Source organism: Engystomops pustulosus, chromosome 10 (genome assembly GCF_040894005.1).
Source record: "Engystomops pustulosus chromosome 10, aEngPut4.maternal, whole genome shotgun sequence".
NCBI classification, from domain to species: domain Eukaryota; kingdom Metazoa; phylum Chordata; class Amphibia; order Anura; family Leptodactylidae; genus Engystomops; species Engystomops pustulosus.
The window spans coordinates 37,652,028-37,712,975 of NC_092420.1; the positions used below are offsets into that span (position 1 = coordinate 37,652,028).

The 60,948-nt window shown below is 42.1% G+C and overlaps 2 protein-coding genes across 6 annotated transcripts in view; one reads left to right on the top strand and one right to left on the bottom strand.

The window, feature by feature from the left end:
* Window positions 1-2,306, bottom strand: part of PICK1 (protein interacting with PRKCA 1) — a 24,200-nt gene extending 21,894 nt beyond the window's left edge. The window contains exon 1 of one of the 4 annotated variants that reach the window (XM_072127190.1): window positions 2,167-2,306. The gene's annotated coding sequence lies outside the window, so the exon portion shown is untranslated. Of the gene's footprint in view, window positions 1-1,937; window positions 2,014-2,054; window positions 2,136-2,166 lie in introns of those variants that run through there. The other 3 variants (XM_072127192.1, XM_072127191.1, XM_072127193.1) reach the window with 3 other exon arrangements.
* A 30,987-nt stretch (window positions 2,307-33,293) lies between these two features.
* Window positions 33,294-58,922, top strand: DDX47 (DEAD-box helicase 47). 2 transcript variants are annotated; one of them, XM_072126929.1, is made up of 12 exons: window positions 33,294-33,440; window positions 36,022-36,115; window positions 37,068-37,256; window positions 37,763-37,834; window positions 38,490-38,608; window positions 42,385-42,456; window positions 47,742-47,858; window positions 49,416-49,562; window positions 50,465-50,602; window positions 51,583-51,653; window positions 54,536-54,665; window positions 56,302-58,922. In XM_072126929.1, exons 1-12 carry the CDS (start codon window positions 33,309-33,311, stop codon window positions 56,422-56,424), a joined length of 1,404 nt encoding a protein of 467 aa, XP_071983030.1. In that variant the 5' UTR covers window positions 33,294-33,308; the 3' UTR covers window positions 56,425-58,922. The 2 variants fall into 2 exon arrangements, with proteins under 2 accessions (XP_071983030.1, XP_071983031.1); XM_072126930.1 differs by lacking the exon at window positions 33,294-33,440 and adding an exon at window positions 33,515-33,663.
* Window positions 58,923-60,948: the final 2,026 nt, after the last annotated feature.

Consider the following 60,948-nt stretch of genomic DNA (forward strand, 5'->3'; position numbering starts at 1 on the left):
TGTTAACATTGCCTGTATGTCCAATTATTAGAGAGATATGGGACCAAGTGTTTGCTTTAATATCCAGGGTTAATAATAATATAATTCCTAGCCCAGAATTGGCCTTGCTTTACATAGGTAGCAATGTCCTCTAAACTTAGATGGGCAGTAAGCTAAATATTTTAAGCCACAGGAGCAGAAATAGCCGTAAGTGGAAAAATCATGATCCACCAAAGATTGAAGCTATAATTAAACTATTTTTTAAAAGTGCCACTTTTTCTTTTATAGCCTTGGAATACTATATGGCAGTGATGGCTAACCTATGGCACTGGTGCCAGAGGTGGCACTCGGAGCCCTTTCTGTGGGCACTCAGGCCATCACCAGAGAGGACTCCAGGCATCTTCCTGCAGTCCCAGACAGCCCAGGACTTGCTGTGCACAGAGCTATTTTAAAGTGACAGCTCTACCTGGGACTATTTTCTGCTTAATTGGTGTCTTCAGGTGCTGGTATCAATGAAAACTGTGACAGAGAAGAATATAAATCATAAATTACATTTCTGTGTTGGCACTTAAAAAAGCGATAAATACGCGGGTCTTTGTTGTAGTTTGGGCACTCGGTCTCTAAAAGGTTCGCCATCACTGCTATATGGGGACCATGACATTTTAATGTCTTGTTAAATCAGTGTTGTTTGTGTAACTTTGTGTATTGTTGTATATGTAACTTTGTACTGCCAATATTGGAATGTTTATGCTATAAATAAATAAAAATTGCGTATATAAAATAAAAATGTTGCCAGTAATGCAATTAGGCAGATCTCTGTTGTATTGCGTGTTATAAACTAAATCTAAATGTAAATGGCAGATGTGAACACAGGCTGTGGCAGATGGGTAATTGCGCGGGCATCAGAAACAAACCAAAATCGCCTGGTTTCGGATGCATTTTATGAGCATGATTTTGCCGTAACAGGGATGCAGAGCACAACCTTTGCATTACAAAGGTTGATTTCTGAATGATTCCAACAATTTTTTTGTTGATCTCTGCAGATTTGCTGCACGTTCTTTCCATTCATTAAATCCACCACATAATTCCATAACAATGTAGTGTATGGGATTTACGAAAACACACATTGCATAAGAAATCAGCCGTGGAAGCAGTTTTTTTTCTGCTGCATGTCATAATTATGACAAGTGGAAAGCTGCAGCCTTATGCATGTGGTTTGTAAAACACATACACCACATTGCCACTAATTTACATTGTGGATCTGACAAACGGAGAGGACGTGCAACCAATCTGCAGGTAATGCATTCCAAGTTTGGCCTTGAGGGCTGTTCCCATTGCAGATTTTAATTTAAAAAGGAGAAGTCCACCATTTTATTTTAGGAGTGAAAAAAAAACAAAACTCATGACCTTTCTTGCTGCCGTTTCAGTGGTGGAATTACAGGAACATGTGCCGCTGGGCTAGGATACGATTGCCACGATGGAGAGGAGGAGTGGTGACCCCTCCCATCTCCATTGCGATGCATGGCGCACAGCGCCGTAACACGAGAAAAGATGGGACATATCCTATCTTTTCCCTGTGTACGGAGCGGTAGGGTATGGTGCTGCACCATATTGCTCCTAGCATCCATCACCGGCCTATGGGGGACGTACGTACGACCACAAGATTGCAGCCGTATATACATCCCCCTACGGTCATGTGAATGGAACATAACATCGTATGAAGAGTTTGTGCCTACAGAACCCACAAAGGAGGTTGATGAGATTCTGTGGATGATGACCCCCTCAAAATCCAATCCACAAACAGACCCAAATATAAATGTGAGCACTACTCTATTTGTGGCAGCGATTACTCTGTACATTGTAACGCTGCCACCGCACCCACAACCGGCTGCCATGGTACATTACATATAAATGGGGCAGGAACACCTCCTTTAGGGTGATAACTACAAGAATCTTACAATAAAATTATTTGTTATGCGTCTCCCAGAGAGAAATCCTGCAAGCATCGCCCACAACAATCGGCGTAGCTCAACAACATTGCCAACATATAAAGCCACAACTGTGTTATCACCCACACGCAGCAGCCAGCGCGCAGTACCGTGTAACGGCGCATCTCACGCCGGTCATCGATTTTATACATATATCTACAATCATTAGACCCAAGCATCGGCACCTGCCGGGACTCACCTTAGGACCACGCATGCGCCGAGGGATCTGACGTTGAAGCAGCTGCTGGTGACGCGTACTTTTCCACAGGTTCTTAGTCTGACGTTGTCAGGAAGTGGCTCTACACACTGCGTATGCGCTCCTGGTGCACGCCTAGGAGATAACGATCTTAGGAGTGCAGAGATGGCTGGACAGCGCGTATTTTGATGTTGCTTATTCTGAGGGGGTTGATTTCACACACAAATGAGCAGTAGCTGCTGACAAATTATATTGTATTAGACAATAATCCCCAATTTGGGGTTTATGGGTTTATTTACTCCCCAACTTTGAAATGGACAGAAAGGAGAAAATGGACGTTGTGTGTACCAATCCCTATTTCCAGTTCATTACCCCACCCCAGCAATAATAATCATATTAATGGCACCACATGGTGTAATACCCCCTTCATGTGACCAGCTCCCATATATAATAACTCCTAATGCTATCTGGCAACATAAAATGTGTCTTCTTAATTCCATTTCTCCTTTCAGTACCCACTTCAGAGTGGCGCCATTTTCTGTAACCCCCCCCCCCCCACATGCGCACACATACATATACACTCATAATACCCCTCATAGGTAATGCCCGCTTTTACTTTTATAATGATAAAAGGAGTTTTTGGTATTCCGTCCCCTTTTCTCCTCCTGCCTATGTCATTGGCCAATCGGAGAGTACAATCACAGCGTTTTTACAGTAAAAATGTTATTTTCGTTTATTCCCGCTCTCCAGTTTTCTTTGGTATCGCTTGAGAGAGGAGCAAATTGCTACAGTGTAACACTGCACTTACACCACTACTACTCCCATCTTCCCATCTATTCCTTCCTGATCATCTCCTGTGCATTCCCTGATTTATCACACTAGCATACCTCCTAACTTTTGGGCAAGAGAAAGGCTATATTCACACGAACGTATGGGGGACGTATATACGGCCGACGTATATACGGCCGATATACGTCCCCCATACACTCCTATGGGCGCACGGCACCCTACGGGAGCGGTACGGTGCAGCACACGTGCGGCACCGTACCGTTCCGTACCCGGGAAAAAGATAGGACCTGTCCTATCTTTTCCCGTAATACGGGGCCGTGCGCCATAGGTTGCTATGGAGAGGGGCGGGGGTGAGCTGCGCTCACCTCCTCCTCCTCTCCCCATACACTGCCGTTGCCCGCTACGGTACGGTATGGGCGGGCAACGGCAGTGTGAATATAGCCAAAGAGGGACACAAAGCCCCTCCCCCTTATTCTAAACCACGCTCATTGTCACACCCACAGGCATAGTATAATATCGAACTTGATGGTCCCCACATGGTACAACGCCCCTTAATTTAGCCCCCCCCCCTTCCCGTGGACCAATATAATATCCCCTAATGCAACTCTGCAACATGTAAAACATAAAAAACCCTTTCTTTAATTTTATCCTGCCTTTACAATTGGTTTTGCACTTTTATTTATCTCCCCAAACTTACACATAATTCTATCTGTACTCAAACCCCCACCCGTCCTCACATGGTGTGGTACCTGTTGTCTATCCTCCTCTTTCTGTGCCCTTCTGTCCTCCATCCTCCTCCTGTAGTCTCCTGACCTCCGTCCCGGGGCGGCGGGACAGAACTAAAAAATCGTGAAAGTCACGAAACCGGGACGGTTGGGAAGTATGCACTAGTCATCCGTTAATCCCATCATCTTTTGAACCCAAATGCACTGTGCTCTGTGCTAGTGTTATTCTACACTGGAAGCAATTTTCAGTGTGACTTATGAATAGCGCTACACAGTTTTCTCTAAAGTGGTACTTAGGTATACTGATCATTAGATCGGTGCATATGTAATACCTTTTTTGTCACTTTTTAGTGCGCTGTGCTAGCGCTATTTACGCTTAATGTATTTTTCAGTGTGCCATGTGAGTAGCGTTGAACTGTTCTTTTTAGGGTTGCACGATGCATCAAATCCTCAATACTTTCAAACTCAGAAGGTTCAATACTGGGTTTCCATCATTTTCGGTATTGAATGACTTGTGCCGTTCTACAGACTCATAGTAGCTGTCTGCGGGAGAATCCTCAGAAGAGACATTGGACAGGGAATCATTTGTATATCCTTTGCCAGGCTTCCCCTGGCACATGGTCTGTAAATTATGTCATGCTATTCATTTACATTTTATGCCCACAGGGGGATTTGAATTCATAACCTCCTCTCTCTACCACGCCACCAAGAGGCTGAGCAGCGTTTATTTCTGCTTGGCGTCAAAATAAACACAGCTGGCGACTTATCCCATGTGAAAAGTCGCCAGCAGCAGCAGGGAATGGGCAGGAACAGTAAGGCCCCTCGCTGGCCCACACCCTGCATGAGGTAGCCCACTATTGGTGTGAAGGTGGTGGAGAGGGCTAGCAATAAGTGGCGTAGAGGCCCTAATAAATGTGCCCCACAGGCTATAGTCTTACAGGTTGTCAGTGGGAGGATTTTTTCTCACTAGAGCTTCTATAGCAGTGATGGCGAACCTTTTAGAGACCGAGTGCCCAAACTACAACAAAGACCCACTTATTTATCGCAAAGTGCCAACACAAAAATGTAATTTGTTATTTATACTCCCTTCTCTGTCACAGCTTTTATTGATACCAGCACCTGAGGACACCAATAAAGCAGAAAATAGTCCCAGGTAGAGCTGTCACTTTAAAATAGCTCTGTGCACAGCAAGTCCTGGGCTGTCTGGGACTGCGGGAAGATACCTGGAGTCATCTCTGGTGATGACCTGAGTGCCCACAGAAAGGGCACTGAGTGCCACCTCTGGCACCAGTGCCATAGGTTAGCCATCACTGTTCTATAGAGTCACACTGTGACACAAGCTCAATGCACTGGTATAGAGATAGATCTTCTCAGAGATCTCTCTATATGACACTAAATCATACTTTTTTTTTGTTTAACATATAATAAATACTGTTAAATTGAATTAATAAAAATGTATAAGACACAATATAAATTATACATTTTATATTAACATTACCAGGACAACCATTACAATACATATAAGAAACTGTCATAAAAAAACGAAAGCTCTTGTTGCAAAATGCTGGTTGATTGTTACTGATTGCATGTGGTTCATTGGAAATGCATATCTGATTTGGCTGCACCCAGCCCCCCCAAACGTTTGAATTGTGTTTCTAAACGCAATGTAAACGCCCCATGTTACCGTACCCTTAAAGGGGTTGTCCCTGGAGCCAAGTTAGGTCTTAACCACAGGATAGGGCCTAACTTGCTGATTGGTGGGGGTCTCAGTGATGGGGTCCCAGGTACCTCAGTCAGACCCCTCGTTGCTCCCAGAGATTAACCCCTTCACGCTCTGCGACGGATATATCCGCTGCAGAGCTATGAAAGGTGTATGAACAGGACTCACGGGCTGAGCCCTCTTCATACAGAGATGGACTTTGCTTATTGCAGCAAAGAGCCATCGCTTTCACCCGTGGTCGGTGTTGTGGGTGTTAACCACTTCTCTTCCGCCGCCATGGGCGCCACCATCTTTTTTCAGATTGGGGGGCCATGATCGGTTTCCATGATAGCCTCGGGTTGCAGCCGAGGCTGCATGGTTTCTGCACATTCGTTACAATGAGCCAGTGGCTTATTATAATTGATCGTATGCAAAAACACCATATATTGCAATACAGTAGTATTGCAGTATATGGTAGGAACGATCTGACCATCTAGGGTTAATGTACCCTAGTGGGTCTAAGAAATAGTGAAAAAAAAAAGTTAAAAAACATCAAACAGTAAAAATCACAAACACATTAGGTATCTCCACATCCAAAATGCAGAAATGCCAAAATGCCGAACTATCAAAATATAAAAATGGTTATTGCCAGCGGTGACCTCCAAAACTGGAAATGGCGCCCAAATGTCCGAAATGCGAGATTTACACCTTTTTACATGACATAAAAATTGTAATAAAAAATGAACAAAATGTCGCACAGTCCTCAAAATGTTAGCAATGAAAACGTCGTCTCATTTTGCAAAAAATTACACCTCACACGGCTCCGAACACCAAAGTATGAAAAATTATTAGCGTCAGAAGATGGCAACATTTTTTTTTTCTTTTTTGTACACATTCATTTAATTTTTGAAAATGTATTAAAATCCCGAAAGATCCCGAAAGTGCATTGTCCACGCCAAATATCGCCCATGTGTCGCTTCCCTGCTCAGGTCTGCCGGACTTCACCATCTTCCTCCTGATGCATGTAAGTGCATGGCTTGCGACCCAATTTTTAAGTTAAACCCCACAGTTTGTCCTAATCCGTCGGATCGACCGACAGTCCGCCACCCCCCCCCCCCGATTTGTGCCAGCAGCGCGATCCCTGAAAACGTCGGAAAACCCAACGGAAATGCGGCCGCAGGACCCTTAGTAAATAAACCCCATTGTACCTTGATTTAGACTGTACAAGATTCATGAGAATCCAATAGGATTTTCTATTACGCAGGGCTTTCAACCAATCCCCTCCCCTTTTGGTGTGATTTGTGTGTCCCCATTGATGTGTCCCCATTGTGAACTTCTTTGCAATGCTTGCATACTGCATAAATATTGCGAGTGTTGTTTATATTTGTTTATATTTGTAGAACTAGAGCAGTCTGAACGAGCTCCTGATATATGTTCGGAAATTCTATTTTTTAGCCATCATTTTGTGATGCAAAGAACATGATTGACACACTATTGTGAGGAGCATGTAAGTGGTATTACAATTAATGAATGTACACATTTTGTACTTTTTATTGTGACTCGAGGTAACAAACAAAGTTTTTTGTATGTATTTACACATAGTGCATCGGGGTGCTGATCGAAGATAGCCAAGAATTGTATTTGTCAGTAGATAAGAATAAATTTGGGTGTAACGGCAAACGGCATCCTGTTTTTGGTATTTCACATAAATCAGAGTCTTGTTCCAGAATGGACAGATGGTAATAATCATTAGTGTAATCAGTGGTAAAAGTTATTTGATTGTTATTTTCATCTCATTTTTTGATGATAATTTCTTGCTATGTAACAATTGTTGTCTTGTTTTAGATGATATCATGGCTTTTGTATAGCCTCTATTAAGCTGGCGTCTAGACATATGTTTAGAAGTTTGCTGAAATTTTATTTCTTGTGTACAGATGCGTTTAGCTCTGATATATTCTCTTTTTGGAGATTTTTTCTCACGTCAGGTGGATGGGAACTTGTAGCATAGTGTAGCAGGAGTGTATTGCCTGCAATTGGTTTACGAAACAACTCACAAATGACTTTATGTGTATTGGAGTCTCCTGATCATAAAAAATGAAATGTTTTTATTGGAGAAGTGAAAAGTGAATCTGATGTAATAAGGGTTTGAATTCATGTAATCTACAAGGGGTGGTATTATGTCACTTTGTCCCGACCATAAAACCAGACCATATTATGAATTGTTTAAAAGCATTATGTATGGTGTGAATATACTTTTCCTCATACCATGCCAAGAGATTTGTTAGCAAAGGGGAAAACCTCAGCCCATAGGGCACCCTTGTCTCTGTAGAAAAAAATCTTTGTCGAGAAATAATTATTGGTTAACAAAAAATACAAAACATCTAGAAAAAACGATATCTGTAAATTCGGGAACACACTGTATTTTTCCAGATGGTATTGGATTGCTTGAAGGGATAGATTCAGTGGAATAATGTGTATAGTGATGTCATGTCACACGTAATCCAAAGGAAAAAGGCAAAGGAATAAGGGTTATTTTATTTTACAAGTGGATACAGCGACGTTTCGGCTGACTCTATGCAGCCATTCTCAAGCATAGTGAGTAGTGGTACAAGGTGGGCTTAAATCCCCCGCAGGAAGTGGCATCACATGCAGCAACCAATCAGTGTACATAGTGATCGGTAACATAATCACAAAATATATTATACTTATTACAACACAAAATGGTACTCTATGCAGTGTAACAACGTGTAGATAATTACGAGTGAGTGTGAGCATATATTCCGACTGAGGAACAACCACCTCAACACAACCATTTGTTAACAACAACATAAGGCACATGTCGGTTGGTTGCATAGCAACCAGGTAAGCTAAACCACATTGGGAAAATAAAAACAAAAGATAAACGGCAAGGTGACTCTTCCCAAAGTACTTTATGACAGCCATACCTGGCAAGCGCAGTGAGTGCACACTGTGTGGCGCCACCGATTGTCGCTGCACGGTCCAAATATAGGAGACTAAGCTCCAGGACCCCGCGATCCTGGTGTAGCCGTAAACACGTCATGTGACACTATGTGTCTCGCAAGAGCGGTGCTCATGCAGCTGTGGCCATCTTTAGTGAGGGAAAAGTGTCCAATATGCCAGTACAAGAGTAAATGAAGTTAGGGATATACCCCATGGTGTCCAGGCACAGCAAATTACCAGGCCAACACAATAAGGTACAGGACTCCCATGGCAACAAGTCCAGAAGGGGCCAATCTGCAGCAACAAAATACCCAAGATACTTGTTTATGGCTATGTGTACCCCACGGAGTCTGAACACCTCTAAGAGGCTGTCAGCGCTGTTGACCTGCGCACCAGGTATTTGTCCATAACAACTGTGGTTAGTGAAAGGTACCGATATGAATTATTGACATGGCAGGAGGAGAAAATGATGATATCCTCCAGCAGTAGTGGGTCGGTGTATCCATGGTGGTGGTTGCTGCTCATTGTTGTGCAGTAAGTGATCTAAATCAAAAGAAGAAAGACAAAATAATTAATAATATGTACATAATACAGAAGACCTACTTCCTAACATGAATATATGTGTAATCACAAACTATAGTTATTGGACCAAGGGAGACTCAATTCAGGGTGTTCAAATTGGTGTGCTTTGTGACCGAACTCTGAGAAATGTCTTGGTACTGGTAAATCCACTTTCAATGTTTTGATAGATGACAGATGATTGTGTAATCTCAGTCTGCATTCTGTGGTTGTCTCCCCCACAAAAATTTTAGGGCAGGGGCATATTAACACATAAATGACATGGTCAGATCTAAAGATGGCCACAGCCGCATGAGCACCGCTCTCGCGAGACACATAGGGGCAGATTTAATTACCCCGTCCATTCGCGATCCAGCGGCGCGTTCTGTGCGGTGGATTCGGGTCCGGGATTCACTAAGGTAGTTCCTCCGACGTCCACCAGGTGTCGCTGCTGCGCTGAAGACCATCGGAACGCACTGAAGTTCACCAAGCTATCCTGGGTAAAGGTAAGCGCGAGTCCAGCCACACTTTTTTTTTTAAATGTGGCGGTTTTTCCGAATCCGTTGGGTTTTCGTTAGGCCACACCCCCCGATTTCCGTTGCGTGCATGCCGGCGCCGATGCGCCACAATCCGATCATGTGCACCAAAATCCCGAGGCAATACAGGGAAAATTGGCGCAAATCGGAAATATTCGGGTAACACGTCGGGAAAACGCGAATCGGGCCCTTAGTAAATAACCCCCATAGTGTCACATGACGTGTTTACGGCTACACCAGGATCGCGGGGTCCTGGAGCTTAGTCTCCTATATTCGGACCGTGCAGCAACAATCGGTGGCGCCACACAGTGTGCACTCACTGCGCTTGCCAGGTATGGCTGTCATAAAGTACTTTGGGAAGAGTCACCTTGTCGTTTTTCTTTTGTTTTTATTTTCCCGATGTGGTTTAGCTTACCTGGTTGCTATGCAACCAACCGACATGTGCCTTCTGTTGTTGTTAACAAACGGTTGTGTTGCGGTGGTTGTCCCTCAGTCAGAATATATGCTCACACACACTCGTAATTATTTACGTGTTGTTACACTGTATAGAGTACCATTTTGTGTTGTAATAAGTATAATATATTTTGTGATTATGTTACCGATCACTATGTACACTGATTGGTTGTTGCATATGATGTCACTTCCTGCGGGGGATTTAAGCCCGCTTTGTACCACTACTCACTATGCTTGAGAATGGCTGCATAGAGTCAGCCGAAACGTCGCTGTATCCACTTGTGAAATAAAATAACCCTTATTCAACGGAGTGCTGCCCGTCTGCCTTTTTCCTTTGGACCTTCAGGGTCTTGGAGTCAGACCCATCGAGCCTGCACCCATTCTGGATCTCAATCCGTTATCTCACTGTGCTGCCTTTCTCTGCTTGTGATTTACCATGGACTCCGGAGCTGTGCACGTGAGTGAGAACCTCTACGTTCTACGCACTGAAAATACTTCACCTGTCTTTTTTCCTACAATGATGATGATGTAACTCGCATCCTTGGTGGACCTCTGGGAGAGACTACATTCTTGAGTGTTCCCTTTAAAGTTGACATCAAAAGAGTATTTGAATCAGAATCCAGGTGGTTGATCACGTTAAATTTACATCTATCCCTGTTGGGAGAATATTATCACAAAAAAATTATACCACGCGGCCTGTGCCCTCACCTACGGCCTAATCTGTTCCCTACTAAGACAGAATTTTGCAGGATCTTCAAAGTATTGACTAAAAATATGCCTTTGACATCATCCTTTTGAATAGAGAGAAATTAGTGCCACTACCCAGAGGATCTCCTCACATGAAGCACAACTGCAAACGTTGATTGACTCTACTGAATTTACAACATACAAAGAAAAATCCTCACAGATTCTTCTGAAATTTAAGATGGAACAAGAGGAAATTAAACGCCATAAATGACACAGAGACTCGGAGGACTATAAATCCGGCAAAGTGTACAACTGGCAATCAGATGACACGAATGAGAGAAAGCCGACGAATTATAAAGCTACCAGGAAGGGGCCTAGACAGCAACTGCATCCGAATAAAACCAAAACCGGCAAGTTCCACCTGAAAGGAGGAGGCGAAACACCCGGCGGGGCGGCAGTCGTCATAGGAGTCAGTCCCATTACCAACAGTCCTATGACAAGGAGCGGCAAGACACTGAAAACGATAACCCAAAAGCGATAAGTGCACTACATAAAGACTTGGTGGTAAATATATCTTCCACTACATTATTTCATACACAAGTGGATCTGTTGAGTAGGGGGTTATCTTTCTGCCCTACTGATAGAATAGACTGGCTTAAGCTTGAGAGAGAATTGGCCAAATTCTTTAGATCTGTAAAACTGAAAGTGTGGTTTTCCCAACAACAGTCACCCACTAGATTAACTATGACACATGATAATGTACCTGAGTTTTGTTTGAAAACTTGTTTGTCAACTCTTGTGCTATTGAAACCTTTATATCATTGGTGAAACAAGATGTACTAGCACTACAAGGTAAATGGACACATGACATCCAGCCTAGGATATGTAATAATTTACCCAGGACTGCCAAACTAGCACATGCGGAATTGATCAATATCGACAATTTGGTTATGAAACCCGCTGATAAAGGCGGAGCCATTGTCGTGGTGATGGATTTGGACAAATATGTACAGGAAATTTTGGATCAACTTGCAGATAAGAAAGTTTATCACAAGCTGTCTGAAAATCCTCTACCCTGGATTTTGAAAAGACTTAGACTACTAGTTGATAACGCCTTTGGACAAAACCCTGTGCCGACTAACGATGTCGGCCAAGTCCTTTATCCGTGATGTGTCCAATTTCCTCACTAAAATAAGTCATATACAGGTCCCTCCGGATGCCATTCTAGCCTCATTCGATGTAACAAGTCTATACACTAGTATAAACCATTAAAGGGGCTTATCATGCATTAGGAAAGCTCTGGGCACCACCGATCTCTCTCTTACCAGCCAGGAATTTGTGTTGGATTTACTGGACATCATACTCACATGTAACTACTTTCTATTTGGAGATGACTATTATCTGCAGTTACTTGGGACTGCAATGGGGGCCAACATGACCCCCTCTTACGCCAATATTTTTATGGCGGATCTGGAGGAGTCTTTGGTATACCTGTCACCACTCTACACACATGTACTGGGGTGGTGGCGGTATATCGACGATATCTTCCTTATTTGGACTGGCAGCATGGACAACTTTACAGCTTTTTTTGACTCGCTCAATCAGATGGATCCGGACATTAAATTTACAATGTCCTTCTCGAAATCGGTCATCCAATTCCTGGATACTAGTATATATATTGACGGAGACAGACTTAAGACAGATTTATACGTTAAACCTACGGATAGTAATAATCTCCTCCACTATGATAGTGCCCATCCTAAAAGGACAATAGACTCCTTACCTTATAGTCAAATGATTAGGGTCCGCAGGATTGTAGATGACCCAACACGAGTAAATACAAGATTACAAGAAATGTCAGATAAATTCATATCTAGAGGCTATCCCACTCAGCTTGTAGCTAGACATGTAAAAGGTAAAATGTCTCCAAAAGGACACCTTACTCATGCCCTCCGTGAAGGGTGGGGACATAACTAACAGAATTCCGTTTGTGTCCACTTATGGCGCGCACAGCCAACATGTATCTAGACTGATTCGTAGACACTGGGCCATTCTTACACGATATCATGCCGATATAGAGGAATTTAAATTACCTCCCATATTTTCCTATAAACGTCCCAGGAATTTGAAGGACCATCTGTGTCAAGCGACATTGGTCCCATTGACAGGAGACCTAACCTTGCTACGACACTAAAACCGGGTGGTTACCAATACCACATACCGGATTAAACACCACCTAACTTGCAGATCTGACCATGTCATTTATGTGTTAATATGCCCCTGCTCTAAAATTTATGTAGGGGAGACAACCACAGAATCCAGTTTGAGATTACACAATCATCGGTCATCTATCCAAAGTGGATTTACCAGTACCAAGACATTTCTCAGAGTTCGGTCACAAAACACTCCAGCTCAGGTTCTGCATTATAAATTATGTTCTACCGTTGAGGAGAGGGGGCGACAGACAGAAAGTTCTTAAAAAAACGGGAAACCGAATGGATATAAACTGAATTCATTACAACCTATGGGTCTTAATGTAGAATTCAATTTGAACACCCTGAATTGAGTCTCCCTTGGTCCAATAACTATAGTTTGTGATTACACATATATTCATGTTAGGAAGTAGGTCTTCTGTATCCTATGGGATTCTGTACATATTATTAATTATTTTGTCTTTCTTCTTTTGATTTAGATCACTTACTGCACAACACTGAGCAGCAACCACCACCATGGTTACACCGACCCACTACCGCTGGAGGATATCATCATTTTCTCCTCCTGTATTTTTAGCCATGTCAATAATACATATTGCATCTTTACCCCTGAGGAAGTCTCCATTGAGAGACGGAATGCGTGGGGAGCCCTCCACCTCCTGACTCTTGTATCAACCCGCTTCTGTGATGTTGCCAACGCGCTACCTGGCCTAATGCCAGATAACCTGTAATGTATACTGGGGATTTGCCTTGTACCGACTTTACTAATTTGTGAGGAATACTCCTTTCAGACACCAGTCTACTTGTATACCAGCTGATTATATGCACAGGCACTTTCAACTTGTTTACTCTCTTATAGGGTTGATCTTGGTTTACGCTACCCAATCAGGAGGGGTTTGTTGTTGTACTTACCAGGGTATCAATAACATGGATTTGTACTGTATGTACTTTGGTACTATTTTTAATTGTTTTTATGGTATTGTCTGTGTTTTGGTGTGGATTTCAACAATAAAATTCATGTTTTTGTATCTAAACAGTGGCACACAGCTTGGCTTTTGTTTATTGGATTCGTTTTAGTGTGTCGTTTATATTATTGGTGTATACCATTGCTGTGCAGGGTTCCACTTTCTTGACTTTGCATATTTTATGATTATGTTACCGATCACTATGTACACTGATTGGTTGTTGCATATGATGTCACTTCCTGCGGGGGATTTAAGCCCGCCTTGTACCACTACTCACTATGCTTGAGAATGGCTGCATAGAGTCAGCTGAAACGTCGCTGTATCCACTTGTGAAATAAAATAACCCCTATTCAACAGAGTGCTGCCCGTCTGCCTTTTTCCTTTGGACCTTCAGGGTCTTGGAGTCAGACCCATCGAGCCTGCACCCATTTTGGATCTCAAACCGTTATCTCACTGTGCTGCCCTTCTCTGCTTGTGATTTCACACGTAATCCAATGATAATGTTGCCCCCATGTGAAGGTGTCCATTATTTTCAGTACCTCAAACCTTAATAAAAGAAGATGTGCGTAAAACAAAAGCCACATGAACATGTATTCCAACATATACCATTCTAAATCAAAGGAATGATCTGATATAATGTACATATATTAATTATACAGCAGCGTGTTATTTTATATTTACACTCCTTTTGCCACCCCTGTTTTCCTTGATGTAATTGATTATGTGTTTTTAGTCTACTTCCGTTTAATACGCATATAACACACCATGGGGCAGATTTACTTACCTGGTCCTGTCGCGATCCCCGAGGTGCGTTCTCCGACGAGGATGAAGTCCGTCGCGATTCTTCAAGATCGTGCGTCCATTTTCCTGCATCTGTCGCTTCCCCGCTGAGGTCTGCCGGAGTTCACCTTCTTCTTCCCAGTGTATGTGAGTGCATGTCTTGCGACACAATTTGAATTGTAAATCTCGCGCTTAGTCCGAATCAGTCTGATTGTCTGTCGGCCACGGCCCCGATTTGTGTCACATGCAATTTGGGGCGATTGCAGCAAAACCCGATCGCGTGCGCCAAAAACCCCACTTAAATGCCGCGCAAATCGGAAATAGTCGGGAAACCCGACGAATATGCGCCGGGCGGTCCCCCATGTATCCATACATGCTCAGGCTATGATTAAGAACTAATTTTAGTTCGAAACGCGTCAGACCCCTTCCCCACAATGGTACCATTTTGGTGTTTTTTAACCCATAACTCTGCCCTTCACCTTGTTAATCTGGTCTATTTCACCAATCTAATCTCTTCTCCTAATAATACTAATACACTCTTTGATACTCTTCACTCCTTACTAACATAAGACATCTGTCACAGACCTTGGGGCTGAAGATCTGGCCACCAATTTTAAAAAACTAAAATTCATATAACCGACAGAAATTTTCGCAATACACAGGCGCCATGGATCCCCTTCTGTCCTGTACCTCCCTGATCATTCTCTTCCTTTTAGCCTGTCACAGGAAGAAGAGTCCAGGTTCTTTTCCTCTGCTCGTCCCACTACCCACAATAGAAACTCCATCCCCTCACATCTCGTGCAATCCCTCTCCCCAGCAGTCACTTCTCAACTCACTATAATTTTTAATCTCTCTTTTTATTCTGGTTCAGAAGAAATTGCCTGTTCCTTCAAATATGCTGGTGTAACCCCATTGCTAAAACCTCCCTGGACCAGTCTCTAATCTCCATAAGATAGAGAAAAGAGAGGCATAACCTTGTCCCTTATATACAGTGACCCAACACTGTGAGATCCACTGGTGCTCAGCTCAAACAACATAGACAAAGAGGGCTAGAGAAGTGCCGGCTCGACACAACACAGTTGTATCCCACCTGTGACTGCCTGCTTTTGTTTTAATGGCACAAAAATAAAGAGAATTTTACTTGGTGAGTAACACTTTTTTCTTTGTTATTCATTGATCCGCTTCTAATATCCTCTTCATCTCCAAACTCCTGAAACACTTGTTTGTTTTCTACTAACGTGTTATCTCTCTGCTATCTCATCCTCCTACAATTTGGTTTCCGCTCTATACATTCCACTGAAACTGCTCTTTCTAAAGTCTTCAACAATCTCCTCACTGCAAAATCCAAAGGGCACTATTCTCTCCTCATTCTTCTTGATCTCTCTGCAGCATTTGATAATGTGGACCACTAGCTCCTCCTCAGGGTGCATCACTCCATTGGACTGAGAATTTGCTTTCTTTTCATCCTCTCTCTTTGACAACACTTTTACTGTTTCCTTACATACATACATACATTCCATTGGACTCCATTTGACTGAAGGATTGCTGTCTTTGTTTTCTTTCTCTCTCTCTGACTTTTACTGTCTCCTTACATACAATTACTTGCACTCTCCGTCCTTTCTTGACCACGGAAACCTCTTAAACCCTAATTGTCACACTGATTCACTCTTGTCTTGACTACTTTAACTACCTGCTAATCGGTCTTTGCAATCAGGCAAAATTGATCTATTAATCCCCACACTGCACAGATGCCTACACTCTGTGGCACTCACTTTACTGGCTGCCCATCACCTTCCATATTCAATTCAAATTAATCACCCTCTCCCACAAAGCTAGGCACAGTGCTACACCACTCTACCTTTCTGCCCTCATCTCAGTCTATCTGTAATCTCTTCCTTAATTTGAACCCCCCACTCTCATCTCTCGGACTTCTCCCAAGCTGCGCTTATTTTCTGGAATGCATTACCTTGAACTATCTAGCTAATACCTATCTACCATACTTTCAAATGTGCCCTCAAAATCAATCGTAGACTGTAAGCTGTTGCGAGCAGAGCACTCATTCCTATTGTTTCATCTGATTATGTTATTACTTTGCGACAGAGGACTAATAAGTGTGTGCAGAGCACTTCATCATTGCATTCAACTCTATCTGTGCCCTGAAGACAGAGGAGGAAGCAATCCTGCTGCTGGGTTGGTGCCCTCCTGCGGCCACCACACGTCTCCTTTTGTAATGGTCTGTCTCCTGGTATTTGCTCCATGCTTTGGACCACTGTGCTCAGAGACAATACTAATCTTCTTGCCACGGCTCACATTGATGAGCCATCCTGGATGAGCTGCAATACCTGAACAACTACTACCACTTATGCTACCGCCACGGCCGAGAGCAATGACAAAATTGACCAAAACAACAGCCCATAAGGATTAGAAGCACCTACAGAACTACTCTCTATCAGAATTTTCTTGCTAATTGCCAATAATTTCTGCATGTTGTCTGTTCCATTTGCACAGAAGCAGTAGAAATTGATTCACAATCATAGTTGATTCATAAATTTGACAGTAGAAGATTGTCTCTGTAACTCCAGTCAGTTTATTCTCATCTCATCTGCTGCCGTACCACATCCCTATCAATCCATATAATAATATCATTAGTGAATTCCTAGGGTGATCATAGCAAAAGAAAAAAATATATATAACAAAATATGCCACAATCATGCTATAATTTTTGAACATTTAACCAAACAAAAAAACACAATAAAAAGTGATCAGAAAGCCCATTATGCTACCAATAAAAGTACAACTTGTTCTGCAAAAATAATCCCTAAATCGGCCCTAAAGCCATAAACATGTTGGAGCACAGTTACTTACCTGGTCCTGCGGAGTTCACCGAAAGTCCACCGATAATGCACTGTGCCGCAATTCACTATGATCATGCGCCCGATATCGTGCATGTGTCCATTTCCCGCTCAGGTCTGCCGGAGTTCACCTTCTTCTTCCTGGTGCATGTAAATGCTTTGTCTTCTCACACTCAGTCCGAATCAGTCGAATTGTCTGACAGCAAGGCCCCAATTTCTGTTGCATGAAAGCCAGCGCAGCTGCGCCAAAAACCGATTGCGTGCGACACAATCCCAGCGCAGGCACCTGTTAAATACCTGTCAAAGCCGTGTAAATCCTGATAGCGTGCACAGTACGACGAAAGTGCGAAATGCGACCCTTAGTTAATAAGTCCCATTATGTCAGCTATCTCTCCAACAAACAGTGCAAGCACAACCAGACTTGGCACATGCTGTCAGACTGGGTAAGCAGTGGGGAACTCACCCTGCAATATCTCTGCAGGTTACATCATGCCTAAAGCAGATCTACTGCCCTGATAAGGCCAAAATCAATAGCGGGAACCTGCTAACAGACCCTGAGAGACCCTGCAAGTTCATAGGGGGAACTTACGTCATCAGCTGCTGGATGGTGGTGGAGAGGACGGGTAGGATGATGCCAGAGACAGACCAGCATACACATAAAGACACAGAGGGACAAAATAACATATACAGCCAAACAAGCAGAGATGGACAGAATTGGGTAAAAACCAAGATGGTGGCAAAGCACAAAATCGAATTACTAGAAAGAGGTTGAGTAAACATAGCAGAGGTCTGATACACAGAATAGCAAGGGAATAAACAGCAGAAATTGGGAATAGGTATGAACTAGCGAGGTGTAATGTGCAGGTATATAGCAGATTTCCTGGAAGCCCTGGGCTGCAGAGGAACCAGATGTAACTGGAAAAATCTAAACTCACCATATACCTTAGCCACAGTTCACACATACAAAACACTGAGGAGTATCAACGCCTTTTAAACCACTTTCAGTGGATAGAAGACGATGATTGCACGGATTTTACATGTTATATCTCTTTGAGGACAGCAATGCAAAATTGATTGAGCATAAAAAGCTATATAAATGGAATATCTCCATTACTGTACTGACCCATAGAAAAATGTATGCTATATGGCAGTGATGGCAAACCTTTTAGAGGCCGAGTGGACAGACTATAGGCAAAAACCCACTATGTATCACAAAGTGCTGACACAACCTAATCAGCAACTTATTGCTCCCAGCTCGGCCACAACTTTCATTTTTACAATTATCGTTATAGCTTCTCTCCAGGATCTCCTTGAACAGAATTAATTGCCGAACAGGAGTTTGAATGATAATCCAGCCCTATTGTTTGAAAAAACATAGGAAAATGCCTTACAATGGGTCAAGGGGTAACGTGTACCCCACACAGGGGGGTTAATAATGAAAACAGAATTTTCTTGATACATAGCCAGCTTCTGTATAATTCAAAACATCAAACATAGCGGAACCCTGAAAGGGATGTGTTGCTTTAAACTAGCGCTGAAACAGCACTCTGTGTTGGGGAGACGGCCTGGGTTCCCACAGAATTGGCTCTGAGTGCCACTTCTGCTACCTGTGCCATAAAAATCAATTATAGAATTTTTTTTCTGCATCCCCCAAAAAAGGTAAATAAAATGTAATCAAGGGGTAATGCCACCACCAAAATTGTGTTACTGTATTCCTTGAGGGGTTTAGTTTCCAAAATGGGGTCACTTTTTAATGTTATACTATCTTAGGACCTCAGTAGATGTCACATAGCACCTGAAATGTGCAACAAAATTAGCCATCCAAAAGCCAATTGGCGTAGCTTCCCTTCCCAGCAGCATGCCCTACAGCATTTTATGACTATTTGTGGGATATTTCTGCTTAAATTGTCAGAGACAAACTCCACAAGGGCGGCAAAAGGGCCAAACCTACCCATATTGGTGTTGTGTTTACAGCCCAACACCAAGCAGGGAGATTGGCATTTGTCAGGGAACACCAAGCTTTGTAGATTCAATATTTAAGGTCTTTGCTCTTCACGGTTGAGAGCAGGTTCATATGTGAACAGGGACACTGTGGATAACATTTCGGTGCCTTCAACATGACCAGTTTGGCATTGGGTCACTAATGGTGTGGAGAGGCATATTTTTGGAGGGCTCAACAGTTCTCCATGTAGTAGCCAGATGTGTCCTGACTGCCATTAAATACTGGGTTGAGATCTTCAGATCCATTTAAAAACCATATGCAGGTGCAGTGGGCCCTGGGTTTCTTTTGATGCATGGCAGCAATGCTAGGCCTTATGTGGCTGTAGTATGTCTGCAGTTCCTGCATGATGAAGGCAAAGATGCTGTGGAGTGCCCTGCCCATTCCCCAAACAAGAAAGCAATCAAGCACATCTTGTAATTATGTCTCTTTCACAGACAAGAGTTGACTGAAGCTTTATTCTAGGTCTGAGAGGAGATCACTCAGGAGAAACTTCCACCCAGTTTTCGAGAGGTCATACATGTGGAGGCCACACACTTGTCATTTCCACTGAATTTGGATTAGCCTGAAATTTGATTTGAGTATTATTCCAAATCCAGACCAAATTCATGAATTTTCATTAATCATTTTTATTTTAATATTCTCAACACATCCCACTATCTAATGAATAGATAATAGCAATTGGAATATTTCATTAAAGGACATTTACCACCAGGATTAAGGGTTGCAAACCAAGCACACTTACATGCTGCAGTGTGCCCTCTCTGGCAGGATCTGCTCTTCTTTAAGCTTCTTATTGCCTTGTTTATAATCAAAAAAGAGAAAAAATTACAGAAATAAGCCTAAGGTTTTAAACGCCTTTTTTTGGTAAAAACCAGGACATAGGAAGCTAAAAAATGAGCTGATGCTGCCCCAGAGGGGGCACACCAGGGGTGCACCTAGCCTTTCTGCTGCCTGAGGCGAGCTATAGAATGACGCCCCCCCCTCCATATATGTAATATATCAAGGAGTGTCAGCACCAGACCCAATCATATTGGTTTAATTTGAAAATAAAGCAATGCAAAATACATAGAGTGCCACCGTGTACTATGTAATAAACACAGCGAGCTACCACAGAGAACAAACTACATACAACAATCCGTCATATAATATAAAATCAATCCATCATGCCACCATATATTATATAATACATCCGGCGCCCCCCATGTAATATATAATAGGTCCAGTGTGCCGCCATATACCATATAATACATACAGTGTGCCCCCATATACCATATAATACAGCATGCCGCCATAGACCATATAATACATACAGCGTAACGCCATATACCATATAATACATACAGCGTGCCGCCATATACCATATAATACATACAGCGTGCCTCCATATACTATATAATACATACAGTGTGCCGCCATATACTATATAATACATACAGTGTGCCGCCATATACCATACAATACATACAGTGTGCAGCTATATACCATATTATACATACAGGGTGCCGCCATATACCATATAATACATACAGTGTGCTGCCATATACCATATAATAAATACAGCATGCCGCCATATACCATTTAATACATACAGCGTGCCGCCATATACCATATAATAAATACAGCGTGCCCCCATATACCATATAATACATACAGCGTGCTCCCATATACCATATAATACATACAGCGTGCTGCCAAATACCATATAATACATACAGCGTGCCACCATATACCATATAATACATACATACATACAGCGTGCCGCCATGTAAAATATACTATATGGTGGCACGCCGTGTGCATTATATACCATATGGAGGCACGCTGTATGTATAATATGGTATATGGCTGCACACTGTATGTATTGTATGGTATATGGCTGCACACTGTATGTATTATATGGTATATGGAGGCATGCTGTATACAGCGTGCCACCATAAAGTATACAATACATACAGCGTGCCGCCTATATATATATATACACAGTATACACACTCATACAGCAGGTACACATATATAGCATATACACTCACCAACCACTTTATTAGGTAAAGTGTCCAACTGCTCGTTAACACTTAATTTCTAATCAGCCAATCACATGGCGGCAACTCAGTGCATTTAGGCATGTAGGCATGGTCAAGACAATCTCCTGCAGTTCAAACTGAGCATCAGTATGGGGAAGAAAGGTGATTTGAGTGCCTTTGAATGTGGCATGGTTGTTGGTGCCAGAAGGGCTGGTCTGAGTATTTCAGAAACTGCTGATCTACTGGGATTTTCACGCACAACCATCTCTAGGGTTTACAGAGAATGGTCCGAAAAAGAAAAAACATCCAGTGAGCAGCAGTTCTGTGGGCGGAAATGCCTTGTTGATGCCAGAGATCAGAGGAGAATGGGCAGACTGGTTCGAGCTGATAGTAAGGCAACAGTGACTCAAATCGCCACCCGTTACAACCAAGGTAGGCAGAAGAGCATCTCTGAACGCACAGTACATTGAACTTTGAGGCAGATGGGCTACAGCAGCAGAAGACCACACCGGGTGCCACTCCTTTCATCTAAGAACAGGAAACTGAGGCTACAATTTGCACAAGCTCATCGAAATTGGACAGTAGAAGATTGGAAAAACGTTGCCTGGTCTGATGAGTCTTGATTTCTGCTGCGACATTCGGATGGTAGGGTCAGAATTTGGCGTCAACAACATGAAAGCATGGATCCATCCTGCCTTGTATCAACGGTTCAGGCTGGTGGTGGTGGTGTCATGGTGTGGGGAATATTTTCTTGGCACTCTTTGGGCCCCTTGGTACCAATTGAGCATTGTTGTAACGCCACAGCTTACCTGAGTATTGTTGCTGACCATGTCCATCCCTTTATGACCACAATGTACCCAACATCTGATGGCTACTTTCAGCAGGATAATGTGCCATGTCATAAAGCTGGAATCATCTCAGACTGGTCTCTTGAACATGACCTCAATCCAATAGAGCATCTTTGGGATGTGGTGGAACGGGAGATTCGCATCATGGATGTGCAGCCGACAAATCTGCGGCAACTGTGTTATGCCATCATGTCAATATGGACCAAAATCTCTGAGGAATGCTTCCAGCACCTTGTTGAATCTATGCCACGAAGAATTGAGGCAGTTCTGAAGGCAAAAGGGGGTCCAACCCGTTACTAGCATGGTGTACCTAATAAAGTGGCCGGTGAGTGTAGATTCACGGGCACTTTGAATTTTCTTTCTAGCCCTCGCGGTTGCAGAGTTATTAGTCACGAGATCTGACCATTACAATCTGTGTTTGGTCAGAGAGGAGGAGCTGGGGCAGGAGCTGGGGGCGTGTGTTATGCTAATCTTCCCTCATACTGTCAACGGTGAGATGTAATTTCTCTATATCTGCATCTAAAGGCTATGTTCACACACATTCTAATATTCTGTTGACATTGCATTTACACAATGTTTACAAAAATGCAATGTTACACGCATTGGTAAACACGCATGCAATGTAAACGCAAAAGCTGTGTAAACGTAAGTGCAAACGAGACATCAAATCATATACCACATAATCGTAAAGATGAAGCTAACCAGACATAAATGCAAATGGCATGTAAATGTAAGTGCGAATGTGCCGTAAATGGAAGCGCCGTTTACATAAGCAAAAACACAAGTCACACTCGACATTAATGGCGAATGCTATGTAAACTTAAACATGGCGCAAATTCAACATAAACAGAAAATCTGTAAACGCACCTCAAACACTGCATGCACATAAAAACGCGCCACAAGTGGTGCGCATGCATATACGCAAACATAAATGTGAGACAAGAGGCCCGTAGGCGAAAGTGTGCTGCAAATTCAACGAATCGCAACCTTGACGCAAGTGGCGCGTAAGAATAACCATAATGCAAACACTGTGTAAGCGCAACACGAATGCAACGTAAGCATGATACAATTGCAGCGTAACGTAATTGAAGCGCAAGCGTAAACGTGACGCAAATGGTGCATAAGCATAAACATGGCACAACTGTTGCGTAAGTGCGGCAAATGCTCATAAGCGCAAATGTGATGCACATGCTGCATAAGCGTTAACGTGACGCAAACACAGAGTAAGCGTAAACGTGACGCAAACACAGAGTAAGCGTTAATGTGACGTAAACAAAGAGTAAGCATAATCGTGACGCAAACACAGAGGAAAATTCCAAGTGCGCCTGAATCTGTGTAGCCGCCCCTACAGGATGGTATGGTAATCTGCACATGTGTGAGGTGGTTTTTCAGTTTTTACACATTTGGAATTTTTTTTCAACTTCACAGTACACGGCATGTTAAAATAAATAACATTACGGGAAAGTAAAATTTGTTACGCACAAAATAAGCCCTCACACAGGTCTGTACACGTAAAAATGAAAAAGTTATGGATTTTTGAAGTTGGAGAGCGAGAAATGAGCGGAAAAACCCTGCGTCCTTAAGGGGTTAAAGGGAACCTATAATCAGAAACTGGCCTAATAAACTACTATCAGTATGTAGTCAACCAGCTGAACAGCTTCTCAATCATGTTTCTTTCATTGCCCAGATTGGTATCGAGTTTGAAGTTTGGTGTTAAGTGGATGCATAAAGTCAGAAAGGCGGAGAGTTTAACACTGAAGTAAAGCCCCCCCTCTCTGAACACCTCCTGATATCACGCACCGGACTTCAGGAGATCTGGTCAATGATGTCCCTCTATGCAGGACCATCAATTACAGTCAGGGGGATGTCCTAAGGCAGGGAAAGCTTGACCTCAGTGTTAAACTCTCAGCCTCCTTGACTTCATAAGCAATTTACATCTCACAAGTTGATTTTCTGGATAATGCCATGAAAGAAACATGATCTAGAAGCTGCTCAGATGCTTGATAACATACATGTAGTATATTTTTTGGACAATTTCTGATGAATCTTCTGATGTAGCTTTAATCACAGCGTGCCTCCATGGAGGCATGGGGAGGTGTAGATGTCCATGGAGGCATGGGAAGGAGTTAGAAGTCTATGACGCATGCTTTGACTTGATGTGATCAGATACATACATGGGGTAGACTTTGCAGATGTAACAGGACCTTAGATGACATTACCCTGGCCGCATGACATAAAGTGGCCAATGTTCCATACAGCAGAATGTTCTATAGCAGTGAGACCTGTCAATCAGGAACAAGGAGGCAGGTCAATGCAAGTAACCACTGAATATGCAGAGCCTCATTGGACTCGCTTAGTGACAATGGATTCACATGCGCATGCATCTCAGAAACATCTCCAGAATCTGACCATTCCTGGACAACTGAAACTTCTAAGATGCTAATTGTTGCTGTGATTCACTCTCAACTAGACTACTGTAACTTCCTACTAATCGGTCTTCCACTCACTGAACTCTTTCCTCTACAATCTATTCTTAATGCAGCTGGCAGGCTTGTCTTACAGACCAAATCATACACGTATGCCTCCAGTCTCTGCCAGTCCCTGCACTGGTTGCCTGTCTCCTTCCGAATTCAGTTTAAAATAATAGGGAGCAACGATCGAATCCAAAATGGGGACGCCCACGTGCCGCCGTCTTTTAAATGCCGTCGGCATCGGAAGGGTTAATAGCAGGAATCGGTGTAAGCAGTGTTAACAGTGTTTGCTGAAATATACAACAAACCCCCCTTTGTATGAAGAGAGCTCTGACTGTGAACCCTCTTCATACACCCACTGCACCATTGCGCCGTATAGCTACGGCGCAGAGCGTCAAGACATTAACATTCGTGATAAATAAAAAACATTTTCCATTTTTGATTAGTTACATTATTTTCTTTCATTTCTTAACATCATACATCTTCCGACTTGTCTTATTTTCCTCCAAAACAATGCGTGTTGTAGTGCAACAAGCACTATATGTAGAAATGACATAACTTGTTATAAACAATAAAGCCTAAACCTGCAGTGATATCGTCTAGTGTATGTTGGGTTTTACTCTCCCCTCTGGGTCAGTCTCTATTCGGATTGCATTGCATCAGTATCTGAAGCCTACTTAGTGTGCCCTTTAAGTACTCGTTATGGTACCACGTGGTGTGTTGGAGTTTTCTCATCAGAATGTGAGAATGTCATCAGAATGTCTTATTGTCAGTCAAATGAATCGTTATGAAGTTTTTCCATTTGCAAAAGAAGGTCTTCACTCGCCTGTCACCCACCATTTCCGCCTCCATTTTGTCAATATTTAAATATGTTTTCGCATGCAATATTACTTCACTGATCGTTGGCATTGTCGCCACTAGCCAATGGTCCAATAAGCAGAATTTTGCTATCAGTAGGAGTATATGAATGATAGGGGACAGGCGTAAATCCCCCTCCTCCTACAGCTCCAGTGGAGACGAGGAATGGAAGAGGAAACTCAATGGTTGCAAAGGTAAAGTCACCTTATAATAGATTCTCAGGAATACTTGTAATGCCTTCCAATATTGTTGTGAGGAAGGACAGGTCTACAAGGGGTCTGCTACACTTGGGGCAACTTGTGATTCTGATTCTTGTGATTCTGCCTGAGCGACTGTCAGACGGCGATAGATTAAAGGCGTAAATTCCCGCATGCATAAGCTTAAAAAAGGATTCCCTCCATGTTTCACTAATTACATGTCTCCTTAGGCTCATCCATCCCTGGCGGATGAGATCTCATTAGTCCCAAGCCTTCTCTCCCAGTATGGGAAGGCAAGTCTTCCTTCTGTGTCTTCCTATTTGGGATTTATCAGTAAGGTAAGTAGAGAAGAGAAATGGATAGTTTAAATGTACGGCTACCTAGGATCTGATCAAATTTATTTGGTAGGAATTCGCCTGCTAAGTTTCTTAGTTTTGATGTACAGTATGTGTAAATCTGGGCGTAGGGGAATTCTTGTCTCCCCACTAAATTAAAATCTTCTCTTAATTCCTCTAATATTTTCATTTTAGGCACACTGGGGTGTAGTATGTTCCCCATGGTGGTTATGCCACAGTCCCCTATGTCTGGAACAGTCTTCTCTCATCCCCTACTAAAAACTCTAGATTGCCCCACAGGGTGAGGATAACTGAAAAGACAGTTACATTTTTTTCCTCATGATTTTCCATACTGCAATTGTATCCCTTAAAAGTAATGACTGTTTCTGTGGGAGTTTTGCATAAGGTGTATGCAACGCTGCCACTAGGCCACAAGAGTGCAATAACGCTTGTTCTAATCTGCAGTAGTAATCTGTGTCATGTATCCAGTCTATTATGTGTAGGGTAAGGCACGCCAAGTTGTATCTGCGAATGTCTGGGAAGTTGAGACCTCCCCTGTGTTTTTGCACTATTAGTCTCTGTAAGGAGATACAATGCTTTTTCCCTTGCCAAACAAAGTTTGTGAAAGCATTATTTATTTCTCTGATATTGCTAGTTTTTAGCAACATAATGCATGCTTAATGTTTTTCCAATATTTATACCTAAGTATTTGATGCGTAGTCCTAGGTGTTTAAGTGTTGCCTGCACCGAGAATACCAATGGGTCTAAAAGCAAGATTTTACTTTGTGAATTGTTAATTTTGAAGCCGGAGAGTTTCTCAAAGTTGGCTATGTGTGTTAATATTTTGGGGATATATTTGACAGGGTCTGATACAAATAAGAGTATATCATCCGCAAACAGTGCATTCGTCACCTTTTCCCTTCCTACTTCTTTGCCTGGGTTAATTTATGGATGCCGCAGCATTTGTACCAATGGTTCTAATGCAAGGTCGAATAATAGGGGTGATAGTGGGCACCCTTGCACCCACCCTTCCCCTCTGTAATTTGAACCTTCCTGATATATATCCTGGGGTGTAAATTGCAGCTTGTGGGTCCGTATACAAAGTGGTCAACAATGTTCTGAATGCCCCTTGTATACCATATTTGCCCAAGACTTGGTCCAGCCTAATTGTTGAACGCCTTTTCTACATCTAATGATAATAAGACTCTCTTGCCCACTGTTGGCGGCTCTTCACTGAATCTAATGTTGTTAGTACTTGTCTGATGTTTGTCACTGCTGATCTATTTTTGACTAATCCAACTTGCGGGATAATCATTAATTCAGGCAGCAGGCGTCTTACCATTATTTTATCTATCAATTTTATATCTTGATTTATTATTGAGATTGGGCGCTATGAGCTTGGGGTCTGCGGGTCTCTTCCCAACTTTGGTAACATGGATATGTATGCTAGGTTTGATGCAGGTTCTCTTTGATGTAGTCCGACATTGCTGCAGTTTCGGGCACAGAGAGTGGGTACACCCGACCCCATACCCGGCAGCAGATCAATTGAGCAGTCGTAGGGATTGTGCGGTGGCAAAGTCTCCTGCTTGCTTTTTCGAAAAGACATCTGCAAAGTCTTGATAGGAAGCAGGTAGACCCTCCAGAGGCTTGGAGACCACAGAAGAGACCATAACAGGTACTGGATGAGGAACCACTGTACAGCGAGACTAGCAATCAGATCCCCAATGAAGAATCTCCCCCGTCTTCCAGTTAAGCACTGGTGTGTGGAGCTGCAACCACTGAAGACCCAACAGGAGGGAAGATGTGGACCGAGGTAGCACATAGAAAGACAGTCTCTATTTATGTAGAACTCCGACTTGCACCCACTTACCATGCGGTCCCGGTGAAAAGCGGTGAAAAGCTTTGTTCTCACCTAGGGACGGTTCTCCCACGAACCCTAGGTGTGAGCTTTTTCCGGAAGCTGAGGACAAGAAAGTGTTGTGGGCTGGCACAATAAAGACAAAGGTCCTTCTGACGTCACCTGGAATGTTCCCGGTGAGACAGCCAGGCTCTATCCACCTGCATTGGTTTTTCTGCAGCTGTCACGGCAGGTGTTTGGAGCAGTCTTTGGAAGGCAGGTGCCCGGACTTGCGCTTGTTCATGACATGCTCCTCAGAGCGCTCCATAAACCGGATATCAACCCGAGTGTCCAGAGAGATTAGATCACTTAGAGTAGACGGCAGGTCACATGCAGTGCGTCTTTAACTTGTCCTGCATCGTTCCAGACTAACTCAGAGGCCAAAGTACGGAACTAAACCGCATAGTCACCAACAGAAGAGTCCCCTTGACGCAGGATCAGTAGCAGGGCCGGCGTTATGAGTAGGCAAAGTGGTCAATTGCCCAGCACCAGCTGTAAGAGGAAAATCTCTTCTTCTTCAAATTAATCTCGATTGTGTTTCTAGGTGTCACGGAACCGGAGATATTCACACACATGCTCCTGAATAAAGTTTTTACTTCACATTATCCTCCTGTCACGGGTGCCCCTGTGACCCATATCCCGTGTCGCAGGCGCACCCATGTACCACCGTGTGCCCCAGCGTCTCACGTACTTGCTCAGGCTCCAGCGGCGGTCCCCGCGATGTACGTGCTCCAGCGCGAGCATCAGTTCTGTATTGCCGTTGGCCAGCCCTGATAAATTCCAGCCCCCTCCTATTCCCCTGCCGGATCTTTGTGCTTCCATGCCTGAGAGAAAGCTATATTCCAAGCCCTCTGCGATTATCCTAATTTCCCGTTGTGACCTCAATTCCGTTCCTGACTCCGATCCTGTTCTGCCTGTCCTCACCTACCGTTACGTTCCCGACTCTGATCCTGTGCTGCCTGTCTTGACCTCCTGCCTGTCCCTGACCACGAGTTTGCCTTACGTTCCTTTACCACGCCTTGGCTGCCACCGCGGACAAACTCGCGCCTGTAGAATGACCAGGTGGTACCACGCCACAACATGTCAAAACCAATTTGCGGCGGGCTCTGGTGAAAACCGGGTGCCACTTAGACTTCGGACCCAGGTGTTGGCTTACGTCATCGTCCGCGGTGGTACAGGGGATCCACCTATCACCAATCCTGATACAATGATAGATCTGTGTGAAGCGCAGTTTAATTTTCTGCAAAATTGTTTGGTTCCCCCTGTGGATTTAACATTCCCTTTGATGCATATTTTGGTGAATATACATATGTGGGATATGTATGATCTCCTCACATCTTATTGTTTTAGGAAAGTATATTTTCTTTATATAAGTATTCTGGATTTGTACATATTTTAGAGTAAATTTTTAAATTTTTGCTATTTGCTGCAAAGTTGCATGAAGGTGGTAGTGTGTATGAATTAAAAAGTTATTCTTGTTTACATAGTGATTTTTGGAAAAAAAAATTGATTTTGACAGAATAGGAGCTTTTTATTTCTTGCGTTATATATTATTAAACTTATTTGTGGATAGCAACCAAATATGTAACATATATACCAAGAAAAAGGTTAAGGTGCATGGAATCTCTGACGTAGGAATCTAGGTTGGTGACAATGGGCTGCAAGAAAAAATCTAGATAAATACATATCCTCTCACACAGTCCCCCTATACCTGCCACTATGGGCCTACCTGGTGGTGATTCCAGGGACTTGTGGATCTTGGGGACAAGATAGAAGGTCGGTGTGACCGGTCTGTCCACTTGAAGATACTTGGCCTCTTTTTGTGTGATGATTCCATGTTCCACTGCGGTGGCAATCAGACAATCTATTTTCCTTTTGAATGTATCTGTTGGATCTGTTGGTAGTGCATAATAAAATTGTCTGTTGTTAAGTTGTCTTTTAGCTTCTTTCATATAATCTTCTATGGGCCACAGCACTACGTTACCTCCCTTACATAAGGGTCATATAAAAATTTACTGTTCCAACAAGAAGGAGCATGCAGCAATTGCCAATAAGGAACCAGACCATCGAAAAATGGACTTATGGAGTTTTTTACTCTAGGATTCTCTGCATTTATTTGGCACAAGTCGATTTTGAATAACTTTCTTCTACCTTCAGCATTTACCAGCCCTCCAATGATGTCCTCTATGCACTATATCGGTCCTGTCATGCATCTTCCATATCCTGTTCTATGCTACTAGACGTTCCTGTCATAAACCTTATCCCTATGCCATCAGCGAGTGCGGAGGCTGGGCGTGCGCTCGGCCGTGACGTTGCATGGCCCGCCCAAATTGGAGGCTGGAGTATTGGGCCGGTCATGTGACCGCGCGGCGGGCGCATGCGCGCACCCCGCGCTCGCACGCCAACGCCATACTTTGATCAGCTCCATACAGGTGAGCAAGCAGCACTTTTTTGTATATAAGGACCATACTTGGTCAAGAGCCACATACCCCTGAGGAAGCCACCAGGCTCGGTGGCGGAACGTGTGGGGAGCCAGCCCCATCTACCCTATACCCGGTGATATTTTTTCATTTGTCTCTTAAATGTTTGGTATATTTATCTTGCACATCATTTACATGGCCATATTGTTTACTCTATATACCTTCCAGCAATATACTGGTCACTTAGACTGTATAGGGTAGGTGGGTTAGCAATCCTATTGCCTATTTTGTTTGCATCAGATTCTTAGGGTTGCCTATAGCAACAAGCACCCGTTACCTCTGTATACTATTTTGTCTTGTTGCTATATCTGAGACTTAGCACTGCATGGTGCTTTTTAATTGTTTTTAAAGGAAACCTACCATTTAGAATGGCAGGGGTAAGCTGTAAGTACCGAACACCAGCTCAGGGTGAGCTGGTGCCAGTACTTACTTTCGTTAGTGTTATAAACCGCTGTATCACAGTTTTAACACTTTTTAAACTTTAGAGCAGATTTAGAGCGCGCGACCGTGAGCAACATCTCCGCTATTTCCTATGTAGGCGCGCGCACGCAGCGCCGAAGCCTCTTATGCTCTAAAGTTTAAAAAGAGTCCTCTGCTCTAAAGTTTCTAAATGGTAGGTTTCCTTTAAGATTTTCTATTGTCCCCTCCATCGTGTACAGCATCAGTACCTATAACACGTCCCTTTTTCTTGGTATATATGTTACAGATTTTTTTGACGTGTGGTACTCCTATTGGCCTTTATCTATCTTGTTACTAGCAACCAAATATGTGATGGTTTTTGTTTAAGCATTTTTGGGAGTATAATTTCTTGATGTTGTGTATTGTGGTGTATATAAATCTGCTCACTTTTTTGATTATCCCTATTTGTTCCTAAATCTCCACTTTGATGAGAGTTTTATGTAAAAACCTTGTCACAAAGTTACATGAGGGTGGTCTGGGCTGTCAACTGTTAAGGCAAATGCATTGCCCGGTTGTCTGCTTTCAAAAATATATAGGTTTTAGGGGTGCCTTTACTTTTTAATTTGTTTTATGGCTATAATTTTCAGGTTGTGACTGTCTCAAAATTTGGAGCCGAAAAGCAGATATTTAGTTATTTCAGTTTTAGTGATATGATGGGGTCCCCATCATACTTTGATGGCATGGAAAGTCTCAACCTGGGTTCAGTGGCAGGGAGGCAAACTGGAGTAGCAGGAGAAACCATCAACTGATGCAGCATGGCGGTGGCTTGTCCGAACTGTTCACCTTGCGTGGCAATCGGTTGGGACTGCTTGACCACGACGGTCGTAAGATCAGCCAGTTTAGGTAGCGGAACCTTGGCTGAACCATGGCCAGATTTTACCGTCAGGCTCCAGGGGTAGTGGACCCACTGGACCACCGCGGACGATAACATCAGCCAACATCTGAGACCCGGTTTTCACCAGAGCCTGCCGCAAAGCGGGTTGGACTTGTTGTGGCGTGGTACCACCAGGTCATTCCACAGGTGTGACTTGTCCGAGGTGGCAGCCAAGGTGAAGTACACAGACGTTAAGCAGAGTCGTAGTCGGGGACAGGCAGGAGGTCAGGGTGGGCAGCACAGAATCGAAGTCAGGGACAAAGCAATAGGAGAGGTGCAGGCAGAATAGGATCCAAGTCAAATACGGCACCAGGGCCTCAACTGGAAATCACACTAAGAAATCACATCAAATGATTCAAAAATATGGACGGCTCATGGATGACACCTGTGCGGACTCTTTATTTTGCATTCGTATAGATTTCTACGGGAAAGCACGATCTGCAAACTGGGGCAGGAATTGTACCTGCTCTAAGTTTTCTCAACGATCAGCGAAAAACATGTTCTTGTGCATGGATCCATTGAAGTTAATAGGGCAGATTTACTTACCCGGTCCATTCGTGATCCAGCGGCACGTTCTCCGACGCTGATTCGGGTTCTGCCGGCATTCACTAAGGTCCTGCGACGTCTGCCAGAGTTCGCTGGAATTCACCTCCTTCATTCCGGTGTATGTGAGTGCTATTTTTGCAACACAATTTAATTTTTTTTAATTCCGTGATTTTTCCGAATCCGTCAGGTTTTCCGACGGCCATGCCCCCCGATTTCAGTCGCGTGAAAGCCGGCGCCGGTACGCCACAGTCCGATCGCATGTGCCAGAATCCCGGGCCAATATGGTGCAAAACGGAACTATTTGGGAAACCCACCGTAAGTGTGGCCTTTGGACCCTCAGTAAATGAACCCCAATGGGTACCAGAAATTAAAAAACCAATAGCACACGGAAGAAAACAAGCTCTGTGTCCATATTAACAGGGGCGTAACTTGAGGGGGTGCAGAGGTTGCGATCGCACCCGGGCACGAGAGGTTTAGGGGTCCCTTATGGTGTCACTTTCCCATATGAGAAGACTATTGCTATAAACCATACATTATAGCCGGGGCCTGGCACAGACTTTGCACTGTGGCCCATCAGCTTCTAGTTACGCCACTGCATATTAACCTTATAATCAGATATATTTGGGCTCAATTCTTTGCACATTAATTATTCTTACAGTTAAAGCACTACTAAATTTTCACAATGAAGTATTTATTATAAGACAATCCAATGTCCTTTATCCTAGACTCTAAATTTACCTGTATCCCCAAACCCAACATGCCTTCCCTTAAAAACAAGGCTGATCTATCCATTCGCATAGTAGGATCACTAGTACAGGGCTTAAAATACAAGACTCCCTCTGTAAGATGCCCTCTGCCCGTTTTAAGGTACCAGCCTGTTTCACCACCGCGCAATGCCCTAACTACCATCTTTATCATAACTCTCGGGTGCAACAGCGCATGCTCCGAGTAACTGCATCACCCTGTCACGTGACTAGTCCCGGCGTGCACTGCTCGTTTCTTACAGCCAATATGGAGACACACGTGGAAGACCCGGTAATCGAGGAAGAAGAAAAAACCTTCCGAGATTTGGTAAGGACATGTTCACATTGTCTGTATTATTGCTTCATGGTAATGTTTCTTACGACTACAACCGGAAGGTGAGACGATTGTGTGTGGAGTCAGCAGTCCTTTGATACGTAATCTATTGCCTTACCTCTGGCGAACTACAATTCCCAGCAATGCCCTGACCGATTGCAAACTGTGGTGTGTTATCACAGGGTGGATCATGGCAGAAGACAGGCTGCACAACATGGTAATTCCGGGCTGAAAATAGTGTTTTGCCGAAAGCTTGCGGAAGAGGTGTGAGAGAAGGTCTCTGTAACTTTAGGCTGTGATGGTTTGCTTTGTACACTATGCAGCATATGGGCATACAGGGGTTTCAGCCGATTTGGATTTTTTTTCCACTTTGATGGATCTGCTTCTTTATTAAACTGCATATGTACAATACAATCCTGGCGTCTGCAAAATATGAAAACATTCTGACACAGTGCAGCTTTTCTTTAGAGTTGTAATCATTGTGTGTGATACTTAGCTGTGTACAGTAATTAACACAGTGGAGGATTGTATAATATTACACTGGAAGCAGGACGCTTGGGTTATAAAAAGTAAATGAAAGGGAACCTGTCACCATATTTTTTACAAATACAGCTAGTGACAGGTTCTCATAAAACTGACACTCGCACTAAAAATTACCCTGCATCAGAGTGGGAGTGTTCTGCTTGGCTGGCCCCTCCCATCTACTCCTCTATATATCCCATATATCTTCTCAGCATGTCACGTGACCAGAGTGATGTCATCTATAGTCCTTTACATTTAAAAAAATCTACCCCATGTATGTATCTGATCACATGAAATCACAGCATGCCTCCATGGACTTTTACTCCTCCCTATCCTCTATGGAGGCATGCTGTGATTTCATGTGATCAGATACATACATGGGGTAGACGTTTCAAATGAACATCACAATGGTCACGTGAAATTAAGTGGCCAATGATGTAACAGCATGCCCTAACACAGACCTGTCAATGAAGAACAGGCAGGCAAGGCAATGCTCTAAACACTGGGGCAGATTTATTCTAAAAGTAAAACTTACATGCGACTCACCTGGGGTGAGTACAACAATAGTAAAGGGGTCCATTATGTATAATGGGGCAGATTTAACAAGCTGTCTTAAAATAAAAATGTTCTTAGTTTCCCATGGCAATCAATTACAGCTCCCCTTAAATATTCATGAGCACTGCTAAAATGAAAGCTGGGCTGTAATTGGTTGCCATAGGCCACTAAGAACATTCTTATTTTAAGACAGCTTGATAAATCTGCCCTATTATACATAATGGACCCCTTTACTATTGTTGTACTCACCTCAGGTAAGTCGCATGTAAGTTTTTATAAACTGATTTTTTTAAATTTTTTTTTTTTAACATTGCAGACATGGAATAGAACAATTTAGTGATGAGGACTATGGTTATTATTCATATTTTGAATTGAAGTATTTATTTAGGGTGGGTTAATTTGTATGGCAGGTTCCCTTTAAGATAAATGTGGCTCATTGTAAGATTATGCACTTTGGTTGTGGGGAAAAAAAGTACAACTATATATTAAATGTTTAAAGGGAAAACTACCACTTGGGTGGTAGTCATTTAAAAGGCAGCTTCCATCACATTTACACTGATGGTATACTGTCCAAACGGGGGTAGAGACTTTGCAAAATAGCCAGCATGTAAATTTGGAAAGTCTACCATCAGTATGCCTTTAAACTAAAAATACATACCTGTCTGCATCTTCTACATTTTGGTGCCTATCTTCATTAGCCTTGACATGCTGGGATTCCTGCAAAAAAAAACCACTTAAAGCTGCTACTTGGCACCAGGCACTCCTGTGCACTGGCTTCCTGACGCTATGGGCTAATAATTATGCACACGCTCCAGAGGCGGTCATGATTATTAGCCAAGAGCGCCTGGGTGACATACACTGGAGGGTGCAGCGCTAAGTAGCAGCTTTTTCCTTTTTTTTTTCTTTTTCAGTAGTCAGTTTAGAACTTTTGTGTTTCAAAAAGCCCAAAGAAAATGGTTCATCTGGGCATCAGTGATGTTGCCTCTATATTGCCAGGCATCTGATGCCTTCAATCTAAACGCATGGATGTTCATTGGTTCAAGTTTTCCCCTTTTCTAACCAGTCAGACCACACATGGAATATTGTTTACAGTTTTGGGCTCAAGTGTATAACATCGATCTTGCTGAACACGAGCAGTTGCAGAGGAGACTGATCAAAGTAATTATGGGAATGGGTGGATTGCACATATTATCACATTTGTAGGTATTTGGAGAAAATACTTCCACAATGTGAACTAATTATAATGTACAGCTACCTGAATGGACAGTATAGAGACCTTTATGATCTTTATACACCTAGGAAGAGGGGAGACTATACATTTACAGTAAAAGTGGTTTTTCTATCTTTGTAGACTGGAATTCTGCTCAGTAGGTTCAGGGAGATTATGGTTGCATAATTATAGAATTTTGCGATGATTGAAGCAGCGGAAAGTTTAAGAAGGACCTGGATGCATTTCTTGAAAGCGTAATGATGACATGAAATCTTATTTATATTTTAGGGAATAACCGAAGTTTTATGTGAAACATGTGAACAACTAGGATGGAAGAAACCAACCAAGATTCAGTTAGAGGCAATTCCTATGGCCCTTCAGGGTAAGTTTATAACGATAACTCCTATTGCACACAATGAAAATCCAGTATATGCACACAAAATATATTGTGGCTCATTTGACCGCTTAATGAAGAGTTAAAGTAGGCAGCTACAATATCTTAATTTAGCATATTAAGATATGTTGTTTTCTGTGTAGTGTCCCTTTTAAAGGACTGTTGGCTGATTTAGAAGGTAGATCACACTTGGTCCCTCTGCTTTGACCCTCCAGTGAAGGTGCAGTTTCCAAGTTCCTTACTGCACCTTTACAAGGGAAATAAGGCGTTAAAGTAAATCAACAACTTAAAAAAAAAAATCTAAGGATACTCTCCACACTCCTATTCATCTTGATCCCGGTGCTTATCTTTGCTAAGCTTGACATGCCAGGATCACCTAGAAAAGAAACTTAGAATTAACAGCATGGAGCTATTCCCTTCACTATACAATTGACCAGCCTGTTCTGCACACACATCATATTTTCAGAATCATAAAACAATAAACTACAGACCTAAGGAAAGAGCAACCAGACCCCATGCGGCAGTACCAGTATTCCTGCCCTGATTGTGGCCCTTCTGCCACTTATTTGATTTCTACACAAATGCCTTGCAAGATGAGAGCAGCATGCTTACTTTGGGCTGTCACAGTTTTAGGCAAATAATGGGCTGCAAACAACAGTCCCCTGAGCCGTTGTTTCCTGCCCATATGTCGTCGACAGGTGATTGACGCTCATGCCTCAATGACAATAATAAAAGATTCCACCAGTCACAATAGGGACTGGAAAAAGCCCTGGTCCATCTTTTGTGGTTCATGTATGGAGCTGTGGAATCCAGAAACTGCATGCCCTATGTTCATAGTCAGGTGCATTTAAGCTTAGTCTGTGTATTATTCATTGTTTAATGTAAGGGAAATAATTTTACTTGTTGCTTTTTGTAGTTTATGATCTATTGCTTTATTTAGGTCGGGATGTCATTGGTTTGGCAGAGACAGGTTCAGGAAAGACCGGAGCCTTTGCGTTACCTATTCTACAGACATTGCTGGAAAACCCACAGAAACTTTATGCCCTGGTTCTTACACCAACAAGAGAATTGGCATTTCAGATTTCTGAACAGTTTGAAGCACTTGGTTCCTCTATTGGCGTAAAGAGCGGTATGTTTAATTTTACATTCAAGCTCCACCTACTCTGCTGAATACTTATTGGTAACATTAAAGGAGTATTCCCACATCTGCAAATTAACATTATTATTTGTATGATGAAAAATTATAAGATTTTCCAGTATACTTTCTGTATCAATTCCTCCCGGTTTTCTAGATCTCTGCTTGCTGTCATTCTATAGGAAGCTTCTATGATTACTTCCAGTGGAATGAAATCTGACCATGGTCACACAGGTGCATGGCTTGCTGGTATCATAGAGAGTACTACTACTGGGCGGGAATACTGTTTTAATGCTTTGTTTTTAAATTCTTAGAGAGTTGGCCACCTAATGTATTTATGTAACCTGTGGGGGCAGGAAACCACACAAGAAAATATTTTTAATATTTTTGTTACTTTAAATTTAAAATACTGTTAAAATGTTTGTGGAATAAATCATGCATAAAAATGTTCATATTTTGCGTTAAAACTAACTGTAATTTTTTTTAAAATTCTCATATAGCCGTTATCGTTGGTGGAATTGATATGATGTCCCAATCCCTAGCACTGGCAAAGAAGCCTCATGTTGTAATTGGTATAAATACTTTTTATTCAATATATTTCATTTAATATATTTCTTTTCTACTGTATAAGGCATACACAGCATCTGCACATCATCAAAGTTTAACACACATCAGTTAAGGCAAATTTATTATTGGATTGCACTAAGAAGAAATGTGTTTACCCCTCACTAGATATAGTGTGATTTTTGTTAATTAGCAAAACGTTTTATAAAGTGGTAAAACGATTTATAAGTGACAATCACACATACCTGTACAGCAAGCCAACCTTGTGTAAAGGGTTGTCTCATTAAAGACTACTATCCACAGTGTATGATCATATAAGGTTTCTGACTTTATCATATCATCTGTAATCATCCATATATACACCCTTATGTTTTATAAGGGGATCACTTTCTACTTTAAATTTCTGCATTTTATTTAGATTTGGGCAGTAAAAAGCAGTTTGGAAGGGGCAAAAATGTATATAATTGATGGGATGTAGTAAAAAGACTATACAGAAAGCTATGCAAAAATGTTCTGAGCTAGGCACATAAATGGTTTCTACATGGGCACTAGAACCCTATTGGAGATGACCTAGAGATGATATAATAAATATTTAGTGCAGTTGGAGGTTAGGGTTCTCATTTGGCTCTTACTGAATTAAACTTCTCCTTGTTTTTTGAATAGCCACACCTGGGCGTCTTGTTGACCATCTTGAAAACACAAAGGGATTTAATCTTCGAGCCATTAAGTACTTGGTCATGGATGAAGCTGACCGTATACTAAACATGGACTTTGAATCGGAGGTAAAATTATATAGTGCTTAAATGTAGTCTTTAACTCCTTCACAACTGTAAATATATGTCAGCCAGCCGTGAAGAGGTGTGTGGGGAGGACTCACAGTAGGTTTTGGTACCATTCGGGGAAGTTAGCCACTTAACAGTGGTGCATATTGGTGCCGCCACCTTAGATTGCCGTGACAGTTAGGCTATATTCACACTGCCGTTGCCCGTACCGTACCGTAGCAGGCAACGGCAGTGCACGGGGAGAGGAGGAGAGCGCAGCTCACCCCCGCCCCTCTCCATAGGAAGTAATGGCGCACGGCGCCGTATTACGGCAAAAGATGGGACAGGTCCTATCTTTTTCCGGGTACGGAGTGGTACGGTGCCGCACGTGTGCTGCACCGTACCGCTCCCGTAGGGCGCCGTGCGCCCATTGACGTCTATGGAGGACGTATATCGGCCGTATATACGTCCTCCATACGTTAATGTGAATGTAGCCTTAGGGAGCCTTTAACCCCTTAAGGACGCAGGGTTTTTCGCCTCATTTCTCGCTCTCCAACTTCAAAAATCCATAACTTTTTCATTTTTCCGTGTACAGACCTGTGTGAGGGCTTATTTTGTGCGTAACAAATTTTACTTTCCCGTAATGTTATTTATTTTAACATGCCGTGTACTGCGAAGCTGAAAAAAAATTCCAAATGTGGAAAAATTGAAAAAAAACCGCACGTGCGTCACGTTCTTGTGGGCTCAGTTTTTACGACTTTCACTCTTCGCTCCAAATAACACGCCTACTTTATTCTTTGGTTCGGTGCGATCGCGGTGATACCAAATTTATACAGGTTTTATTGTGTTTTAATACATTTTCAAAAATTAAACGAATGTGTACAAAAAAGAAAAAAATTTTTTTGCCATCTTCTGACGCTAATAACTTTTTCATACTTTGGCGCACGGAAATGTGTGAGGGGTCATTTTTTGCGAAATGAGGCGACGTTTTCATTGCTACCGTTTTGAGGTCTGTGCGACATTTTGATCATTTTTTATTTCATTTTTTATGTTATGTAAAAAGGTGTAAAAGTCGCATTTCGGACATTTGGGCGCCATTTCCCGCCTCGGAGGTCACCGCCGGCCGTAACCGTTTTTATATTTTGATAGATCGGGCATTTTGGGACGCGGCGATACCTAATATGTCTGTGATTTTTACTGTTTGTTATGTTTTATATCCGTTCTAGGGAAAGGGGGGTGATTTGAACTTTTAATATTTTATTAATTTTTTTTATTTTTTAAACTTTTTTTTTTCTTTTTTTTTTCACTATCTTTTAGACCATCTAGGGTACATTAACCCTAGATGGTCAGATCGCTGCTACCATATACTGCAATACTTCTGTATTGCAATATATGGCATTTTTGCAGCACATTCATTACAATGAGCCACTGGCTCATTGTAACGAATATGCAGCTGCCAGATAGCCTCGTGTCAAGAGAAGACACGAGGCTACCATGGCAACTGATCGCCACCCCCCGATGACGTTCGGGGGCGTGGCGATCAAAAAAAAGATGGCGGCGCCCACGCGCCGCCGTCTTTTAAACGCCGCCTGCGACTTTGCAGGCGGCGTTTAGGGGGTTAATAGCCGCGATCGGTGCAAGCACCGACCGCGGTTATTAGCGGTGGGGGTTTTATGCATTTTGCAAAAACCCCCACCTTTGTATGAAGAGGACTCAGCCCGTGAGCCCTCTTCATACACTCCTTATACCTCTGCGCCGTAGAGCTACGGCGCAGAGCGTTAAGGAGTTAAAAGACTCTCATAGCTGTCATTTGAAAACCTGTATTATAGTCTGTTGGAGACAGACTGTAATATAGGAGCACTATATTCACAATATACCGCAATACAGTAAGGGATCAAACCTGCTAAGTTTTAAGTACCCTAGGGAGAACAAAATAATAAAATAAAAAAGAATTAAAATTTCAAATCATTTCTCCCCCCCCCCCCCCTCATTCCTAAAGCAATAACTTTTTTTATTTTTACGTTTACACAATTGTGAGAGTTCTTGTTATTTGTGTCACAAATTGTACTTTTTAGTCGTGCCATTTAATATTTCGTGCAATGTACTGGAAAGCTGGGAAAAAATTCCAAGTGCATTGAAATTGACAATTATGGGCTCGGTTTTTACTGGTTTTATTCTGCGCATTTTCTTACTCTATTTTTTTTTTCTTTGGGTTTCTACTATCACAGGGATACTAAATTGATATAGGTTTTATTAGATTAAAAAAATATTATTTTGTACTTAAAAAATGTTTTCCAATTTTGCAACAAATTGAGTCTGATTGCTTATACTATATACAGCAATACTGAAATATTACTGCTGGCCAGATCATTACGAGTCTCAATAAGACTGTAGGCTGCCATGGCAACTGATCGGGGGAGGGGGGGGGGGCCATTGGCCATTCAATTGAATGGTAAGTAAGGTGCCGTGGTCAGGTTCCATCGCGACACTTAACAGGTTAACTGTCGCGATCATTGGCAGTACCAACTGCGGCAGTCACAGGCAGGTGTCAGCTGTATTATACAGCTGATACCCGCTGTGTTTGGAGAGAGCTCAGCCCGTGTAGTATGCCCTGCTGCCTGAAGGGGTTGAGGCACGAACAAAAAAAAAAGTTGCTGCATCTGGAGGGAGCGGAGTGAAAAATGGAAAAGCAAAACAAACTAAACTTAATCCACTAAATTGATTCATGTAATTTGTCATGAATCTCTGATCACTTCGGTACCCCTCACTGAACGGCTGAATGAACACAGAAAACAAAGCCAATAATGACCTTTGTATAGTCGTGAAGCTTAGCATTCAAGTGACTGAGCTACAGTAACGCAGCTTCTTGTAAATGAACAAGTTGTTTAGCAATACCAGCCAGGGCTGAGGAGTCGTGCAGCATCTTGTCTCCATGTTTGTATGCCACAGCATCAGGACGCAGAGCTGTGCAGGACAAGACTCTGAAGCAGTACAGTACAGGTCACAAGTACTTACCGCTCCTGGGTCCTCTCTGCTCTGTGTTCTGACACCACTGTATATACAGAGAAGAGTGACAGGCAGTTCCCAGCCTCCTGCATTGTTTATGAAAGCGCTCATTGTACTCAGCAGGGTGTGTGCCGCAACTTGAGACTTGACTGGGTGCATGTATCCTGTCGGGTGTGGGTTGTGTACCCCTCTTCTATTCTATTAGTTGAGAGGAATGTTTGCTGCACTTTATGTACATGCTTAGTTGCTCAGTAATGAAGTCCCTGGGAAGGAATTCCTGCACTTGCCTTATAAATGCTAGAGTGACGAGGAAAACCGGCTGTAGGAGTCCATGACCACTTTATTGAGTCAGAAGTTTGGCTTGCCCACTCTACAGCCCTGATTCCTGCATTCCAAATAAATGGAGGCCCAGAGATGAATGGGGTTGTCTAACAATATATCATATTGTGTCATATGAAAATAAAAGTACTCTAGCCAGCCGGCCAGCCCCTGCCCCCGGTATTGTGGCCAGCCCCTACCCCCCGGTATTGTAGCCAGCAAAAAAAAAGGTCCTCTTCTATTGATTGATGCCCCGGTATCAGCTCAGTGTTCTCAAGCATTCCGTCACAAGCACCATGCTGACAGACTTGTGTGGGTGTGGCGTCAGAAGGCGAGTACAAGGTTTTTTTCCTTGATTAGAGTATAAGCCAAGTTAGGGTTTTTCCATCATATTTTCTTTTGTGCTGTAAAACTCGTCTTTAACTTTTGGTTACATGTAATTTTTAAAAATACTTTTTTTTTTCCCTACACAGGTTGACAAAATCCTAAAAGTAATTCCGCGTGATCGTAAGACCTTTCTTTTCTCTGCCACAATGACAAAAAAAGTGAGTCTTTGTTGTGATTTTTCTCTTTGCATTCGGTACAATGCTCATTACCTGTTGTCAATGGCGTCCTCTATATAAACACTGCTCAACACTTAACCCCTACGGGACACAGCCTATTTTGGCCTTAAGGACGCGGTCCCATTTTTCAAATCTGACCTGTGTCACTATAAGTGGTTATAGCTTTGGAACGCTATGAGATATCCAGGGGATTTTGAGATTGTTTTCTCGTGACACATTGTACTTCAAATTAGTTTAAAAATTTGGATGAAATCTTTTGCGTTTAGTTATGAAAAAAAACAAAATTTGGCAAAAATTTTGAAAAATTCTTTATTTTCAACGTTCTAAATTCTCTACTTTTGATGCAGACAGTCATAGCACCCAAATAAATTCATAACTTACATTTCCCAAATATCTGCTTTATGTTGGCATGGTTTTTTAAGATTCCACATATTTTACTAGAATGTTATGAGGCTCAGAATTTAGGTATCATTTTTCACATTTTTTGTAAAATCGCCAAAACCCGTACTTAGATGGAGCTGCTCAACTTCTAATTGACACTGAGAGGCCTAAATAATAGCAAGACTCGTAAATTACCCCATTGTGGAAACTACACCCCTCAACGTATGAAAAACTACTTTTAAGAAGTTTGTTAACCCTTTACGTGTTTTATAGGGGTTAAAACAAAATGGAGGTGCAGTCTGCAAATTGTAATATTTTTTCACAATACACCCATTTTGGGTGGAAAATTAAACATTTAAAATGGATTAAATTAAAAAAGGCTCCACAAAGTTTGATACCCAATTTCTCCCGAGTACACAGATACTCTATATGTGGTGGTAACTTCTGTATGGGCGCACGGCCGGGCATAGAAGGGAAGGAGGCGCCATCCAAATCAGATTTGCTATGTCACATTGTACAGGCTATAATTTTTTTCTTTTTTTTATTGAGGACCTATAGGGGCTTATTTCTTTTGCCACATGAGATGCACTTTTCTGGTATGTAATTTTGGGGCATCTACAGCTAATTGGTGAGATTTAATTAACTCTTTGTTGGTGGAGGAAATGAAAATCATCAATTTTTAGGAAAATTTTTATGTGTTTTTTATTTGGCCGTTAACCATACCATAAAAATAGTATATTATTTTTATTCTATGGGTCGCCACGATTATGAAAATACTTCATTTATATATATTTTTTATTTTTTACCATTTTTACTGAATAAAAAGTAATTTGGCAAAATTGTTGTTAATTTTAGCATCACCGTCTTTCATATGTATAACTTTTTTATTTTTCACCTCACAAATCTGTTTAAGGGCTTATTTTTTGCAAGAATGATAGCTCTTTTTAGTGGTCTTATTTTAGATTGCGTAACTTTTTAAAATCACTTTTTTTAGAGCATTTTTAAAGGGCATTAATAAAAAATCATCTTTTTCAGAGAGAGTTTTTTTAGGTTGTTTTTTACGGGGTTCACTTTGCGGATCTAATAACAATTCTGTTTTATTATACAGATTGTTACGGACGCAGGGATACCAAATATGTGGGGGTTTTGTGTATTTTATTCAATTGTACTGAATAAAAACTAATTTGGAGAAAATCTTATTCATTTTAGCATCACCATCTTTTCATATGCATAACTTTTTTATTTTTTGGCTGACAAATCTGGTTAGGGGCTTATTTTTTGCGAGAACAGTTGTTCTTTTTAGTGGGCTTATTTTAGAGTGCATAAAATTTTTAAAATCACTTTTTAGAGCATTTTTTATAGGGTATTAATTAAAAATTATCTTTTTTCGGAACGTTTTTTGCGTTTTTTTCCTCCGGCGTTTACCGTGCGGGTCCAGTAACAATTCTGTTTTATTATGCAGATTGTTACGGACGCGGCAATACCAAACATGCGGGGGTTTTTTGTGTTTTTATGTTTTTTATACTTTATTAAGTTTTTTATGGGAAAGTGACATTTTAGGGGCTTATATTTTATGTATTTATTTTTTATTTATTATAATGTGTAGTGTTAAGTGTTTTTGCATTTTTTTTTACTTATACATACTTGAACTTAAACCAGTGATGCTCTGATCACTGGTTTAAGTTCAATACACTGCTCTACAATACTATTTTATTGTAGAGCAGTGTAAACTGTCTGAGCAAGCTTGCGCATGCTCAGACAGTTTACAGCCAGACCCGGAAGGGGTCTGGCTGCCATGGAGACCGGGCAGCTCCGGGGCACATGCCAGTCCTCGGAGCTGCCCGGAAGAGGATCGGATCCCCCGGTAAGCGGCACGGGGGATCCGATCCACAGCAGGAACACCCTTACACGCCGCGGTCATGCTTGACCGCGGCGTGTAAGGGGTTAACACCCGCGATCGGAGCCGGCTCCGATCGCGGGTGTTACAGCGCGGTGTCAGCTGTGATAGACAGCTGACAGCCGCTGCTTCTGGTACCGGCTCCGTTCGTGAGCCGGTCCCAGAAGCTAGACGTTATACTACGTCCCGGTGCGCTAAGCATCTAGCCCCGGGGACGTAGTATAACGTCGTGGTGCGCCTAGGGGTTAAACAACACAATATCCAAGTAAATCAAACTTATGTGAAATCAAACTGTCCACTTAGGTAGCAACACAGATTTACAATCAATTTCACAGGCAATTAGCAAGACACACTCAATAAAGGAGTGGTTCTGAAAGTGGAGACCACAGACCACTTCTCAGTACTTATGCTTTCTGGCTGATGCTTTTGTCAATTTTTAATGTTGGTGATGCCTTCACACTCATATCTAGAACCCACACAAGTGGCTCAGGTAGTGCAGCCAATCCATTATGGCACATCAATATGAGCTGGGGAAAGAAGGTTTGCTTTGTCTGTTTGGTAGTGTCCTGAGGGTGGAGTCTCTACCAGGACAAAGGCCAGTACACCAAAAGATGTGGAGGAGGGCAACTATCCAGCAGTAGGACCGCCACCTCTGCCTTTGTGCAAGGAGGAGCATGCGGATCTCTGCTAGAGCCCTGCAAAATGACCTCCAGCAGGCAACAAGTCTTCATTTGTCTGCCCGAAGGGTAGGAAACCAACTCCATGAGGATGGTATGAGGGCCCAACGTCCACAAATGGGGGTTGTGCCCACAACATTGCAGGACGCTTGGAATTTGCCAGAGAACACCAGGATTTAAAATTTTGCCACTGGTACCCTGTGCTCTTCCCAGATGAAAGCAGTTTCACACTGAGCACATGTGAAAGAGTCTGGAGACGCAGTGGGGAGCAATCTCCTGCCTGCAACATCCTTCAGCATGACCGGTTTGACACTGGGTCAGTAATTGTGCAGGTTGGAATTTCCTTGGAGGGCTGCACAGCCCTCCATTTGCTCGCCAAAGGTAGTCTGACTGCCATTAGGTACCAGGTTGAGATCCTCAGACCCCTTGTGACACCATATGCTGATGCGGGTTCCTCCTAATGCAGAACAATGATAGACCTCATGTAGTTGGAGTTCCATGGGCTGGCCCGCTCGTTCCCCAGACCTGAATCCAATTGAGTACATCTGGGACATCATATCTCACTACATCCACCAACGACATGCTGCACCACAGACTGTCCAGGAGTTGGCAAATGCTCTAGTCCAGGTCTGGGAGGAGACCTTTGGAGACCATCCGCAACTTCATCGGGAGCATGCCAAGGCATTTTAATGGAGGTTATACAGGCACATATAAGCCGCACACACAATGCTGAGCCTTTTTTGTCTTGTGTGTTTTTCCCACTTTCATTTTGTGGGTCACCTCCAAATCCAGGCCTCCATTGGTTAATAAATTTGTTTCCATGGATGGATGCATGTTTTGACGAATTTGTTAGCACACTCAACTTTGTACAGAACAAAGAATTCAATTACAATATTTCGTTCGGTCAGATCTGGAATGTGTTCTTTGAGTGTTCCCTTTTTTATTTATTTATTTATTTTTTTGCAATGTTATATTTTCAAGGAGGTCCAGAAGTAAGGACACTCCCAAATTAATTCAAAATAAAAGTTGGATATGCCATCACATGTCCAACTAGAATTTGATTAGATACCCAATGTTATGTACCGTCATACAGTATAAACCGTAAAAGCAAAACTCCTCTCAAAATTGTCCCACTAGGATGTCCAAAATGTTTTGGAATGTGGTTAGAAAAAGGGTGTGGTCTGAGGCAGATTGGGGCCCACTTTCTTTGTCTCCCACAAGCCATATTATAACTTTTTGACCATATTGTTCAATGCAGATTTGTTGCACTTGAAAGGTCTGTTAGTGTGCTGGGTATTGGAATCCGCTGCATTTCTGTCAGCTCATTGCAATCTACTTTTCCTCACATGATAATTTTGCAGCCACATCTGTCTTTGTAATGAAAGGAAAATGTATAATTTTGCCATCAGTAAAAGTACATGACATTTAAACATAGATTTGAGATACATGTCACATTATAAAATATCGACTTTGTGGTTCTGTGGCTGTCCCGGCATAAGTGTATAACATATTTATCTGAAAATTAAAAGAAGGGCAAATACCCAGTTTGCACACCACCCCACAAACCAACTGTTGTGTAAATGTATTCACAGTGAGTTGTAAAACTTGCCACAGGCCTTGAGCTGTTTTGAATCCATTATGTATACTTGAACCTGCAGGGAATTTCACTTTCCTTCCTGATATTCTAGTGCCCTCTTATTATATGGGAGACCTAGTTGCAGAACTGTGATTTTTATCTCTTGATATTATCTTAAATATATCCTAAGCTTTGCGTTTGACTGACAACTTTCATACACTGTTTGGTGTATGGGATAGTACATGCAATCCCCGGGTTATGTACAGGATAGGTTCCGTAGATTTGTGCTTAAGATGAATTAATATGTAAGTCGGAACTGTATATTTTATAATTGTAACCCCAGACAGAATTTTTTTTGGTGTCTGTGACAATTGGGTATTAAAAATGTTGGATTGTCATAAGAACCAGGGTTTACAATAAAGCTTAATTACATACACCTTTAACTCCTACAGCTGATCATTATAGCCTAAAGCTAAAGTAGATTAAATTACAAACATCGGAGGTCCGTTTGTCACTAGGATTAGTCTGTAAGTCGGGTGTACTTAAGTAGGGGACCGCCTGTATGTATAAGAGGTACTTGTTTGCCCTTTCGTAAAAAATTTGCTTTCCTACCTTGGGTCATTCATGTATAGTTTAAATGAGCAGAGCCTTACAAAGAAGGTTTTGTTGCCAGCACATGAGGTAATATGTTCACTTGACCCATTAATGCTAAATTATTTTGTTTTTCTTTACTCAGGTGCAAAAACTGCAACGTGCTGCTTTGCTCAACCCAGTGAGATGTGCAGTGTCCTCTAAATATCAAACAGTCGAAAAACTACAACAGTATTATATTTTCATCCCTTCCAAGTTTAAGGTATTGACTTTACTCATTTGGGGAAATTACATGAGAGGACTTTGTTACTTCAACCTGACAGTGTACTCTGTTGTGCCCTATCATGGCCTAAATGGGAACATCTGGATTCCATAATATTATAGTGGTGCCCCGAGAGAAGCTGAAGGCAGGGTAGCGCCTTGGACCGCCCCGTCTAGAATACACCAGACTTCTGTAAGCTAGATCTGACAATCGGACTGCTACGTAGTGGATTGTTTCCTAGCTCATCAGTATGTTCCGATAAAGCTACATATTTAACAATGCTATAACTGGGGGAGGGCAAGGGAACTGCTTACTTTAGTATAAGCAGCTAAGATGTTTTGTTCACCTGACAGGTCATCTTTAAATTTGCCATATTCTGGCGCTAATAACTTTTTTATACTACAGCATACAGATCCAATCAAATATGGTGGCGAATGAAATGCCTCCGGGAATGTTTACATGTTTAACACCCACCCACTGCCTTTGTGGTAGTCATTGATAACTATATTGAACCAAGTAAACTTGGTCTTTTTCATTAACATATTCATACAAAGGCAATCGGTTTACTTTATGTGAAGGTGAAATGCCCCATTAGCTACACTCTAATACACTCGATGATGTTGCTATTTTGGGACCTGTAGTTCACCAGAAACATTCAGTATGCATACAAAGTGGTGCCACTATTAACAGACATGTGAAGCTGAACCTCCGGGACGCCGGAGCAGACATTACTTTGTAAGAACTATTTTTTTATACTTTAGAAAGACTTAAAAGGTCTGAAGTTTGTATAATTGTTATCCATTGTATTTGCTATACCTATTTTTAGAAAATATTAATTGTAGTCTTTCGACTATGTCCCTCCAATATCTATGCAGTTTTGGGCACCTCCACATCATGTGAACCAAATCTGCATCAAACAGATCACATTTCGGGCATTTCTCATTCTTATCGATCCTAAAATGCAACATCTTAGGAGTGTAAAATACTGCATGAATCAAAAAAAAAAATTGGGATAAGGTATAGGACATGTTTTTAGTAACTTTTGAGATCATATTCAAAGAGTCCATCCATTCATTCATTGATAAATCCATGAATTCCTCTTTCCATTTGTTATAACTCTGAATGGCTGGACATTCTCTTTTCAATTGCTGATATACCTTTGCCATGAAACCTCTCCTATTGACTTGTTGGAATATCACCCTAAACATAATATGTTCCTCCCCAAGGACCACATACCTTTTTAGGCATACCTTTTTAGAAAAACTTATGTAGCCTTCGCAAATAGTTTAATCTTTGTGTAGTATCATTACTATAGGATATATGTTTTATTTTTTTTTATTTTTCTTTCACTTAAACAACACATTTGTATAAATTGTATAAATACATTGTATGAATCCAAATTTATTACCTTTTTGTATGCAATACTTTTGGTCTTGTGATGCCCCCTATGTAACAGTTTTTTTTAGATGTGTTTTTACTTTTGTTACTGTTATTTTTTTTTCTCCTACAAGTGTGGTTTAGCTTTATTTGTTTTTTCTTTGTGATCCTTGCCTCCAGGACAGCTATCTTGTGTATATCTTGAATGAACTAGCTGGAAATTCTTTTATGATCTTCTGCAGCACATGTAACAATACACAGCGTATTGCCCTTTTGCTGCGTAATCTTGGATTCACAGCTATTCCTCTTCATGGGCAAATGAGTCAGGTAAGATTGAATTATAATGAAACTTTTTTTTTTTTTCTTTGCGTTCTCCCAGTGAGATAAAAGGAGCTACGGAATTATGATGCAATGCATTTTTGGAACCTAATTTCTGAGTAATATAGTTTATTTATATTCACTTTAGCTGTTCTTAGCTCCTTGCCAGAATAAAGAGCCGAGTCCCAGTTGTGGGCTATTTCAAAACCAAATGGCTGTCTGCTCCTGCATCCCTTCTTAAATGCTTTAGGCCCAACCTCAGGCTCTCCTGTTGCTGACGTTGGCACTCTGCCTCAGTCATGCGCAGTGTAGACCTGTTGTCCCTTGTATGTTTAACATGCATTTGGCTGGTTTGAATGGGTTTTCTCTTCATTTCTGGAAGTGTAGCCGTGAAAATGTTAACAGAGCTTCTTACACTTTCAGAAATGGAGAAAACCCATTCAAACCAGCCAAACACATTGTAAATATGCAGTAACACATGCATTTTTGGGGCGTTTAAAAATGCACTGTGTGAGATGAGAACGGGCAGCTCTTCTTCACTTCTCAGTGCACATGACCGAGGCAGGGAACTGCGGTGAGCTGATGTCAGTGATAGGAGAGCCTGTGTGAGAAAGAGGGATGGCCTGGATGTGTGTGGAGGGAGCATATTAGCTGACCTGGCTTCCTGCCAGAATTCAGGGCTTAGTCCCAGTTGGGGGGCATTTCCAAACTAAAGTCCTTCTAAAAAAGTTATATTACTCAGAAATGAGATAAAAGCAGCTTTGGAATTATAATGCAATGGACTTTGGGAACCTGTCATTGTTGAAAAACATCCTGGTGACAGGTTCCATTTAAAATCTGCCCCATAGGTTTTTTTAAACCTCTGTGAAATGAAAGCAAATATATAGCTTATATTCTCCTCTTGTCTGCAGAGTAAGAGACTTGGTTCTCTAAATAAGTTTAAGGCCAAGTCCCGTTCAGTTCTCCTGGCCACTGATGTTGCAAGTCGAGGTCTTGACATTCCACACGTAGATGTTGTTATCAACTTTGATATTCCAACACATTCTAAGGTATGTATTGTTGATTAAGGTCTGCAGTAAGTAATCATTTGTTATAATCCTTGTATATTTACATAATGGGTTATCCATCTAAATAAAGTTTATTTTAAAGAGGACCTGTCGCCCTAAAAAAATGCTCTAGAAGCTTTCTAAAGTAAGCGCTGCACTCCCATACCCTGAGAACGCCGGATCAAGCTAACAGCTAGGCGTATTCATAAGGGGGTGGTCCGAGGCGCTGCTTCTTCCCTGGACCACCTCTCCCGTGCCATAGGCCGGCGGTGACTGCCAGGCTTCATGCAGCAGTGACCGCCTCCTCATATCACCTCACGTGAATACGCCACACCACCGTAAACTCGGTCCGGCGTTCTTAAGGTATGTCACTGCAGTGTTCGCTAGCTTTATTGGAAGGTTCTGATTACGGGTTCTGTGGTGCCGACGGAGATAGCCATGTGTGGGCCACTTTACCTCATGTTTTTGTTATGTCCAAGGGGCAGGATGTTGGGTAATTTACTTCTTTGTCGTTTGTCTGCCAGCCAGACATTGCTGTCCATAAAATGGCTGCAGATAGAGGGTCATGTGATCTCCAACTGTCCATGCACAATCGCCAGTTAGAGATCACATGACCCTCCATCTGCATTTTATGGTCAGGAATCTCTGGCTGATAAGATAAAAGACTGGATGCTTCACTTTACATATCAAGTAAGATAAGATTGACTATATATGGAGCGCCATGGAGATGAGGAGAGCATTTGTGCAACTTTCTGCTCTATGCATTTGGGATGCAATGGACCGCCATTCTTGTGATCCTTGGTTGTCCCATCACTGAGTCCCCTCCCCACCAATCGGCAAGTTAGCCCTTATTCTGTGAATAGGGGTTAACTTGTTGGCCACAGACAACCCCTTTAAAGTAGTTAAAGCTTTAGTTATTAGGGAGATGCAGTGGAAAGGTTTCTTCTTTTTGCTAATTTATTAATTTGTTTTTTCTCTTCCAGGATTACATACACAGAGTAGGCAGAACAGCTCGTGCTGGAAGATCTGGAAAAGCTATTACTTTTGTAACACAGTAGGTTTTGTTTTGCCTAATCATATGCAATATTTCAATGGACATACATCGGGGTTGAATGAACATAATAAAGATTCAGGCTCTGTTCCATTGTGGATGAGCCATATGTATGAACTTCGATGAGCAGGTTCCCTTTTAGTCTCCTTAACCTGGGCTCCCTAATCCTTTTACGGAACTCTAAGGAGTCCAGGGTACACGTTACTGAACGGCCTTGTTTTAATGGTCCTAAAATGCACTGAAATAAAAATTATAGTGTACTTGCCTTGTTTTTTAACTGGTGATCCAGTATTGCAGCTCCTATGGGGCTTCTTGTCTCCGTTAAAGTTGGGGCTGTCAGGCACTGTTCTGTAAACTGTATGCCGCCACTCATTGGTGTCAAATCCCAGCTGCATTATAACAGAGGTCCGGAGCTCAGCCCTGTATCACTAGAGGAGAAACAAGCTAAAGACACTGTTATTATGGTTGAATAAAACTCACTCCTGATAGTATGTGGTTCAAGTAAGGGAATGGTATTTAGTTTCAGCAAAATTTTATTGAAGGCAAACAGAATGGTGCCTTACAATAGGTCATGGCAAAACATATACCCCTCGCAGGGGGAATTCAGAGTTTGGTATGATACATAGTCAGCTACTGTATCAATCAAAAATAGAGAGAAAACAGAACATTGGCATGGAGACATGGAAATGGGATTAGTACAAGATCAGTATAGTTGTATATGTGTCAGTATAGATAACCGGAATAGCCATGTATATAGATATGCCATGTGAGATTACTAAAGGTTATAAGGGGGATAGAGCTAGAGCCCTCTCAGGGGTTGGTGAAGAAAATACTTGGCACTCAAATGTGATGCAATCTTCTTTCAACAAAAATGATATTTACATTTGACTTTCAGTATGCAATCCAGATCCAATCCTACCTTTGGCAGCTCCAGGGACCAATGTGTGCCCAACACTGCCTCTGAACTCTGAGCATGCGTCTGCTCTTTAGTTACATAACACACTGTAATATGTTTTTATTTCAGTGTGTAAAGGCTTGAACAAGCAATCCAAGTCCAAGGCTTTAAAAAAAAGTTTTGTCAGATTTGCTAGAAAAACTGAAGTGTTAAATTTCATAGAAGATCTATGTACTGGCACCAGTGGGCTAGAGCCGCTAGATATCTACCCTCATCTTTAGAGTTTTTTCACATAACATAATGAAAGGTGCATTTTACTTCATGCATTTTAAGTGAACTGACTGTTTACTTGTTTTCAACTATATATAAATACTTAAAATATAACTTTTAATCCCAATGTCACTTAAAACCATAAAAGATCTACTAAGAAAAACATAAACAAAGATTCTGGTAAGGTCTGCCACTGCTCATGTCAAAAAGAAAGAGTATTACCATCTAGGCAGCAGTCTATACACTTTCCTTCCAGGTTCGGTACACAGGTAGTGCCCAGGGAGCATGTTAGTTCACCCTCATTTCTATCTGGCACCTATGTTCCCCAAGTGTACAGCTCCCGCCCTTACAAGGGCAGTACCCAGATATCTGACCCTTGTGTAGGTAACAAGCACCCCACTTCCAAACGCTCCCTGCGCATTACATCTTCTCCATCTGACTCTTCAAGTAAGAATAATGAAAAATCCCCCTCCTGACTGCTAAGGACCAGGTAGGAACCTGGTCCAGAGGGGTATCTATAGTAAGACAATTCAATGGTAACTGTTAACTCATTGACAAATAATTTACCCCACTGTTATACAGGGCTATGAGTTTGTTGCTGGGTAAGGTGTTACATTACTACCTCTGTTAGATGTCCCATGGGAGGTTACCTATTACATCATTCGGAATAAAAGTTATGTTTCAAGTATTAAGAGTACCGTGCTTTGCATATAAATCTTGATATTCTGGTACTGAGACTGGTCTACATAGGCACACAGGTCTTTTGGGGGTTTTTTTGTCCTACTATATATAACTCCTTCACAAATGCCATTGTAATTAAATAACATTCATTTTGTCAGTGAATTTAAAGGGATTATCTGGGTGTTAAAAAATACTGAGGGCCGAGCTGGGGTGGGCTAGTTAAACATGTACTTGCCTCGTCTGGCGCTGCCGATGTCCTGTGCCGCGGTCAGTCTCTTCTGTGCGCTGGTTTGTATACAGGGGCGCACAGGAGCTTCCGGCTGACTGGAAGCTCCCATCCGACACCATCTCCCAGTGCTTACAACGCTGAGAGATAGGGACGGATGAGAGGAGCCGGCCACATCGCGGACCGGAAGCTCCCTGTGCGCGGCTTCTGTGCCCCTGTAAACAAACAGGAGTACGGATCTGGGCACTGTCATCCTTACATTTTACAGGCAAAGAAGTCCATAGATCGAAGTACAAAATAAGTTTTATTAAATGGAAATTAAGTGCAGGGGCTACTCCTATAGTCTATGCAAAGTTTGGGGGTTATGGCTGTTACACAACCCTAATACTCTACAGAGATGCTCTCTTGCGTGTTCACAATTCTCCTATGCTGGAGCAAGGGCTTGCACATACTTTGCATATGTGGACCTGCATTCCTGATGTTTTAAGCATTCCTGGAAGACATAGGAGGCATCCCTGCAGAGTATGAGGGTTGTGCAATAGCCATAACCCCCAGACCTTGCAGAGACTATGGGATGCCCACAGTAGCCCCTGCACTTAATTTGCATATTAGGATATTACAAAAAAAGAAGCCCGTACAGTGAAATATGAAAAAGTAAAAAATGCATTTCTTGATGACACTGGCCAGGGAAAACTGGCATTGGATCTATTTTAGTAAGTAGGTTCCAGATGGTAGGTTTCATTTAATCTTCTTATCTTTTCAATAATTACAAGATCTTGAAAGTTAATATTGTTTTGTGATTGCACTTTTAAGGTATGACGTGGAGCTGTTTCAAAGAATAGAACACCTGATTGGCAAAAAGCTTCCATCCTTTCCAACCCAAGAAGAGGAAGTAATGATGCTAAATGAGAGAGTTACAGAGGCTCAGAGGTTTGCTCGCATAGTAAGTTCAATGAATCTCATTCCATGAATGTGTGTTTTGCGAGTATGGAGAGGGCTCATGGGCAGCCACCTGATAACTATTTGAATTCCTCCATCAAAGTGACAGAGGCATTTAAATGTTGCATGAAGAGGAGAAAAGGGGTTAAACAGTTTACTTGCATTGGTACCAGGGCACCTTTTTGTTACATAAGCTTTAAAATGTCTCTTTGGGTTAGTTTTGGTTCCCTTTAAAGTACTGCTAGAGGCCAATATTCAATTCAATACCAAACTAAGTAACCATATGTTTACATATGCAGTACGAGTATCCCTATATTGTTCCTTTTCATGCCTGTAAAGTTACACAGTTGCAAAGTTGACTCTCCATCTATGCAAATGATTCCATGCAAGTCCAATAAGTCTTTTCTTTGAGCTGAGTCTGGCATTTCATGTCCTTCCTGCTCTGCTGTGCCTTCAGATCATTCCCTTCCGCCTCCAGAATGAGACACACTGGCTGTATGATATACTGAAGAAAATTTCTGAGGGAGGGGTTGAACACGCTTTAGAGAATCCCTGAGGGAGGAGGGAGGGATGGAGGAGTCACACACACAAGCGCTCATTCCTGATGGAAGAAGAGTTCACCTGGCTGAAGAGAAAGCAGGCCCCCTGTCAATCAAGTAGTTGGAACTGCCATTACAAGTGATGTTCTAGGCATGTCTTGCATACTTTATCAGGTCTGAAAGCTCATAGCAGCCAAGTGGATACAACCGCTTCCCCCCACTGTGAAAGAGCTGAAGGAGCGATGTAATCAGATAAGAAAAAGGAGTATGTAGAAAAAGGAAAGCCATGAAAAAGTTTGATACCATATGGGGTCCTTGGATTGCTACACTGGGTCGCCCCTCTAGGTTTCTACGGTCTCCCATCCTTTTCGGATTACATCTATCAGCACCCTTACACACTGACAGTACTGTGCTTTGTCAGATGTTTTACACAGTCCGTTCCTCCAATCCTTGCTGAGAGTCGTGTGCAATAATGTGCCAATACAATCCATTTGTGCAATGGGGGAAAAAAAGCAATTCTCAGAGGCCTTCCTAGTCCTGTCAGTTTTTCATTGGATGATTTTGGGCAAGTGGCCTGAGGAGGAAAAAAAATACATCTAGTCACAGCCACTTAATAATTGTATCCCTTGAAATGACTTTCTGCGATTGAAACGCGCGTCGGGGTGCACGCCAGGTAAAATCATGTCCTTCCTTTTGTCACATTAGCTCTTACTCTGTTGTATTACATACATTCATTTATCATTGGCTGTGGTTCAGTTTTTGTGACACTTGCTATTACACCAGTGTGTCTGCAAGCTACATATGGGTTTCACACTATCATTATTTTACTTTTACCTCTGTTGAGAACTGCTTACTATACTCATGGGTCTTTATCACTGTATGCTATGTGTCTACATCATATGTTTTAGGACTTATTACCTGGCGTGCTTTTTGTATCTTTTCTGAGATGCTTCTCAGTCTTTTTTTATACATTTTTGTTGTCCACTAATAAAGATTTACATTTTTGTGTAATTGTAGTGAAGCCTTGTTTTTTCCTCTTGTTTTCTCCCTTTTGGTATTTTGCTATAAATTTCAAATCAAATTCATATTTTGCTATTCTAGGAACTAAGAGAACTAGGAGAAAAGAAAAAACGACCTCGGGACGACAAAGGCGATGATACAGAAGGCTCTTCAGGAGTAAGAAAAAAAGTTGCAGGAGGAAAATTCAAAAAGAAAGCTCACTGAAAAGGAAAATAAACAAGGCAAAAACCTGAAATATTCCATGAGGAACAAGGACATTTTTTTCATTGGACAGCTTTAAAATGATCAAAAACTTATTTTGTGGCACCATTCTAGTGAAAATGATTTGCTTGGTTTCTTAACAAAATACTCATTTAACATCTTATTAGATTACCAATTTGTTATAGTTTAGTATTTTAAACTATATTTATGATCATTTCAGATTGGTTCTAGGTATTTGAGGCTTTTTTTTTTTTTGAAGGTTAAAGTCTTGTTACTATGTCAACATAAGCTTTAAACATTTATGCTTGTAAATATAATACACCAACATTTTTAGAACTGAGTTAAGTAACATGCATCCTCTTGTGTTTGCCTGAATTTTTATATTCAGTAGTTTTATTTTTAAGTTTTTTTGTGTATTTAATTGCATCTGGCAACAAGCGGTCCCCAACCACCAACTGTGACCAAAGAGCTTCAACTTAACCCCTAACGCAGAGGTGCAGGGAATGTATGAAGAGGGCTCACAAGCTGAGTCCTCTTCATACAAGGGTGGGGGTTCTTGCACATTGCAGCAAACCCCCACCGCTAATAACCGCGGTCGGGTGCTTGCACCGATCGTGACTATTAACGTTGCCGCCGGTGGCATTTAAATAAGGCGTGTGGGCGCCGCCATCTTTATTCCAATCATCGCTCCCCCGAACATCATCGGGGGGGCGGCGATCGGTTGCCATGGTAGCCTCGGGTCTTCGTTTGACCCGAGGCTACATGGTTTCTGCAGATTCGTTACAATGAGCCAGTGGCTCATTGTAATGAATGACCTGCAAAAATGCCATATATTGCAATACAGAAGTATTGCAGTATTTGGTAGGAACGATCTGACCATCTAGGGTTAATGTACCCTAGATGGTCTAAGAAATAGTGGGGAAAAAAAAGTGTAAAAAATTCAAATCATCCCCCTTTCCCTAGAACTGATATAAAACATAATAAACAGTAAAAAAAAAAAAACATATTAGGTATCGCCGCGTCCCAAAATGCCCGATCTATCGAAATATAAAAATGGTTATGGCAGGCGGTGACCTCAGAGACAGGAAATGGCGCCCAAATGTCCAAAATGCGACTTTTACACCTTTTTACATCACATAAAAAATGGAATAAAGTGGTAGCAATGAAAACGTCGTCTCATTTTGCAAAAAATGACTCCTCCCCCAGCACCGTACCTCAAAGTATGAAAAAGTTATTAGCGTCCAGAAGATGGCAAAAAGTTTTTTTGTCCACATTCGTTTAATTTTGACTGTGATTTGACTGTGCGCTCCAAATAACACCTCTGCTTTATTCGGATCGCACAGTCAAAGTTGTAAAAACTGAGCCCACAAGAACGTTTTTTTCAATTTTTCCACATTTGGAATTTTTTTTCCAGCTTCGCAGTACATGGCATGTTAAAATAAATAACATTACGGGAAAGTAAAATTTGTTACACACAAAATAAGCCCTCACACAGGTATGTACACGTAAAAATGAAAAAGTTAAGGATTTTTGAAGGCGGAGAGCGAGAAATGAGTGAAAAAACCCTGCGTCCTTAAGGGGTTAAAGGAAACCTACCATGTAATTTGATGCATTATGAAGCAAACATACCTTGAGAATGTTGTAGCTACACTGATGCAGGATCATATCTTGGCTAACATAACATTCAGGACCTTGGGAAAGCTGGGTCAGCATGTAACACATTACATGTGAGCGCTTGGAATTACAAATGGCTGCTAAGTAAAGAATGACTAAGCACAAGTAGTCAAGCACTAATCAACCTGAGCTGTATCACTCATACACAGCAGCTGGGGGATGGTGCAGCAATTATTTCTTTTGTCTGGCAGGAAGAAAACTGCAGGAGGTGATGATGCAATCAGAGAGAAACTCTCCTGCTACGAGAAGTGGGAAAGCAAGAGCAGACATAGAAGCCACAAAGCTTTATTATGATAATGTTTTATCTGTTTTAGCAGCAAAACCACTTAGCTCAGGGATTAACCAAGATCTGATTCTGCATTTGTGTAGCTACAGCATTCCCAAGGTATGTTTGATTCATAATGCATCAAATCAAATTGTAGGTGTGCTTTAAAGATAAAAAAAAAACCCTCTATACTTGCTTCCGGATTCTTCTCCCCGTGGGACCTGGAGCCGCAGGAAGAAGAAGCCGGTGGTAAGTATAATTTGAAGCTCTTTCGCCATGGCTATGTTGTGGACACTTCATTAATGGGGAGAGGAGGCTGCTGCCTGACATTTTATTAGTGAGGGGTGTTTACTGCAGGACATTTTATTAGTCAGGGGGAGGCTTTTTGTTTAGTTTTTTTTTTTTGTGGTAATGTTAGGTGCCTTGGCTTGTATTTAAGTATGTGCAGTGTGAATAATGTTTTGCCTAGTGAAAAAGCCAAAAACAAGGTGATTTCAAAGGGGGGTGTTGTCACTTTCCCATTTGGGCCTGTATTGTCTTGGATATAGGTGTCACAAACTTCTATCATTTTGCATTCCCCTCCTTTCTCTACCAGCATCATTTCCAGGGCCATCCTGTTTTGGAAAGCCATGATGGAGGTTATTCTAAGCTGTTCTGCCAACATAGGACTATATCTCTAGTCTAGTTGACAAATCTCTGTTGGTTTCAGTACAGATAGTTTATCCAATCTACATCCTTATCCTCTGTTCTTAATGAGGGTAGCTAATGTTGCAATGAATGATTCAAATCCTGCTTTGTACTTGATGGGGTCCCCCCTGGGACTCCAATAGCATCAATATAGACATGGGGTAAAAACCTACTACCTGGCTCTGTGGATCTCTTAGTTCTGTGTAAGTCTTAAATACTACTACCTTCAGGGACTTTCGACTAAATGGAAGGGCACAATAACCTTAGCCAGAGTACATTGCCCTGTCCAATTTCTTTCTAATCTGTATCTGACTTTCATTTCTCCACAGACCCAGAACACTTAAAGAGGACCTGTCACTCCGGAAAACCCACCCAACGAATGTGCCCCCCATAATCGTCCTCCAGCCCCTTTCTCCCTAGCCTTTTTTTTTTTTTTAATTTATGTGCAGTAAATAGATTTAAACCGATCCAACCTCTTACCAAATAAGAGGTCTGATCCTGTATCTAGTGTGCTGGCAGTCTGCGTTATTCATAAGGGAGCCGGTCGACACGCCCCCAGCACGCCCCTGCCAGCAGTCACATTGTAGGAGAAGCCGGCAGTATCGCATCGGCAGCATGCCGACTCTCCGTGGTGCTGCTGCTGGCTTCTCCTACAATGTGACCGCTGGCAGGGGCGTGCTCGGGATGTGTCTGCCGGCCCCCTTATGAATAACGCTGACTGCCAGCACACCAGATACAGGATCCGACCTCTTATTTGGTAAGAGGTCGGATCGGTTTAAATCTATTTACTGCACATAAATTTTAAAAAGAAAATGGCTAGGGAGAAAGGGGCTGGGTTGACGATTATGGGGGGCACATCTGGTGGGTGGGTTTTCCGGAGTGACAGGTCCTCTTTAAGCTAATCACTGGACATGGTTGGTCATCCTTTCTGGGCCCACCTCTGTGTACTGTCCACAGAACCCTTCAGTAAAGTTTTCCAAAAACGTTACCTTCATATGACTTAAAGCAAGTGCAGTAACCTGAATAAATGGTCAGTCCCTGACCTTTATTTGGGGCATTTTTGATGAGATGGTATTTTCTTTTCTACTCCTCACATTTGGAACTATTGAAGGAAGTTTTTGTAAACAGGCTGAGGAAGCAACCCTCTGCCTCCTCATGTAATTAATTGTTTCAACATCGTTGAAAAAGTGTTCACTGGTGTTTCTGATTTTGACTGCAAGCTCTCTCATTCTGTTGAGTTATTCATGTCTGCTAGTCTAGCTTTGCCAAGGTGGGAGCAACCACTACATCCACCCCACACATATGTTTCCAAAACGTAGGTCCCACCATCAACCGCTGGAGACGAGTCAATGTTCGGGGTTAACCGGATGCAAACTCATATCTGGCCACAATTATTACTGTTGTCTAGTAAGAGTCATTCTTGTAAGTAGGGACCTTCCCATCCAGTGCAGGTTGAGGCCTATATTCCCAATTGTTCCCTGTTTTCCACACCACCATCCTTCAAGATTCACCCCATTCTCAGTCACACAAATGTATTGCTGCCCTCAGTTACATGATCCTACCCATTTTGGGGGCCCAGTTCTCATCGCACTGAATTTGCAATAATCAAACTTGTGTGTGGCCACCTGAGTATTGTATGACTTGTACCAGAAAGTGAAGAGGCCGTTCTTTTGGGTTATGGTTACCTGATCTGACTGACACCTGAATACCAAGGGCTATAGTCCATCCGGCTGATGGACCTTTGTGCACTGTGATGCATGTTGGTCATCCCCCAAGCTTTACCAAGGTGTGCTTGACCCCATCACCACTCGTGGAACCCACAGTTTCCCTTTTTCTGAGTTCCCCATCTACCCCAGACATACTATGGTCCACCAGTATTAGTCAATCAGGACAATTTGAAT

Bases quoted from the DNA above. Each gene is read 5' to 3' on its own strand.
- DDX47 (XM_072126929.1), top strand. From the start codon at position 33,309: ATGCTCCGAGTAACTGCATCACCCTGTCACGTGACTAGTCCCGGCGTG. The intron at 49,563-50,464 runs GTAAGATTGAAT...TCTTGTCTGCAG, and splicing joins TTCATGGGCAAATGAGTCAG to AGTAAGAGACTTGGTTCTCT. The intron at 50,603-51,582 runs GTATGTATTGTT...TTTCTCTTCCAG, and splicing joins ATATTCCAACACATTCTAAG to GATTACATACACAGAGTAGG.